The sequence below is a fragment of the Miscanthus floridulus genome, chromosome 12 (assembly GCF_019320115.1).
Source record: "Miscanthus floridulus cultivar M001 chromosome 12, ASM1932011v1, whole genome shotgun sequence".
Classification (NCBI taxonomy): domain Eukaryota; kingdom Viridiplantae; phylum Streptophyta; class Magnoliopsida; order Poales; family Poaceae; genus Miscanthus; species Miscanthus floridulus.
The window spans coordinates 79,734,561-79,806,244 of NC_089591.1; the positions used below are offsets into that span (position 1 = coordinate 79,734,561).

A 71,684-nucleotide genomic window follows, 5' to 3' on the forward strand; every position below is an offset into this window, starting at 1 on the left:
TGAGAGAACATCAATTATATGCCAAGTTCAGCAAGTGTGATTTTTGGCTTAAGGAAGTGCAATTTCTTGGACATGTCTTGTTAGCCGAAGGAGTTGCAGTTGATCCTAGCAAAGTGAAAGATGTGCTTGATTGGAAACCGCCAGCCACAGTTCATCAAGTTCGGAGTTTTCTAGGATTGGCGGGGTATTACCATCGGTTTATTCCAGATTTCTCAAAAATATCAAAGTCCATAACTGAATTGTTGAAGAACCAAGTAAAGTTTGTCTGGTCATCAGATTGTGAGGAGGCTTTCCAGACTTTGAAGAGACTGTTGACTACTACACCAGTGTTAGCCCAACCTGACATCGAGAAGCCGTTTGATGTTTATTGTGATGCTTCAGGTATTGGTATTGGGTGTGTGTTGATGCAAGAAGGCCAAGTCATTGCCTATGCATCCAGGCAACTTAAGCAACATGAAGAACACTATCCGACTCATGATTTGGAGTTAGCAGCTGTGGTTCATGCTTTGAAGATTTGGCGGCATTACCTGCTTGGTAATACGTGTCATATGTATATAGACCACAAAAGCTTAAAGTATATCTTCACTCAATCAGAGTTAAACATGCGACAAAGACGATGGTTAGAACTGATTAAGGATTATGATTTGGAAGTACATTATCACCCTGGTAAAGCAAATATAGTTGCAGATGCCCTCAGTCGCAAAAGTTATTACAATTGTCTAATAGTGAGAACAATTGGTTTGAATTTATGTCAAGAAATGGAAAAGTTGAATGTAGAAGTAATTCAACAAGGAAGTTTGACCAACATAATTGTTGAAGCCACTATTTGAGATCAAGTTATTGCTGCTCAGAAGGAAAATAAGGGTATAGCCCATATCAAGGAAAGAGTCAAGAATGGAAAGGCGGAATGCTTTAACATAGATGATGAAGATGTGTTATGGTTCAAGGATCGCCTGGTGGTACCAAAAGTTCCTGAGTTGCGACAGTCAATTCTAGATGAGGCACATGCTACTAGGTTATCAATCCATCCGGGAAGTAACAAGATGTACCATGATTTGAAGCAAAGGTTCTGGTGGACAAAAATGAAAATAGAGATTGCTAGATTCATAGCAAAGTGTGATACTTGTCAAAAGGTGAAAGCTATACATTTGAGGTCTGCTGGTGAGTTACAACCATTACCTATTCTATCTTGGAAGTGGGAGGACATAAGTATGGACTTTATTGTTGGTCTACCCAAGACATCAAAGGGATTTGACTCAGTATGGGTTATTGTAGATCGACTCACTAAGTCAGCACATTTTCTTCCAGTCAAGACAATATATCCTACGATCCAATATGCCAAGATATATTTAGCAAGAATCATGAGTCTCTATGGAGTACCCAAGACTATTGTGTCAGATAGGGGTACACAGTTTGTCTCCAACTTTTGGAAACAATTGCATTCTTCATTGGGTACCAAACTTCTATATAGTATAGCTTATCATCCACGGACTGACGGATAGATTGAAAGAGTTAATCAAGTACTTGAAGATATATTAAGGTGTTGTGTCCTTAACTATTCCAATAAGTGAGATGAATGCTTACCTTTGGCTGAGTTCTCATACAATAATAGTTATCAGGAAAGCATTAGAATGGCTCCATTTGAAGCACTCTATGGTCGTAGATGCAGGACATCATTGAGTTGGTCTGAGCCTGGAGAAAGAAGATTCTTTGGAGTTGACCTTGTAAAAGAAACAGAAGACAAGGTTAGGCAAATACAGAGTAATTTGAAGATAGCTCAATCCCGACAAAAGAGTTATGTGGATAGAAGACGGAGACCATTGGTATTTACCAAAGGAGATTTTGTGTATCTGAAAGTGTCACCAATGAAGGGAGTTACCCGTTTTGGTGTTAAAGGAAAGTTAGCACCCCGATATATTGGACCATATCAAATTTTGGAGAGGTATGGAAAAGTGGCATATCGTTTGAAATTACCTGAACATCTTGCAGTTGTGCATGATGTGTTCCATGTTTCTCAATTGAAGAAGTGTCTCCGAGTGCCAGAACAAAATGTTGAAGTTAAAGGAGTAGAACTAGAACCGGATTTAACTTATTCTGAATATCCTATCCGAGTGTTGGATCAAAAAGATCGTGTTACTCAAAGATGGACAATCAAGTTCTATAAAATACAATGGAATCAACATTCAGAAGAGGAAGCTACTTGGGAATCAGAAGATTACTTGTTAGAAAAGTTTCTAGAATTTCTAGCGTCAATATAGAATAGAGTAATATTAGTTGAGCTAGGTTGTATTTTGTAAAAGGGACCTCAGCTGTTTTATGGATAGAGTTTGTATGTGTTCTTGCGACACATTTCCTTTTCCATTACTTACCCTATGGCTTTGAATCTCGGGGCGAGATTTCTTTTAGGGGGGAGGATTGTAACACCTCGGGTGTTTAAATATTAAAATCTGACATGTCATCATATGCATTGCAAAGCATTTGGCATTTGGTGAAAACTTTGATGTGCATTTACTAAAACAAGTTTACATTTGTGTAATGAGTGTTGAATTGTATTATTTGACTCAAGTTCAAAGTTTGTCTGGGTTTTGAATTTTTCGAGAAAACCCCGCTTTTCAACATTTAAATCCTACCCTAAAAATCTATTTCAAAATCTAAGCATATTTTGGGGTTGGGCCCAAACGCAAAAGTGTAGAACTTGGCAAGTTAAGCAAAGTTTATCTTTGGAGTTTTTCAAGTTGTTTAGAAAAATTTCGAGTAATTCAAAAAGGCGTAATTCATTAAATTTCCCGATTCAAATTCAAAAGTTTATTTCAAAATCTAGACCGAATTAGGAGATGGTTATAAAAGAAAAGTTGTAGAACTTTTGATTTTGAACAACTTTTATTTTTGGAGATTTTTGAGTTGTTATGAAAATTTGGGAGTAATTTGTGAATTTTGGCGAATGGCAAACTTATAAATACTGTGAATAGTGTTCACCGCCGTAGCTACACCGCCGGCGACCTTCTTCGGCGTTCTAGGCGCGTCGTGGCCGTCCTTGGCGTCGCGCTGGCGTGGAAACGGCTCTATCGTGGCTTCCTTGAGCTTCTGAGTCGCGTTATAAGAACCGAGACGCCGTCGTCGTTGTTTTTCTTTCTTCTCTGTTTTTCCAGTCACCACCGCCGCAGCTCCGTCGAGCTCTCGCCGTCGACCTAGCGTCGTTGCCGTCTCGGCAAAGCGTGCTTCAGCTCCACCGTATCCTTGCGCATCTAGCCGACCCACCAATTTAGCTAGTCTTAGTCAGGAACTCGAGTTGCATCGCCTTCTTCCTCACGGCCGGCAACTCCTCCGCCGAGCACGATTCGCCGCGGCCAGAGCTCCACGGTGCATCTTTGTCCCTGGTTTTGGCTGATTCTGTTTCACCTCGATGCTGTAGTACTTAATCCATAGCTAGTTGCTCATTTTGACCACTACAGTCGCCGGTACACCATCACCAACGACGATCAGCTCCGCCGTGCTTGCTCGGAACGTCGACCCACCTCTCCGTTGCTCCTTCGGCTTTGTGCTTTACTCGGTTGTGTTCAGGGTAAGCTGCTGGTGCTTCCTCGACCTTTAGTTTGACCGCTATTGGCCTATAGCCGCTGGCGTAACACTTCCATGCCACCGCGTCCGCCATGTTTGGCGTAGTACTCGGTTCAGGCCGTAATTGGTCGCGTTAGTGTCATAGATCGATGCGCTGTGACGTAGTGATCATGTTAGTACTCTTGCAGTCACCGTTGGACTCACCGTCGGTGAGAAATCATTGGTCAGCGCCGTTGCCGTCGTGGTCAGCGCGCGAGGTTAGGGATGACAGGTGGGGTCGGGTTGTCAGTGACTCAGCGTTCAAATGGATTTTTCTATTTTCAGATTTGAATGAATAGTGTCTATTTTGTTATTTTTGTGTAGATTTATTTAAATTTCCAAAAATTATGAAAATTTTTGTGTGACTTCTCTGTGATGTATAGTATTTTAGAAAAATATGAAATAATGTTTTTCAGTACTTTTTGAATGTGATAAAAATTGCTCAATTTATTAATAAATGGATTTCCATGATTTTTCTAGGCTTATTTAATTGTCCAAAAATTATGAAATTTGTTTTGTCACTTACTTATCATGTAATAAACATGTACTAAATTTTGAGCTCAATTAGAATAAGTTGATTTATTTCATAATTTTGAATTAAATAATTAATTCATAAAAGCGAATAGTAACCTTTAATGATTTAGGTTTTGTTGGAAATTTTGGATTGAGTGATGACCTTGGGTCATTAGTTGATGATGATCCTTGGCAATTGATGTATGTGTTATGAAAAAGATTTAGTTGTTTGACTTGCAACTATACCGCGAAGGAAAGTTGTATTCAAATTGTTAATTTTGCATCCATCATCGAGCATCATGTTTCGTATTCCGCATCATGTTAAACATGGCATTGTTATTACGTGTAGTGAACGAAGGTGAAAACGTGGTAGTTAATCAAGTTGTTGAGGAAGTTAATCCGTCTATTGAGGTCGGATCGAATACTTGTGTGACGTCGCAGGAATCGGACTTTTCCGTCAACGAAGGCAAGCCCCGGATGCATACAACTCTACCTTATGTTTTATAAATTAATTTTGCTTTTGCTTTCCGTTACTGCATTAAGTGATTAGGAGTTAAGTAAAAGCCTAATTGGTGCATTACCACCCTTGTTATTCCATATTTACCATATTATCAGTTTTAAACTCGTATATGTCTAGTTTTGCTTAGCTATGCGTAGAACGATGAAAGTCGGATGACTACCTGTTACCTGCAAGTTTTAAACAGAACATTGGTTAACTATGTTAGCATGTGATATGGGAATGTGGAGTAATAAATCTAAACCGGGCGGACTCGGTGTGTGTGAGCCACAAGACATGGAGGTCTTGTGAGCGGGTTCTTTCCGCCTGTGTCGATTAAGGCACGTCCGTTGTTGAATTGCATGAGGTGAGAATTTGTAGTACTAACCACATACTCCGGTAAGCCTAAACTTGGCAATTCTATTACGAGAATGGCTACTCGCGCACTGGGAGTGGAGAGATGGCGAGAATAGCGTGTACCCACGTGGCCATGGGCTGGAATAGTGGAGTACTGTGTTCTCGGGTGGCGCGAACCCGTTCTTGTTTTAGAGGATCCGAGGGTAGGTTGGTATATGTAGGTCGGGGACCTGCATATGTCGTGTGGTCTGGAATCCCCAGCTGGGTTTAATCGGTTCGAATCATCGTTGCTCCTCGGTTATGGAGACTCAACTCACTGTTCATCATCGTAGTATTAATAACTGGAACTTGAATAAGGCCTGTGAAAGTGTTGGATATGAAGTTTCATGATCTCAGTGCGGATCATGTCAGTTTTGTATATAATTCTTAAAGAAGTCTTCTATATAAAGAATTTTATTAAAAGAGCTTTTACGCAAAAGAACTTTGATCATTGTTATAGCTATACCTTGAATCCCTGAGCCTACATTACTGAGTTTATCAGTTAATATTTTGGATAAGTCTTGTTGAGTACTTTTGTACTCAGGGTTCGTTGACCCTTGTTACAGGTGAGCCTCATGAGCAGATCTGTTTTGGATCGTGCTGCATGACTATCGTTCGATCTAACGATGAGAAGTAAATGTGTGATCCTTGGGCAGGATGTTTATTCTGCGTGTTAAGTATATGTTAATTATGCCACTCCACTACTACTATGGTTTGTAATAATTATCGAACTTAGTTTGTAAAGTTTGAAACAACTAGTTTGTAAACTATATTACCGTAAGACTTCCGCTGTTTTTACTCTGGTTTTGATATTTAAATAAATGTTGTAATACTGCAATGACTCTGTAACGTGATCCTGCTCGGAAATCGTGGATGATTCGGGGTTCCCCGAGGACACCCGACAGTCTTTTTAAGTTCATGGAAACATATGCATAGATGTCAAAGGTCGTCGGACAGTGACAGGTGCATGTGGGCCCTATAACTTAGGAGGTTCTGCCACAATCCATCTCTCCAATCCCCATTTGTAAGCCCAACATCGATCGGGTTACAAATACCACGTTGTCTAGCAAACTCACATATCCTGTTTTTGTGATGTTTAATGAATAGGTTGACGTAGTTAGGTTCATATCCCATCTTTCATGCAATTACTTGCTTCCCCTTTAGTTCATCCAAGAACATAGCTTGACTATCATAATATTCCCACCTGCATTTCCTAGTGCTCTGTTCAAACAAAAAAAAATATCATATATGTCTTAGCAAATGAAACAAAATACGATTTTACGTTTACCACAAAAATAACCAACATTATCATAGTCAACCATATGGCTGCAATAATGGCCTATTCCAAACTCCGAAGGGACTAGACCGTAGTTGGATTTAACACCACATTCATACTTGACTGGAGGTGCTTTGTAAATTAACCTTTCTTTCTTCTTTTGCTTTGCCTTTGACGGTTCTTCCGGCCATTGGTTCTTAGGACCATACAACCACTCCTTGAAACAACACTTCGCCATTGAAAACACCTAAAGAAGGTGATATTAGTACATGAACACATATAGCTCAATATTTCAACACATACACTTTGCACTTACTTCATGCTTGTTTGGACACACAAACTCCAACGTATTCTCAGGATTTATCATAGCTCAATCTCCGTAATCACACAGAGGAGGTTCATCGAGTCGTCTAACTGTGGCTAAGTGCTTCTCCTTAGCCGTCATTGGAGGAGGGTTAGGGGGAGGTGGAACCCACCGCTTGAAGTGCTCTCGCGGATGTCGCCCTCTCCACCAATCGTCGAAAAGGAGGTACCTGGGGTCAAATTTATCTGCACCGTCGATCCACTAAAAGAAAAAACACCTCTCATGGGCCTACACAACAAAATTCTAATAAAATATTAATAACCTAGTAATACAAATGAAGAAAAAAACATACGAAAACAATTAGTTACATTAAAACGACTATATGTGTAGAAGCAATGAGCCGTTGTGTCCGGATGTCTCGATTGAAATACGTCGGCCAGACGACCATAGTCACAGTTAGGGACAAGGAGGTCAGGAGGGATGGGGGCATCTTTGCTAGACTCGTCGGGGTACAATTCTCTAGGACGACCCCGTTTTCGCCACAACTGCTCCCGAAACATGTCTTCCATCTAATAAAACGGTTCAAATTAAACATCAGTCGAAACAAACACAAATTAATTAAAAATATAATCATTTGCATTGCAACTCAAATAATATAACAAACACTTATAGCAAAAAAAATATACATGGTAAACATACTTCTAACTAAATAATTAGTTAAGGCGGGCGGGCAGGGGCGAAGGTGGGCGGGTAGGCGCGGCAGCCGGCATGCGCGGGCGGCCGCGTGCGGGCGGGCGTGCGGGCAGGCGAGCGGGCGACGGCAGGCGCGTGCGGCCAGGCAGACAGAGGGAGGGCGGCTCGCGGGCGATATATATACCGGGAGTGACGCACCGTGAGGGATGGCATGGCACTGCTGCGCCAAGATCGGTGGCGCGACAAGCCCTGCCACGTCACCGGTCAGCATTTTCGGTCGTCGCCACGTCATCCACCTGCCGCGCCACCATGCATGGCGTGGCACAGGCTTTTCGCCGTGCCATGGCAATAGGCGCGGTCAAAAGTGTTAGTTTTGAAAAAAAATGTTAGATTTAAAATTAGTTTACAAAAAGTGTTAAAAATAAAAAAAATCCCCACCGCTCACCTTCCTAGAGTGGGGGATGCTCGCCGCAGGCAGCGCTATGCCTCCATCGCGGGGGACCGCACCCGCCCACCCTGTCGCCGGGAGCCACGCAGCAGCTCGTTGGTGGCCATACAGTTGTGCCGCCTCCCGTCCGTTGGCATCCCTTCCCCCTCCCCCCGCGCCACTCTGCGGCATCGAGCTCTGCGCCGATGAGCCTTCATTCGTCCGGGTAGCAAGTAGATGCTACGTTGAAATCGCATGTTTCAAGTGTTTCAGATATTTGAGAGATATGTTGCAAGTGTTGTATATCGATATTGCAAAAGTAGATCGGAATGTTGCACATATTGTAATGTCTATACACTTTTGTTTCTAGTGTATGTTCCAAATGTTTCATCTGTTCTAGATATTTGTTGCAAGTGTTTTATCTGAATATTGCAAAAGTAGATCTAGATGTTGTATATACATGAATGTTGCAATCATATGTTTCAAGTGTTTCAGGTGTTTCATACGTATGTTGCAATTGTTTCATCTGGATGTTGCATATATTTGCAATGGTTTTCAAGTGTTTTCAGGTATTTGACAAGTGTTTCAGATACTTGTTTCAAATGTTCCATCTGTCTTCTTTTGTACGTTACAACTGCTACATCTGGATGTTTCAAAAGTAGATCAGATGTTGCATATAGGATACGTGTGGGAAGCAACTAGCAGTGTGGGCGACGTTCGGAGCGACGTGGGCCCACTGCTGGGGTGCTCGCTTGTAAGCCCAACGCGCTAGGGCGCTCGCTGTGCGGGCACCGTCCGGAAGCTAGCGCTCTGAATCGGACCCGTCCAAGAGTTAGCAAATCTGATTAATAACAGGAATAAATTTTTTTCATGAAACCTGGGTCCAAACTTCGTCCATGCGACCACCGGTTGGTTACGCACCTCTTGCTTTTGCCAGCGGGAGTTCCTGAAAATTTGACTAGGCCGAAGGCCGTATCCATTTGAGCACCATGACACGTCACCCTGTGTGAGCCAATACATCGTGCTTTATAGACTTGGTTGACAAATGGGTGAAATGGGCAGAACCCCTCTAGCCTTGTTGAGTTCTGCTAGAGCCTGCCTCAATCCGTGAATCTATTTGGTTTGAGAAATAAGTTAGTCCATCATCTTCTTATTCAGCACTTTCTTTTTTTAGTTTGTTGAATGGAATCAGTTGATGCACATCACCTCATTTCTCAAAAACTGGTAACTATACTAGTGTGAGAAATGAAGTCATTCTACAAAATTCGAGGAATGGACTTTCTTGGCACAAAAAATGTGCCAACAAAGAAATTAGGCTAGTAAGTTCCTAGCATCAATGATATATTGGAAAATATTTGGCGTGACAAAAATCAAAGCCTAAGTAAAGACTGGACAAAAATTAGGCTTTGCCCTGCCCAAACCAGCCAGGCCAGTTTCCTTGTTAAGTGGCTCAGCCGGAGAGCCAGGCCCCATGAAAACCGGCTTTCGTCCCTATTCCAGGTCAATTTGTTTCCAAATCAATTTTGAATCTATTTTCAGAGATTGCATTCTGGACATATTTTCTACTGGGTTAAGACTCTATATAAACAAGAGAATCATAGCCGATTGAGGAATCCAACTTCTGATTATTAAAAAAAACACATTAACTACCCTTTTTGCCCTAACTCTCTCTATCTTGCTGTTCGTTATGTCTCTCAGCGAGATTTGACGACGTCCTAGGTGACCTTATCGATCCTAGGATAACCTCTACGTGTTCCTCCCCGACTAGTCTTCCCATGAGATGTTCGGGAGTTTACCATGCGAAAAACCGGCTTCAAACCGGCCTAACCGGCTTGTCGGTTGGTTTCATCAATTCGCTACGTACTTGCTGCGATCAAAGTCGTGTGCAACTTTGAGTATACTGGCCCTTGCTGGTGTGTGATGCAATTCGATGTCGACAGACTTATGACAAGCACCACCTCATCAAGAATGGTTCGATTCCTCAAACAAACACACCTCTAATGTCCGGGTGTTGACCACTGTCTCTTCTCGTGCTAGAAAAGAAACAAAGCATTCAGAGAATTCGATGCACATTGCTGTATCTTTTATTTACAAGAAGAGCCGTTGTGGCTACGGAGACACTCATTTCTCCTATTGCGAGCTTACACTGTGCAGGCTGCAGAGCATACAGCCCTGACTTGCTAAGCTATTTGGATGCAGTCGTTCAAGCCATGCACGCCATTCTCGCTCATCTGCTGTACTTCCGAAGGCGATAAGATCCGAATGCATCTCACACAGTTGATGAACTCCCTGCCAAGAAGTAGAAAGAAGCACAGTAAGTTTAATCTGTGCTGGGAGCAATTCAGGAACCAATGCATACACTATTATTATTATTTCAAAAACGAACAAAAATAAGTGCAAAGAAGGCTAATAGAGTACTTACTCCCATGGATCGTCTCCAACGAGAAGAACGTCGTTCTCGTAGTCAACATAAACAAGCTTCCAGTCTGAACTGCCAGGATGTTCTAGATTCCCCTGGAGTCCAAACATGCATGCAATGGCTGACCTCAACTCATGGTAATCTCTGAACCGTGTGACGTCAATAGATCTTCCAACTGATCCTAACTTCTGAACCTGTCATCATGGAAAGCAACATAGCATAAGCTAAAATAAAGACTAAGGAAAAAACACATCGTTTCATTTAAGAATCATTCATTTTAGTGTACCTTTGTATATGTCCGGACCGGTGGTTTCATTGGCTTCACGCTTCGATCCATGCTGTACTCGGCCGCTGCATCCATACTGCACGAAGGTGTTCCCATGGAACTGTTGCGAATCTCTTGTAGAGGCAAGGCTTGGCATTCTTTCATGTTTGACAGTTTTGAGAACGCCCCTGCATCAAAGCTCCCCGTTGCCAGTGGTTGAGAGCATGAGCTGTTTATATGGATAGCTTCCATGTGCAGGCCACTTAAGGATGCACTCTGACTCTCCTCTGAGAAACTCATCTGCACATAGGAGTTGGATGTGCTCGGCAAGTTGCTGCCGTCGTGTTGGGCATCCAAATGTTGCATCTCAGGCGACATAAATGTCAGTGTATTTATATCTGGACTGCTGATGAACTCTTGAATGGAATTAGGAAAGCACTCAGAAAGGCAAGAGGTTTGAAACGCCTCCATGCCATCCGTATTCATTGTGGAAGGTATACCTTCAGATGGATTAAAAATGTTATCCGATGCGGGTAACTGATTGAATGCCATTAGAGTCTTGGTAGTAGGAAGGCGGAATCATCCAATCCAGGCCCTCAAAGAACTGTGAGAAACACCCTTGGTTTGGAAACGAGCTGACGGACTTCCCTCCATCAGGTGAGTTTGATGATTCTAACTTTGGTGGTGAAAATAGTTCATGCTGTTCAACCTGCTGAACTTGGAGCTCTCCAGCAAAATCACCTCGTGTAAGTGCACCAGATGAATCTTCATTATTCCCACAGGTAGCTAGTTCGGCTTCACAGTCAGCCAATGTTGGTTCTGAACCATGCCTCTGCTTGTCACAAATCTGAGAAGGTACTGAAGAAAGCTCAGATTTATCTGAAATGGTTTTATGAGAAGAGCTCTTCTTGCTCCTTCGAGTCTTTGTTTTAGGCTCACCCTTGTTGTTTTGATCCGAAATGCTTTGACTTGAGTATGAATCTGTACTTCTTGGCCCTCTTGGTTTAACATTCATCTCCTGTGCAGAAATTGAATCAATAGCTGGCTGAACTACACAGCTTACTTGATCACCTTTCTGAATATTAAGAGTATTCAACTGCTGCTGGGCTTCATTCGGAGTGCTTTCTTGCTTCACTGAACCAGTGGAAGCACCAAATGTCGATGGAGGGAAATAGCTGTGCTTAGCATTTTGAATAATGCTGGAAAATGATGATTGTTGACAGGCAATTGGACTCCCAAGGTTCTGGCCAGATTGATTGAGAAGCAGCAAAGCTAAGTCTGAGCCGATCCCTGGCATCTGCTGCAAGTTACCAAAAGGACTTCCTTGTGCCCTTGGAATTGATGACATATTTACAGATCCAATTTGTAGGCCAGGACCTGCAATTGGAAAAGGCAGAACTTGTTTCAGCTTACTTCTTGATCCTAAAGAAATCTACAGAATGGTAGAAGTACCTCCATAGCTAGGAAGACATTGCCGCTTGGAATTCGAAGGAGAAGAGAAAACCATGTTCTCTGGAGTTTCGATATCCCATAGACTAACTCTTTCAGGTCTTTCTCCATACCCATGTTCATCCCATTCTACCTGCAAGTTGCGCCATTTGAGTTTGGCCATCGCATCAGGTCAGAGTCACTAATTCCCACAATTGTACCTGTGCATCTGCAGTATAAAGCAGTTTGGTTTGAACGGTTATGGTGCAGAAGTACTCAACATATAGTAAGCAGAAATATGAATCTACAAATTCTAATTTAAATGGCACAGTTTACATTCAACCCAAAAACATAATTTTTTTTTGAGGATGCATGAAAAGGTTTAATTTATTCTTTTTGCAAAGCTAAGGTTGAAGACACATTCCAGTAATATTTTGTTTTTGAACCTTAAAAGCATGTTCATTAACCTTGACACTAACATTTTAATTACAGATGATGCAGTTAAATTCAGAGCATATATATAGAACCAAAAATAGAAAATGCTACCTACATACAAAGTGAAGACAGACCTGCGTTTGATTGACTCTTCTGTCTCAAACATCATCGCGAACCTCATTCCGACTGATGGTTGCAGATATGTGGCCTTATTGTACCTTGCAAGAGGAATCACAAATGGCGACGAGCTTGTCCTATAGAGATATCAAGAACAAATGAATGTAAATATGCCTACCAGAACAACATACTAAATAACAAGTCAAACGGATATATAAATTACATACCGAGGATTGTAGTAGATAGTAAATGAGCCACCACTTGATGCTGCATGAGCTGCTGCAGCAAGAACACCTATGTGCATACTGTCAGTAGACAGGACGGATGATGACAAAGCCGGCTGTTGTCGGGTGGACCGCCTAACACCCACAAGGAGCTGTGACTTCTCATCCCTGCACCAACATTTTTCTTTCATTCGTGGCTTTGCACTGTAGAAAATTTATTATGTGGCAGATTATGACCTGCAAAGCTAATTTTAGACTGAGTAAGTTCAGTTTTGGTGTCACTGTGGAGTAGGCATCAGTTGTTGCTTTCACAATAGCATTGGCAATATTAGCATAGACCTTGAAAAACTATGAAGTTTAAATTTAATTTGGTGACTAACTAAAAGGAAAGGCAGCAAGTAACATAGAAATACACATGGTATTTACTTCATTACAGCAACATAAAATTAAGTCAACAAAAGATTTATATGGTAATCAACTGTAACCCCTTGATATGATATCATTTGAGAAGCGTTACATAAAATGTAAGAGATTTAGATTTTCAACAGTACCATGTGCCTTTGCTTAAGACAAAGAATAGACTTATATGTTACTCAGTTTAAATGCTGACCTGATAAATAAGACAGTGTCCCCAGATTTAAGCCGTTTCGCCCCAACAAAAAGACTCCATCCAGTTGTTAGAAGATGACGCTTTGGCTGGCCTGAAAGGAACATCAAGTAAAGAAAGTCTTAGACAAGGGGACCAAAGATATCTTGCAATTTTTATGCAAGAACTAAGAAGACCAAGTCAGACAGTGTCCGACCCTACCACGATAAATGTGACGGAATGTCCACATGTTATCATGCAAATCTCGAACGATAAGCTCCTGATTAGGAGGCTGCATTGAGTAATCCTGGGGTTGAAAACATGGGAATGAGCTGAAGCTGAAAGAAAATAATCAACTATGCAAAAAGTAAGTTAGACAAGAATCTCGTACCAGCTGCGGAAACAACTTCTCTGCAGCTCTCCGTGGCACTGAGAAACCACCATGTGTACTTGTATCACTTGCGGTTAAATTTTTGCAGAAATATTCAGTGGGATGCTTGCTTTTGGTATAAGCACCAAGAGTTGGAATTGGGAAGACGTCAGTTTCCTGGAATGGTCAGCAGGATTAAAAGGTTCATCAGCTTCTGAATTTCTCGCAATGCCATTTCTCACATTTACTGGTGCTTTCTAAAGGCAGCGTATGTTACTACAGTGCTTTCTGTTGGTAGCTACTAGAGGCAAAACTGGTGTGCACTTTTGTATGAAAAGTCTCAAATTACATATTTTCAGGCAAAACTCTGAAACTTATAAGCAATGCATCAATGCAGCATCGTTCACTCACCGAGTGTACTGGTTGCAGGGTCATCTGGGCATAAATCTCATCAGTTTCTTTGTCAGCCTGTGCAAGTCAAGCATTAACTGTTAGGGCCCTGACTATTAGGGAACAGGCAATGGGCTAACCAAACATTGGGAACAGAACTAGTATCATTCACACTTACATGCAAAGTGATGTTGTGGACTTGGCATAGCAGCTGCGACGGGAGACTCGGGTAGTTTGGGATGCGAGAATTCGGTATCTTTTTAGTGGTAGCAGCAACCTGCAAAAGAACAGCTGTTGGGTCATAATCCATATGCAGCGCGACAGTACAAAGATAAATCGGTGCCCACAGGTCATAATCCATAGTATGCAGTGCAGCAGTAACATTTTTTCAAGCACAGCAAAAAAACACAGAAGCTAATAATACTGGTCGCAGTATATTCAGAATCCTCGCTTCAGAAAAGGACATTCAGAATCCATGCATTCGAACCTGCTCGCTGTGCCCCTGGGGGAAGTAGTAGACGAGGCTCCCCCGCTGCGGCAAGCACACCAGCGGCCCCGCGCACGCGTGCCACAGCTCGGAGTTGATCACCTTCTTCGCGCCTGACGGAAAGCAACAAGCAGCGGGGAAGAAAGAACTCGCATCACGCCAAAACGCGACGGACAAATGCAGAATTCTGCATGAGCAATCAGCACTCACCCTGCGTTTCTCCCATGAGCTGCATTTCGTCGAGCAGCGCCGCCGCGTTCCTCAGCACACCCCACGTGGCCTTCTCCTGCGCGGACGCCATCATCTCCAGAGGCGCCGCACCAGACCGAAGCTGAATAAAGGAAACCGCGGCTTTCTTGATGCCGAGACGACACCCCCGAGGCCCCGACGAATCCAAACTCGGTTCCCAGCAGCTTATGCGCACTTCATCACTGATGGCTGAGAACTCTACCACGCCTGCATGCCACTGTGAGAGAGGACGAGCGTGTTAAATGGGCAAGCAAGCTGTTGCAGTTCGCGAGCAGCAGCCAGCAGGCAAAGAGGAGGGAAGTAAAAGGCCAGGTGAAGAAGACGGCCCCAACCCACCCAAACGCATTCGCAATCGTGGTACTACTACTAGCTGCTAGTGCTGCTAGCGACGGAAGCTAAGGACTTTTAGTTCCGGTGCTATTGGTACGGGGTACTCGTACTAATAAAAAAAAATTAGAGAATTTTTAGTAATCCACGAAATAGATAGCACTTTATTATTAAATTATCTGTACAATTAGTTTTTTTAGTCAAGGCCTAAGATGTGAGGTTACGTCCCCATGGCGACCACACCAGGACCCAGCCTTTTCCCATGAAAGCAGGCGGCTTTTGTGTCCTCACGCCACGCAGTCGCAGCGCAATGCATGCCCTCCTACGACTACGGGGCAGTAGGAGTAAAGCCCAGCAGGGGGCACAGGGCTAGGCCTACCGCCTACGAATGCGCAGAGTGGAATGGCGCAAAGAATCTCGGTCATCAACTAGAGTTCTTCTAGCTACGTGCGTGCTCGAATGAGCTCGACGGCGTGCACGCCACTTGGCGCCCGGCTCCTGATATGCTGAGAGCCCCGTCGTCGCGAACCTGCAACGGCGCCAAGCTGGAGCATGGGCGGCCGGCCTCCCGGAGACCCGGAAGACAACATGTAGCTCTTCCCTTTCCCCAGGCGGTCAATGGCAGCAAGCAAGCATGGCCTCAGGAACGGCAATGCTGAGTGAGCAGAGCTTTGCATCACAAGCGGCCGTGACGCATCAAGGACCGCTGCATTGTCCGTTCCGTCGAATTCGAAACCAGCAAATAAACCATGAGAAAAGAAGAAGGCTCTACCCATTATCAGGTGGGGGACGAAACCAAACCGGGAAAGTGACAAGGGAGTGCGTGTGACGTGAGACAAAGAGAGCGGGAGAGGGAGAGCAATGACAAGAACGGAAGCCGCACCTCGGCTTGTCTCCTCGCCTGGGACTGGGAGGGAGCGCGGACGCAACACGCAAGCAGCACAATGCCAACGCTTGTTGATCTGATGAACTGTGAAGAGCGAAGGCAACCAGCGGAGGAGAGGAGCAAGCGAAGCCCCAGCTGCAGGCCCCGATAAATAGCCCAGCAAGCGCTCTGCCTCTGGTAAAAGGCCAAGGGGACGGGCAAAGCGGGCGGGGGAAGGGAGATGGAGCAGGCGATCGAGCCCGTGGCACGGCACGCCGGGGCGGGGAGCACGCGGGCTGGGACTTGAGGACCGTGGACTGACTGATGGTGGCGGCGTAGTGTGAACAGTGGACGCAGCAGCAGCAAGGTGGTGCGTGTCCGGTGCGTATGGCGTGGCGTAGCCTGGCCAGCTAGACGGGGCGGCAATGATACCATCATGTACGCGCGCGGGGCGGAGCGGCCGTGCTCCGTGCTCGCCTTTCCTTTCGTCCCGTGCCTTTTTCTGGCTGTTGCGTTCATTGTGATCTCTTCTCTCTCTCTCCTCTGCGAACTGCGATGACTGCTCGAGTGGCGAGCAGGGGTTGTTACTGTTGATCTCTCCAGCTCGGTTCAATAGCTCAGTTGGATATTAGACCTCACGCTCTGATCGGGGCCCAACCCTATATAGTTGATGGACGCTATAAAAAGAGGTGGGGCAGCAGCTCTCAGTACGAGGTTCACCGTGAGCCGTCATATCCACTGACAAAACCTAACCCGATATAGTGAGGGCGCAGCCAGCGACGGGAAGCACCATCACCGGGACGCCATCACCGTTGGACCACTTCACTGCCCTTTCTACTGATGCGATGGACGGTTCCAGCTCCACCAATCCCTCCGATGGTCGGTACCTCTCTGCTCTCCTCTCCCTCTCTGGATCTCGTAGTCCATGTTCTAGAATATGTTTATCCTATTCTAGTCAAGTCAGCACCCCTAGATCTACATCCAATGATCTTATAAGTTTAACAATGGTATCAGTCATCTACCCAGACTTGTAGATCTAGATTTTGGGGTAGAAATCCAAGAGAAATTAGAAGGAGATGAATCAAGAGAAATGAATCGAGTTGAATCACCCTAACCTTAGAAGGGGAAATGACGGAGAAGGAGAGGACTTACCTAGTTTCTTCACCACCGTCGACACCGAGGCTGCATTGAGTAATCCTGGGGGTTGAAAACATGGGAATGAGCTGAAGCTGAAAGAAAATAATCAACTATGCAAAAAGTAAGTTAGACAAGAATCTCGTACCAGCTGCGGAAACAACTTCTCTGCAGCTCTCCGTGGCACTGAGAAACCACCATGTGTACTTGTATCACTTGCGGTTAAATTTTTGCAGAAATATTCAGTGGGATGCTTGCTTTTGGTATAAGCACCAAGAGTTGGAATTGGGAAGACGTCAGTTTCCTGGAATGGTCAGCAGGATTAAAAGGTTCATCAGCTTCTGAATTTCTCGCAATGCCATTTCTCACATTTACTGGTGCTTTCTAAAGGCAGCGTATGTTACTACAGTGCTTTCTGTTGGTAGCTACTAGAGGCAAAACTGGTGTGCACTTTTGTATGAAAAGTCTCAAATTACATATTTTCAGGCAAAACTCTGAAACTTATAAGCAATGCATCAATGCAGCATCGTTCACTCACCGAGTGTACTGGTTGCAGGGTCATCTGGGCATAAATCTCATCAGTTTCTTTGTCAGCCTGTGCAAGTCAAGCATTAACTGTTAGGGCCCTGACTATTAGGGAACAGGCAATGGGCTAACCAAACATTGGGAACAGAACTAGTATCATTCACACTTACATGCAAAGTGATGTTGTGGACTTGGCATAGCAGCTGCGACGGGAGACTCGGGTAGTTTGGGATGCGAGAATTCGGTATCTTTTAGTGGTAGCAGCAACCTGCAAAAGAACAGCTGTTGGGTCATAATCCATATGCAGCGCGACAGTACAAAGATAAATCGGTGCCCACAGGTCATAATCCATAGTATGCAGTGCAGCAGTAACATTTTTTCAAGCACAGAAAACACAGAAGCTAATAATACTGGTCGCAGTATATTCAGAATCCTCGCTTCAGAAAAGGACATTCAGAATCCATGCATTCGAACCTGCTCGCTGTGCCCCTGGGGGAAGTAGTAGACGAGGCTCCCCCGCTGCGGCAAGCACACCAGCGGCCCCGCGCACGCGTGCCACAGCTCGGAGTTGATCACCTTCTTCGCGCCTGACGGAAAGCAACAAGCAGCGGGGAAGAAAGAACTCGCATCACGCCAAAACGCGACGGACAAATGCAGAATTCTGCATGAGCAATCAGCACTCACCCTGCGTTTCTCCCATGAGCTGCATTTCGTCGAGCAGCGCCGCCGCGTTCCTCAGCACACCCCACGTGGCCTTCTCCTGCGCGGACGCCATCATCTCCAGAGGCGCCGCACCAGACCGAAGCTGAATAAAGGAAACCGCGGCTTTCTTGATGCCGAGACGACACCCCCGAGGCCCCGACGAATCCAAACTCGGTTCCCAGCAGCTTATGCGCACTTCATCACTGATGGCTGAGAACTCTACCACGCCTGCATGCCACTGTGAGAGAGGACGAGCGTGTTAAATGGGCAAGCAAGCTGTTGCAGTTCGCGAGCAGCAGCCAGCAGGCAAAGAGGAGGGAAGTAAAAGGCCAGGTGAAGAAGACGGCCCCAACCCACCCAAACGCATTCGCAATCGTGGTACTACTACTAGCTGCTAGTGCTGCTAGCGACGGAAGCTAAGGACTTTTAGTTCCGGTGCTATTGGTACGGGGTACTCGTACTAATAAAAAAATAAATTAGAGAAATTTTCAGTAATCCACGAAATAGATAGCACTTTATTATTAAATTATCTGTGCAATTAGTTTTTTTAGTCAAGGCCTAAGATGTGAGGTTACGTCCCCATGGCGACCACACCAGGACCCAGCCTTTTCCCATGAAAGCAGGCGGCTTTTGTGTCCTCACGCCACGCAGTCGCAGCGCAATGCATGCCCTCCTACGACTACGGGGCAGTAGGAGTAAAGCCCAGCAGGGGGCACAGGGCTAGGCCTACCGCCTACGAATGCGCAGAGTGGAATGGCGCAAAGAATCTCGGTCATCAACTAGAGTTCTTCTAGCTACGTGCGTGCTCGAATGAGCTCGACGGCGTGCACGCCACTTGGCGCCCGGCTCCTGATATGCTGAGAGCCCCGTCGTCGCGAACCTGCAACGGCGCCAAGCTGGAGCATGGGCGGCCGGCCTCCCGGAGACCCGGAAGACAACATGTAGCTCTTCCCTTTCCCCAGGCGGTCAATGGCAGCAAGCAAGCATGGCCTCAGGAACGGCAATGCTGAGTGAGCAGAGCTTTGCATCACAAGTGGCCGTGACGCATCAAGGACCGCTGCATTGTCCGTTCCGTCGAATTCGAAACCAGCAAATAAACCATGAGAAAAGAAGAAGGCTATACCCATTATCAGGTGGGGGACGAAACCAAACCGGGAAAGTGACAAGGGAGTGCGTGTGACGTGAGACAAAGAGAGCGGGAGAGGGAGAGCAATGACAAGAACGGAAGCCGCACCTCGGCTTGTCTCCTCGCCTGGGACTGGGAGGGTAACACGCAAGCAGCACAATGCCAACGCTTGTTGATCTGATGAACTGTGAAGAGCGAAGGCAACCAGCGGAGGAGAGGAGCAAGCGAAGCCCCAGCTGCAGGCCCCGATAAATAGCCCAGCAAGCGCTCTGCCTCTGGTAAAAGGCCAAGGGGACGGGCAAAGCGGGCGGGGGAAGGGAGATGGAGCAGGCGATCGAGCCCGTGGCACGGCACGCCGGGGCGGGGAGCACGCGGGCTGGGACTTGAGGACCGTGGACTGACTGATGGTGGCGGCGTAGTGTGAACAGTGGACGCAGCAGCAGCAAGGTGGTGCGTGTCCGGTGCGTATGGCGTGGCGTAGCCTGGCCAGCTAGACGGGGCGGCAATGATACCATCATGTACGCGCGCGGGGCGGAGCGGCCGTGCTCCGTGCTCGCCTTTCCTTTCGTCCCGTGCCTTTTTCTGGCTGTTGCGTTCATTGTGACCTCTCTCTCTCTCTCTCTCCTCTGCGAACTGCGATGACTGCTCGAGTGGCGAGCAGGGGTTGTTACTGTTGATCTCTCCAGCTCGGTTCAATAGCTCAGTTGGATATTAGACCTCACGCTCTGATCGGGGGCACCCAACCCTATATAGTTGATGGACGCTATAAAAAGAGGTGGGGCCAGCAGCTCTCAGTACGAGGTTCACCGTGAGCCGTCGTATCCACCGACAAAACCTAACCCGATATAGTGAGGGGCGCAGCCAGCGACGGGAAGCACCATCACCGGGACGCCATCACCGTTGGACCACTTCACTGCCCTTTCTACTGATGCGATGGACGGTTCCAGCTCCACCAATCCCTCCGATGGTCGGTACCTCTGCTCTCCTCTCCCTCTTGGATCTCGTAGTCCATGTTCTAGAATATGTTTATCCTATTCTAGTCAAGTCAGCACCCCTAGATCTACATCCAATGATCTTATAAGTTTAACAATGGTATCAGTCATCTACCCAGACTTATAGATCTAGATTTTGGGGTAGAAATCCAAGAGAAATTAGAAGGAGATGAATCAAGAGAAATGAATCGAGTTGAATCACCCTAACCTTAGAAGGGGAAATGACGGAGAAGGAGAGGACTTACCTAGTTTCTTCACCACCGTCGACACCGCCGCGTGCAGGAAGGACCCGCCGCCGCCTCGCCGGCATGCGGGAAGATGGTCGAGCCATGCTCGTCGCTGTGCAGGCGAGCCTCGGCCGAGGGCGCCACTACAAGCCCGCTCGACGACGGCACGTTCACCCTCGGGCGAGCGCGCGCGCCGACGAGGGGGCCTGCGGCGGCGCCGGCCTTCTCTTCTCCGGTAGCCTTGGGTTGTCGCCGCAGCTGCGTCGCTGCACTTAGAGAAAAGGGGAGGAGAAGAAATGAGACCTAGGGTTTTGGGGGGAGGAAGCCGACCACGGTTTTGATCAGGCGAGGACTCCGAGGAGCCATCCGATCCAGATGGACGGATCCGGGCGGCCGAGCCAGCTTTTGGTCCAGGCGGGGAGCAGCTTTCCCGCCCCAGGCCCAGGTTGCGGCCTAAACGGGGAGAGTAGAGGCGCGCGCGAGCTCCTAATGGGCCACGGGCCTCACTTTCTAAGCTGGGCTGAATGAACAGTTGACGACAGTTTTAAGTTTTCTATTTTTTCAGTAGCATTTTGACAATTGTTTTAATCTAGTTTTATCTCTATAAATTTGCACCAACGTGTTCAATTTTAGATAGTAGATAAGTACTAAAAAATGCTTATGAAAAATAGAGTATTTTTCATGTTTTCCGCTGCTATGTTAATGTTTTATCCCCTAATAAAATTGAAACCAACGAGAAAATTTAGTTAGAGTAGTAGTCATATTTGTTTAAGTTAAATTATGGTATTGTTATTTTCTGACCAACGTTGATTATAACAATATTATAAGTTTATTTATGTGTTCTATGCATTAGCTCTATTTCTGCCCAACGGTGATGTAGAATTAATGTAGAAGAATGTTGTATATTTTTATTTTGACCAACGTTAAATTAAGGCATGCAATTATTATGTCATGTTTTCTCACTATCTCTGACGCTGTTTTCAGGACTCAACCCTATGGCGTTCATCTCGCACATTCCGCCTCTTGAAGGGGGGCAACTATCGCGTATGGCGAGAGAAGTATGAATTAGCACTTGCACTGTTCGAGAATGACCTAGCACTTACCTCTCCCTGTCCTACTGAACCAATGGACCCGGTGAGGATAGAGAATGAAACTGATGTTGATTTCACCGCTCGGTAGCGAGATCATACAGAAGTGAGAATGAAATACGATCTTGATCATAAGAAGTGGGACATTTCGAACCGCAAGTGTTTGATGGTGGCTAAGTCTACTATTTTAGATGCAATAAGGGGATCAATCCAAGATTGTGACACCGCCACTGAGTATCTTAAGAAGGTGGAGAGTTAGTTTACTGGCTCTTCAAAGGCTTATGCACGCACTCTGATCAAGAAGTTATTCAATGAAAAATACTCTGGTGGAGGGATAAGAGAGCACATATTGAAGATGAGCAACACGGCATCCAAGCTCAAGCCAATGAATTTGGGGCTTAAAGTTGAGTTCTTGATTCATTTGGTTTTTGCTTCTTTACCTAAAGAGTATGAAACTTTTGTTGTTAATTACAATATACAGCCCGATAACTGGGACATTGAGAAGCTCATTGCCATGTGTGTGCAAGAAGAGAAGAAGCTTAAAAGCTCACATGGTGACTCTGCTAACCATGTGAAGGACTATAAAAAGAAGAACTTTAACAAAAATGTCAAACCACAAGGGAAAGCCCCTTAGAATGATCACCATCAGAAGAACAACAATGTCCAAGTTGACAAGAATGAATGCAAATGGTGCAAAAAGCATGGACATTACCAGAAGGACTGTCCATATTTCCTGAAGAGCCTTTTGAAGAAAGGTGAGGACATTATTACATTCGTTGATAAGTCCTTGTATTTAAGTTATTCAAAATCTACTTGGTGGATTGACTCAGACGTAACTATTCATGTTGTAAATTTATTACAGGGATTTCATACCAGGAGGACCCTGCAAAGAGGAGAAAGAAGAATTAAAGTAGCAAATGGAGTTGAAGCTGAAGCCATTGGAGATCTCTCTCTAGAATTAGATGATGGTTTTATACTTCAGCTTTCAGATGTCCTTTATGTACTCTTTTTGTGTAGAAATTTGATACGTGTTTCACATCTAGACCATGATGGATATGATTGCCATTTTGGTAATGGCAAATGTCAGATTATATTTAATAATAAGTGTGTTGGACTTACCTTCTGACAAGACAAGCTTTATTTGTTATCACTTTCTGAGTGTGAATGTTGTGAGCACCGAGAATGAGAATGCCTCCTTGTCTATAAATGCAAGAAATAAGCAGAAGAGAGTTCATGATGTATCATCAAAATTATGGCACTGTCGTTTATGCCACATTTCAAGGGGGGAATAAAGCAATTGATTAAGAAACTAATTCTTCCACCGTTAGAATTCTCAGATTTAGAACAATGCATTGATTGCATAAAAGGAAAGTATGTTAAGAAAATAAAGAAAGATGTCAAACGAAAGCACATGAATTTTAGAAATAATTCACACAGACATCTGTGGTCCTTTTTCTATGAAGAGTGTGGATGGTTATGATTCTATTTATAATATTCACAGATGACTATTCTCATTATAGCTATATTTATCTAATTAAGGAAAGATCAGAAGCATTAGATAAATATAAAATATTTAAGTCTGAAGTAGAAAATCAGCACAATTTAAAGATTAAGATAGTAAGATCCAACCGTGTGGGGGAGTACTACGGTTGACACATCCCATATGACCAAGTTCCTGGACCTTTTGCAAGGTTCTTACAGAAAAATAACATAGTTGCCTAGTACTCTACACCGGGCAAGCCTCAACAGAATAGAGTAGCTGAAAGACACAACCGTACCTTAATGGATATGATGAGAAATATGATAAGTTACTCTACTCTACCGATAAATTTATGGATGAAGGCGTTAAAAATCGCCATCCATATTCTTAATCGAGTGCCAAGCAAGTCGGTGTCCAAAACACCATATGAGTTATGGACAAGAAAGAAATCATCACTTAACTATTTACGTGTGTGGGGCTGTCCAACTGAGGCTAAAGTCTTTAACCCAAATATAGAGAAGCTAGACTCCAAGACAGTCAGTTGCCATTTCATTATCTATCCAGAAATGTCAAAAGGTTATTGCTTCTATTGTCGTGGTAGACATACGAAGTTAGTAGAAACGAGACATGTTGTGTTCTTGAAGAATGATATGGTCAGGAGGAGCATGGTAGTGTGAGAAATTAATTTTGAAGAGAAGCGGGTATACGTGCCCACTCCAATGGTTCAGGAGCTATTTTTCTCGCTACATGTTGCTGCTGCACCAACAGTTCAGGACACTGTAGTAACAACACCTGTTGTTAGTTCTCCTGTGATAACAATGAACGAACATAAGGAACCTATCATTTAGGATCCTATAGAACCCGTTGTTACACACGAGAAAGAGCAATAACAACCTCATATAAAACAAGCGTCAACTAACGAGGCTCCTAGAAAGTCTCAAAGAGTAAGAAAACCAGCCATTCCTGATGACTACGAAATCTATGAATGTGAAGGATTTCAAATGGAGGGTGATCCTACCTCATTTGAAGAAGCCATAAGAAGTACTCACTCATCAAAGTGGATTGAAGCCATGCAAGATGAAATAAGATCAATGAATACCAACGGTGTTTAGGACTTCGAAATAATTCCTAAAGGAGACAAGATAGTAGGTTGTAAATGGGTCTATAAAACTAAATATGACTCCAAAGATAATGTAGAAAGATTTAAAGCGCGACTTATGGTGAAAGGCTTCACGCAAAGAGATGGCATAGATTACAATGAGACATTTTCTCCAGTCTCATGTAATAATTCTTTTAGAATTATAATGGCGCTTATAGCACATTACGATTTAGAATTACATCAGATGGATGTAAAGACGACGTTCCTAAACGGTGATTTGGAGAAAAATGTTTACATGGCACAATCAAAATGTTTTGTTGTGGAAGGAAAAGAACGTATTTGATGTCGCCTGAAGAAATCTATTAACAGATTAAAACAAGCATCAAGACAGTGGTATTTAAAGTTTGATAGTACAATAATGAAGTTTGGGTTTCAAAAAAATATAGAGGACAATTACGTTTATGCAAAGTTTAAGAATGGGAAATACATTTTCCTAATCTCGTATGTGAATGACATCTTACTCGCTAGTAGTGATGTTAATCTACTACTAGAAACGAAGAAGTTCTTGTCCTCGAATTTTGATATGAAGGATTTCGGTGAAACTTCGTTCGTTCTAGGAATAGAGATTCACCGAGATAGAAGAAATGGTGTTTTAGGATTATCACAAAAGGCATACTTAGAAAAGATTATAAAGAAATACAGTATGTAAAATTGTAAGCTTTTACCCGCTCCCATAGTCAAGGGCGATAGATTTGCGGAATTCCAATGTCCCAGGAACCAATATGAGATCGATCAAATGAAAGTGGTTCCATATGTTTTAGCTATCGAAAATTTACAGTATATTCAAGTGTGCACACACCCTGACTTAGCATTTGTTACTGGATTACTTGGCAGATATCAGAGTAATCCAGGAATAGAACACTCGAGACTGGTAAAGAAAGTTTTGCGTTATTTGCAAGGCACAAAAGGCCTCATGCTAACGTACAGAAGATCCGATTCCCTACACATAGAGATGTATTCAGATTCAGATTATGCGAGAGATGATAGAAAGTCCACGTCAGAATATATATTTACTCTCGTAGGAGGAGTTGTATCATAGAAAAACTCCAAGCAAACCGTCACTATATCGTCTACGATGTATGATGAGTTTTATTGCGTGTTATGAGGCCACAGGGCAGGTGAATTGGCTGAAGAAGTTTATGTCCGGGTTGAAAGTGGTAGACGACATACATAAGTCACTCAAGTTATACTGTGATAATAATCCAGTAATATGTTATGCTCACAATAATAAATCAAGTGGTGCTGCCAAACACATTGACATAAAGTATTATGTTGCGAAAGACAAACTCCGGGATCATATAATTAGTATTAGCACATAAGTACAGAAAAGATGTTCGTGAATTCGTTTACAAAAGGCTTACCACCCAACGTGCTCAGAGAACACTTAGCTGATATGGGTGTAAGAGAAAGTCTAAGATTCCTGGACAATAAGGGTCTAGTTGAGAATCTGTTTCAAAATAGAGAGGTGTATTGTAGCTGTTAATCTAATGGCACTGACCGTGATGATGAGGCACGCTCTATGCATTGATCTGTGATGGAATGGAAAAAAGATAAAGTAAGTTAAGTTTAAGTAATAAGATGAGATTAAGAGGGAGATTGTTAGTGTTGATTTCTCCAGCTCAGCCCAACGGCCGAGTTAGGTCTTGACCTCGCGTCCTAATCAGGGGCGTCCAACTCTACATGGTTGGTGGGCCCGTCGCACTGCGCTATAAAGAGAGGTGGGGGCCGATGGCTCTCAGTACGAGGTTCACCGTGAGCAGCCACACCCACCGACAAAACCTAACCCGATCTAGTGAGGGGTGCACCTAGCGACGGGAAGCACCATCACCGAGACGCCGTCTCCGTTGGACCACTTCACCGCTACACCGCCACTGGAGCGCCACCTCTTCATCGCCCTCTCTACCGACACGATGGATGGTTTCCAGCTCTACCAAGCCCTTCGATGGTCGGTATCTGTGCTCCTCTCTTTCTCTTGAATCTCGTAGTCCATGTATTTAGGACATGTTTATCCTATTTTGGTCAAAGTCAGCACCTCTGGATCTACATATAATGATGCTGTAAGTTTAACGGTGGTGACCGCGCGGCTTTGGGCTAAAGACGCCGGCCTTTCGAAGGGGGCGATGCCATGATGCCTCATTTGCGCAGGCATGCTTTGCTGCCTGCCGATGCCGGCCAGCCAGCCAGCCAGCGTGCAGCGTTGGAGCGAGCGAGCGTGTCCTTCTCTCTTTTCTCGACCGTCTCGGCTCGGTTCCTTCCCTCCTGCCCTGCGCCGCTGCCTTCGCGTCTCTACCCCGTCTTGATCCTTCCCCCACATGTCAGTCAGCTAGGCGCAGCAGCAGGCGGGGAGAGAGCAGTGCGCGCGCGTACGGCATGCCTACGCGTGCTGCCAAGCGCGAAGCGCCACGCCACGCCACCGCCACACCCCCTCGCGTCGCGTCGCCCGGTCGAGGACTCGAGGCGCGATGGTGGATGGGATAGGACTATGGGACGGAGCCACGGAGGGAGTCGTCAGGCTCAGCTCAGGCGTGGGTGGATGTGGATCTGCCCTGCCGGATCCATCCATTCCTTCCGCAGGCCGACGCGACGCGCGCGGCTCCGGAGGCCGACGTCTACCACGCCACGCGCGTACCACCAGGACGTACGGTGGTGGCAGCCTTGGCGCAGGGGAGAGACGAGGCAGGCCAGCGCCAGCGGGCACGGAGACGAGCCCGGCGTACAGTACGTGTCGGTCCGGGCGTGGACCGCTACACCCCGCCGGAGACTGCCGGACCGAGGCCACCTCTCTGTTCAGTCGTGGCTGACGCGGCTGCGTCCTAGCGGTACGTCGTCGATCGTGACCGTGTGTCAATGTACACACACGCGCGCATGCATCATGCTGCTTGCGCATTGTGCGTGCCCGTCTGCTGTACTAGCGTATAGGGTATCCAGCAGGTCGAGGCGTGTACGGAGTTATCACGTAATACGTACTCTACTCCTACACTCCTACGGTACAGTACGTCTTTGGCCTCGAAAGTCTAGACCGCATACGGACCGGACCAATGGATGGATCATAATGAGATTCGCGAGTGTGAAGAGCTGAGCTCGCTCTTTCCGCTGTGACCGATAAAAAGTCGCTTTTTCACCTTACTTCCCATCGTCCCAGTACTCCTCCCAGGCCATGAGGATCAACATGAGGAATCATGCGCATCATCGCTGTACGTGGTGGCTGGCCTGGCCTGTGATCTCGTAGCGTAGGAGGGAGCAATGCCGATGCCGAGGCGAATGCTTCGGCCCCCAAATCATTCCGTTTCGTCATACTTTGAGCCACAGCCGTCAGTGTAGTACTAGTACACAAGAAAGAAAGAAATAAGGTTCCCTAGCTTCGCTAGCTCGCCAATTCGCAAAAGGCGTGCTTGCTTGCATGCACCGTTCCAGTTTGCAATTGCAAAGCATGACTGCAAGCACTCAAGCAGCATGTTCGTTTGGCCGTGGCTTGTCATAAATGGTTGTAAATTTTTAGTCGGAACATTATTTTTCTCTCACACAAACCAACCAACAATACTACTTCACACCAACAACGATATGAACTAACCAACCAAACATGCTTTAGGTCTACTGGTGTAGGAGTACGTAGAGTAGGAGTACATGGCAGCAGCGAGGACTTCTCTTGCACAATGAAAGATCTCGCATGCAATGCAGCCATCTATAATCCGAAAAGACACCACGAAAAGTACATGAACCGACGAGTGAGTGAGCGGGTTCAGAGCAAAACCTGATGGTCAAGACTGGAGAGCGTCTTTTTTGACCTGGGCGTGCACCCTGTACGGTCCGGGGTGTGTTGGCGTGCCACCGGCGTGACTCTCAAGTGCATGCGTTTTCAACGATGCCACGCCTTTTCGCCTTTTACGGCTGTGGGAAAAAAAGAGTTGACAATGCTACGAGTAGTACTCGTAGAACAACGCCAATCTAATCTAGCACACACTAAAAGAGGAGAGGGATTTAATCGATGGCTGCAATCATCAATATTCCTTCGGTCCTACGGATGTTGTTATCATAGAGCAAATTGTTTAGCTTCCAATTTCCATTGCATCGAGAACTTGTCACTGCCTTTTGAACCAGCTTTGGCCTCGCCAAACTGTGAAAAAATCGGTTCATGAAACAGTTCTAGGACTTTGGAGTAGAGGAGGAGTGCTATTTTTACACCGCAGTTTCTTTTGTTCAGTCATGTTTGTGTCTGCTCCGGTGCTTATCTCGACAGGTCATTCCAAAACTGGTGTTTTGAATCTTTGCCCGTTTGTTTACAGTACTAGCAGCGCACTGATTGGCAGCCCATGTGGCCATGTCCATGTGTTTTGGGTGTCCAAGCACAGGCAAGACAAAAACACACGGCCAGAGCTCTCCCGATGAGTCCGCCCGTCCTCGACTCGTCGTCGAGTCGAGTCGAGCAGCAGGGCAGTGGGCAGGGCCAGGCCACCTCGGGGCAGACCGAATCCGATTACGATCCCGGCTCGCTGCTCAGCGCCTTGTCTCGGGCAGGAAGAAGCTCCAGCCCCGGCCCGTCCACTCGGTCCTCCACGGGCCTCCGTCCGTCCTGCTCCTGCTCAGAGTCCGGCCGCCGAGACTGCGAGAGGCCGAGAGCCGAGAGCTGAGCGCACTCCCTGCACGGCTGCTGCACTGCGCACACACGGGCACACGACGACGCGTACTGTACGTACCAGACCGCCCGTACATCCTGTCCGTACAGGCAGGTTGACAACACGGCAGGGCTCGACTCGACTGCCGCGAACGCTTCCGGGTTCCGGCCTCTGCCTGCGCCCGACGACGTGACGTCCGTCCGTCCATCCATCCGTCGTCCCCACTCGCGGGCTGCGTGCAGGACCAGGACCGCAAGCTCTCCTCGGCCGCTGCCGCAAATGGAGCCAGCGCGGCCTGCGCCTTTTGGGACGGCGCCAAGGATGGACATGGACGCTCCGCTCCGGTCACGGTCAGGGAGACCTGCTGCTGGGCTGAGCTGACGACCGCTCAGGTGCCCCTGCCGGAACGCATGCAGCCAGAGCCAGAGCTCAGGCACAGGAGGCGGGCTCCAGATGGCAGTTCTTCCGCCCGGCGACGCTGCCCTCCCTCGCTGCATAATCCTGCATGGCATGGCGCATGCTCCGGCAGCGAGGCCAGCCACGGCGAGACGGGACGACGTGGGGTGGGGCCGGTGTGGAGGGCGTAGCGGGGGGCAGAATCCCGGGAATGTCGTGGCCGGCGACCGCGCCCCGACCCACGACGGGGGACAGGACGTGTCGCATGACGTCACCAGCCAGAGCGGAGGAGGAGGGGAGGGAAATCAAAAGCAGCAGCAGCCAGAAGTGTGCAGGGCGGCAGCAGCAGCAGCTCCCTAGTAATCATACAAACGGCCGCTTTTATTTTTCCACGCCTCGGACTTCGCCACGACCGAAACAGTGTGCTGCTGCTGCGCATGGCGCTACTAGTGCTCATTATGCAGAGAGAATTTGCTCATTGCCATAAAAAATTATACTGGTTTACTCGTTGCAATAAAAAATCATAGCTTTTCTTAACTGCCATCAAGTTGTGATATTTGATTCCCTAACTGCCATCACCGTCGACAAGAGCCCCCTTCTGTTAGACTGGATGGGGAAGACAGTTTTACCCCTCAAAAAAAATTTCTCCAAGTTGGGTAGCAGGTAGAGAGACAGAGGCAGAGGTCTCTTGAATGCAATGCAAAGGCTGAAGCTGCAAGCAGGACAGCGGCAACAAGTCGAGTGCAGTGCTCAATTCATGTTCCTTGTTTCTTGTGTGCCGTGCTTGTTGCCGTAGGGTGAGCTGCTCGAGAAGTTGGGGGCAGGCGTCGTCGGTGGCGGCGTCCGGCTGAGTGACAGCGGTGGTGCCAGGCCCGCGGGTGGCGGTGGCGGTGCCCGGCCGCGCAGGTGGCGGCGGCGGTGCGTCCCCCACGTCACGGCGGTGGAACCGCGGTCGACGCTTCGGCGAAGCGAACAGGACGGGCATGGGTCGAACTACTGCGACCTCGTATTTTGGTCTCTTTTCAAAAACAATTTTTTAGAAAAATACCAACGTTAAAACATTTTCTGAAAATAGATTATTTTTAGACGTCTTAGCACATGACGCCGAGATATGAGGCTCGGCGTCGTGTCACTCGACGCCGAGGTATTGCCACGTCACGGACGACCGGGGTCGTCGTCGACACGTTGGCACGTGGGTCCGAGACGTCGGCGTCGTGTCAGCCAACGCCAAGTCCCCAACCTCGACGCGGTTGGACTGCGCGCCGAGCTACTGGCCCATCCGGAGCGCGGCCCAGGCGGCCCAACAAAGCACGGTGGCCCAGAAGCTCGGCGTTGGGTCACTTAACGCCGAGCCTCCAGACCTCGGCATGGCCCGACTCAACGTCGAGATCTGGACCCTTTAGGCCGCGCCGAGGCCCCTTCTTCTTCCTCCCTTCATTCTGAAACCGCCGGCCTCCCTCTCTTTCTCTTCTCCCCCGCGCCGCCAACAAACCCTAACCTCCAAAATCGACCCCCGGTGCCACGATCTCGGCTCCCGAAGCTTTCTCGAGGTAATGGTCCCTCCCCTCCTCCATTCTATCCGCGTAGATGTGCTTACATTGTCCCTAATCATGTGGAATCATGGTTGTTTGGTGATTTGTTATATTTGTGTTTGCATTTACAAAATGTATGGCTTAGGATGATTGAGTGCATTGTTGTTTAACTGTTTTATGTGATGAACATGTTAGATTAGTTTGGTTTCTAGTTATTTTGGTTATTAGGGTTATTTGTTTATTGTAGGTGTCATTAGGGTTAGTTATTTGTTGGTCATTAGAGTTACTATGTATTTTATTTATTTGTTGGTCATTACATTTCAATTTGTTATGACTAGAAATGATTATGTTGTTGGGGTTGAAAAACGATGAAATGATATATTTTAGTTTCTACTTATTGGATTGAAATATATTCATATGTGACACTACTTGTTGTGTGATGGCTGTAGATGGATAAATTAGTGAGGTTGCATCATGGAGGCCGTATTGTTAGGACAAGAGATGATAGTTTGGAATTTCTAGACATGTGTGAGGAGTTGTTGATTTTTTCTGAAACACCATCTTTGACCCAGTTAGTGGAGCGAGTGAAGGTTAAGTTAGGCTAGAATGAAGGAGACGTGCATGTTCAGTTTGAAGGTGTCATAGATGTTGGGTCATCGAAGGGTCCTCGGATCAAGCGGTTGCTCAAAATTACAAGCGAGACTGAATGGAATGATTACAAGGCAGTTGTATTGGCCTCAGAAGTGCGATCTTTGGATTTAGTAATAAGTGAGGAGTCCGGCTTAGGAAATGATAACTTCGAAGCATGGCCATCTTCCCCCGCTCATATAGGTTATGGTCCTTTGCCTGAAGAAGAAATACTTGTCACACAACTAGGCTACAGTGGAGATGAGGAAGAGAATCCGGTTGCCGATGGTGAGGGCAATCATGATAGTGATGAAGGGGATGATGATTATGTAATTATTGATGCAGAAGAAGGTTTGGACGACGTTAGCGGAGACTTTTCTATTGAGGATGAGCTTAGCGACAAAGATGATCTTAGTAGTGAAGAAGACTCTGGTGATGCTAGGGCTACGAACCGTTTTGACATGGAGATAGCTGGAGATGATGAGTCCTTCGTAGAGGAGATAGCCGAAGACTCTGATGACGATCGCCCTGTTGGTCGTCTGAATTTTAGGGAAATAGAGATATTGTCTAGGGTCTTACCTTGGAGAGATCCACTAGTTGGTGATTTCGAGGACCTTAGCCATGGTCATAGGGCAATAGCTGATGGTGGGCCAAGTGATACAACTGTGCCTGATGTTAACGGTTGCCTCATCATACGGAAGGGCATATTGTTTGCTACCATGGATGAGTTGAAATCATGGTTGCAAGAGTACTCCATTGTACACAACTGACCTTTTAGGGTCATCAATTCTTTCAAGGAGAAGAGATACACTATTGCTTGTGAAGAACAACAGTGTGGTTGGAGAGTATGTGCTAGGAAGACGAAGGCAGGCAAATGAAAGATTACCTCAGTGAAGCAACCACATGTTTGTGCCACTGCTAAGGCAGAAGAGAACCATCTACAGCTCAATTCTAGGTTCATTGCAAGGCAATTATACCCCGTGGTGAAGCATATGCCAACCATTACGGTGTCTGCGTTGATTGAGATCATCTTCCAACAGTACAATTACTATGTCAAGTATGGGAAAGCATGGAGGGCAAAGCAGCGTGCACTGGAAATAATATTTAGAAATTGGGAAGAAGCTTATGAGCGCCTCCCTGTAATGTTGAACATAATGAGGGCTGTAAATCCTGGGATGCACTTCGAGTATTTACCTAAGGAAGGTGAAACAAGAAATGGTAGCCAGGTATTTGGAAGGGCGTTTTGGGCGTTCGGGCAGAGCATCGAAGCATTCAAGCATTGCAGGCTCGTCGTCTCAATTGATGGGACCTTTCTTACAGGGAAATTTGAAGGCACAATGCTTATTTGTATTGGGACAGATGCAGAGGACCAGCTTGTGCCATTGGCCTTTGCGATTGTTCGGAAGGAGGACACGGATAGTTGGTGTTGGTTTCTCAGGCTAGTAAGATAAGTGGTAATTGGTCTGGGACGTGATGTTTGTGTGATATCCGATAGGCATCCTGTCATTCTGAATGGCGGTGGAGAAGGAGGTCCGTCCTTCTTATGGTACGGGCACTCGCAGTACGGATTATTGCATAGTGCCTCCTCTGCATCATTGCTGTTGTCGTCGTCCGACTTGTCCCTGTTACCACTTCCAGGGCCATACTCTAGGTCAAAGATGCGTCCCTGTAGATATGTAATGTACTATTGATGGGGATAGATAGGAGGAGGGTTGACCCATCTAGTGAAGCCACAGTTATCTGGACAGCTTGAATGCTGAAAACCCATCTACCAATAAGTACTACTAGAAACCAAATGCAAATCTAAAAAAGGAGAGAGTTCAAAGGCAATACAAATCCTCGCGGGCATCTGAAGAAACGACGACCTCCACCGTCACAGTCATTGTACATCTGCACAACACAATCCAAACCGTGGTGGCATTTTGGCCAATCTTCAATGCGCTTCTCGTATGATCCAAGAGGTCTCTCACAGGTGAAGTCACTCTTCCTCTCCAAAGGAAATTCCTCTATTGGTTCTTCAAAAGAATCAGGACCCAGAGAACCCTCCCACACAATCGGAGGTCCCTTCCTCACCCCCTTTCCTCTCCCTCCGCTGAAACCCTTTCCACTCGAGGAACCTCCGCTCGACATTTGCTAAAACTAAACCAGAAAACATGTTGTGTGGATGTGGAGCAAGACATGGAGCACTATATATAGAGATGAAGGCAGGGTCACCATGAATGCTACTTAACAAAAAGCATGTGTGCGTACTCATTTATTGAATCTGCAAAGGCTAGATGCTTTATCTGAAAAGCCTACAACCATGACTAGTCATTTCATCTGAAAAGGCTATACCTGTGTTTTGTCACTTCATCTAAATGCAGTACATCACTCTGATATTAATTCATTGCGTATACGGATACAACAGTAAACGAATCTAGGCTTTTCAATGAGTTTTCAAATAGACTTGTAGCCCTTTCAGTGACTGCAACAGTACTTGTAGCCCTTTCAGTGACTGCAACAACACAAGTAGTCTTTTCAGTGATACAAACAGTACCACTACAGTCTTAGGATAGTTAACGAAGTACAGAGCATAAGACCATCTGAAATAAAATCATAGTGCATTACAACATAATAAAAAAGTCCAGGGAATAAGTTCATCTGAAATCAAAGCAGAGTGCATTACAACATAGTAAAAAAAGTCTAGGGCTACACGACATCGCTCGTGAATGAACCAAATACCTACTGAGTGCAACGAGGCCACTTTCCCTTCCTCTCGGCATCGGGATTATCCTCCATCGCTGCCTTCGCTCGGCGCACACGCTCAAGCTTCTTCTCCCTCTTCGCCTTGTACGCAGCAACACGCCTCCTTTCCTCCTCTTCCTTATGCTCATTTTCTATAGCCTCCAGTCTACGTCTCTGCTCAAACCTCTCCTTAACCTCCACATCCCACTCCTTCAGGCCTTCTAGACGCTGCTTGTCCGACTCCTTGATCTTAGTGTCAATCCACTGCTCAAAGTCACACAGTGGTGGAACGGTCTGCAAGAAAAACAAATTGTTATAAAATAAATAAATAAGCAATACTTAATATCACAAGAAAATTAATTAACATAATAAAATTTCCTCACAAACGATGCACGGCGCTGTTGCTTTGTAGGTTCCCATGCATAATTGGGACACATCCAGTACCTCTGTCTATATGTTTCCTCATCTTCAGAGATGTCTACCTTGCAAGGATCACCACAAAAGCACATTGGTCGAGGAACACCTTCAGGGAGAGGCTTTAGGTCGTAGGGATTTGCCCTCTGACGACCATAGCTACAATTGAAAGAATTTAGTCATATTAACGGAGAACCAAACATAAACATAGGGTTTTCTATTTGTTGCACAGATAATGAATAAACATTGGGATTACCTTGGAATACGAGCTTTACTACGCCTTGGCATCCTAACATTACGTAGAAAAAAAATCAATCCAAAGTACCTTGCAACAAATGTAAAGGTAATAACACTAAATCACCATACCTCCCAAATAAGCTTTTCATTACAAACCCTAAACAAATTTGAATCCCAACAAACACAAAATTTAACTCAATGATTATAAACCATAATATATACAACAACAACACCAACAACCATACATTTGGGTTATTCAATTATTTGAACCACCATACATTGCACGAATAACATGAACATGAACCAAACCTATAATGCCAAGTTCAAAAACAAACGAATCTAAATGGATGAATTGAAAGAGGGGAAAGAGGAGTACCTTGGCAAAACGCCTTGGTCATAACAAATTGAAATGTAATGACCAACAAATAAATAAAATACATAGTAACCCTAATGACCAACAAATAACTAACCCTAATGACACCTACAATAAACAAATAACCCTAATAACCAAAATAACTAGAAACCAAACTAACCTAACATGTTCATCACATAAAACAGTTAAACAACAATGCACTCAATCATCCTAAGCCATACATTTTGCAAATACAAACACAAATATAACAAATAACTAAACAACCATGATTCCACATGATTAGGGACAATGTAAGCACATCTACGCGGATAGAATGAAGGAGGGGAGGGACCATTACCTCGAGGAAGCTTCGGGAGACAAGATCCAGGCACCGGGGGTCGATTTTGGAGGTTAGAGTTTCGTGGGGGCCGTGGGAGATTTGGGAGCCGGCGGGGGAATGGAGGAGGGGAGGGAAGAAGAAGAAGGGGGCCTCGGTCTAAAGGGTCCAGACCTCGGCGTTGAGTCGGGCCACGCCGAGGTCTGGAGGCTCGGCGTTAAGTGACCCAACGCCGAGCTTCTGGGCCACCGTGCTTTGTTGGGCCGCGTGGGCCGCGCTCCGGATGGGGCCAGTAGCTCGGCGCGCAGTCCAACCGCGCCGAGGTTGGGGACTTGGCGTTGGCTGACATGACGCCGACGTCTCGAACCCACGCGCCAACGTGTCGACGACGACCCCGATCGTCCGTGACGTGGCAATACCTCGGCGTCGAGTGACACGACGCCGAGCCTCATATCTCGGCGTCATGTGCTAAGACGCCTAAAAATAGTCTATTTTCAGAAAATATTTTGGCGTTGGTATTTTTCTAAAAATTAATTTTAAAAGAGACCAAAATACGAAAATTTCACACTAGCGAGTGCACGCTAGCTAGCCATGTCGTGATGCATGCATGGTGCATGCAGCGCGATGCAGCGCAAAGTGCATGCGTTTCTGTGGAGAAGAGTGAGCTCTGAAGGTACAGTGGCGGCGGGTGCATGCGTGCTCGCTCGATCATGGTGGAGATCGATCGCCGCCTTTTTCTTCGTGTGTGTGCTACAACAGTGCCACTACTCTTTTTTTTTTGAAAGACCCGGTACTCTACTATTCCTTTCGTATGCTTCGTCGTCTCGTCAAAAGAAGCCATGCCATGCCACGATGGATAGACAACTTTGGTGGACGTCAAATTGCGGCCTAGGCCATGCATGTACTCATGGCTCGTTGGTAGTAGCTAGCAGCCTAGCACTGTAGTAGCACAGCAGGCCAAAGGCCAGAGCGCCCGCCTAACCGACGTGCTCGAAAAGGCATTGCGCAGTCTGCACACCACTACTAACCGACGTGCAAGGCCAAAGTTTTTTTTTTGGATAACAATGCTGGACCAAAGTTTTTTTTTTGGATAACAGTGAAAGACCAAAGTTGACGAGAGATCACGAAAAACATCTGTTCGTTCTGCATTGCAATTGTGGTAATATAGCCGTTCAGTCATAAGGTAAGCGCAAATGTTTGCACAAAATTGAATTCTATAGGGATTATGCGAATCTAGTAGGATCGCTATAATCCAGGTTCTCTTAGATTATGTCATCTTTGTTTAAAAAAAAGATCATGTCATCTTTAAAATTCATGTCTTGAGACGTTTAGAGTCTGGTATATGATCTGATTGGGTCCAAATAAGGTCTTAGATAACAATATGTTAGGCATTTCCAAAGGATATACAAGGTAGATTTCCAGACATCCAAGCAAAAAAAAAACATCGTCCAAACTGAATACGACTGATAAACTAAACAAAGGCCTTGTTTGTTTTCGATTATAATCAGATTCTAGATGAAAATAAACGGAAATCCCATGCAAGCGCATATATTTTCCTTGATTGTTTCGACTGCATTGATGAAAAGAATATGTCGGTACACTCGCATGTTTTCTGTACCGTATGCCGAACCTGGCATTTCTTCCACCGTAGTTTTTTTTTCCTTCCCCAGTCCCTCGTCCACGCTTGCCTGCCTGCCCATTCTGTCCATGCGTGATTCGGTCCTGTTCACGTGACGCTGTTGGTGGAGGAAACGGATTATACAGTGGTTTGAGGAAGAAAAAAAAAGCATAAAGGTCTTTTTATAATGAGGATTGCTATAATATTGAAGATTACAAAAAACATCTTGATTTTCTATGCTTAGATTTTTTGAGACCATAGGTTGTTAGGAAATCCTAATCCTAATAGGATTATAATCGATTAGCATATATATTCACATATAAGCGGTTCCAAACAAGTCCAACCAAAATGATTCCCTCTCGCATGCAAGGATTCACCGAGCTTGGCTGGCTGAACCTGTGTAGGACGGAGAATCTAGCTACCAGTACTACTTTCACATGGAGAAGAGTAAAAGAAGAAATATAAAAACTTTGAGCCGCCGCGGCACACGGCATGGAGAACAAGTAGCAAGGGTGCGTTGGAGGACCATGGATGGGATATGATGATACATAGATATTGGGATAAGGATATCCATAATGCACATTTGGTTGGATGGACGAAAGTGGTTGAGATGATAATAGTTGACTGATTATATCTATTATTTAAAAATACTAACAACTAATTAGACACTAATACTATTTTGTCATGATAATCACTAATTTAAAATAAAAATATATTAATTAGCACCACTAAATATCCTAATTAGCACACTAAACATGCACTAATCAACATATTAGCACTTGTCAAAACTAATCCTACCATCATAATTATTAAGTATTAAAATAACATACTAATAATCTTTAATTTATTTATTAATGACAAAGATTATAAGACATGGATACGTTGTTCGCCAGATTTTTTGACCACGAAATCCAGCATGTGGATGAAATATTTCCTATCCATGGATTTTCTTTTCCATGGATGGTCCCATCCCATCCCATCCGATTCAAGTAACCAGACACATCCAAGCGAAGTCGGGGCACATTATCCCCGGGCGCGTCACCGCTACGCTAAGTCGCTAATGATGAGCTTTAAGCCCAAGCCCTGAGCTCCAACCATTTTGTCACCCGGAAAGACGCGCCGCTTGGGCCAGGGGAATATACGTGGACAGGGCACAGCAGCAGCTGCTAAACCCTGGAATCTCGCACATGATTAGGCTGCCAGGCCGCTTTGCGACGCTCTCAGTTCGGATTCGTCATGGTGGAAACTACCAGTACTACTGTACTAGTACCGTATTTCGTTCGTGGTCCACGTCGGAGACAGAGACAGAGACAGAGACGTTGGTGGCGGAGTGGAGTCCAAAGGCTAGGGAGAGAGCACCGATCAGAGACGAGACGAAACGGGGAAAGCAAATTAAAGGAACGAACGGATTGCCAAAGCCCAAAGTGAAGGAGTGGAAGTGACGGCCGGCGGAAAAGGGCGGCCACTTTGTTTGTTGGCTTGGCTGGCGACCCGACGCGACGCCCCGTTCGTTCCCTGCCCTTTTGCGGTTTCGCTCCGTTTTGCCCATGGGAATCTGGGACGACGGTGCCTGTGGCTTCGACGCGGGGCGCGGGGGCATGGGCCATGGGGGTGGGACGCGTGCTTGGTTGTCGCCACATGACCTGCAGTGCAATGCGGTGCGCCTGCCCTGCCGGTCTCGTAGTCCGAGCTCGGCCACGGCGAGACCGCGAGACGGGTGGCCGGATGGGGATGGGGATGGGGATGGGGATGGGGGATGCATGCATGGAATGATCGGTCCATTGGTCCTCTGGCCGGCGTCCGATCCGGGCGCGGGGGCCGAGGAGCACGCGCGCTCCTGGGAAAGGCGGAGCGGAGCGCCGGGGCGGCCGGGCAGTTTTGTATGTATTTAAAGTGTAAATTCGTTGTGGCCAGCTCGCGAGGCCAGCATGTTCACGGTAGAAAAAAAAAATTTGTCCATCTGATTCGTGATATGTGGTTCTTGTCTTTCATTACACGCGGAGCCCTCGGAGAGTATATACTGGCTCCAACCCAACCCTAGCTCTCTCGTGCATCTCCTCCCTCTCCCTCCTCTCTCTCGTGGCGGCGGCGCGGCGCCCAGGTGAGGCTGCCCCAGCGCAGCAGCGGCAGCAGGCGCGGGCGAGCGCGCTCGGCTCTCCAGCTCTCTCGGCTCCGGGCGCGGGTGCGAGGCGAGGGCCGCAACGCGGCGCCCTAGCGAGGCCTTCCCCCAGCGCGGCGGCGCGGCAGCGCGGGTGGCCCCTAGGGCATCCCCAGGACGCGGGGGCTCCGGCGCGAGCAGACGCAGGTGAAGGTTGCCTCCCACCCTGCTCCTCTCTTTCCTTCGCCGATGGCCAGCGTCGATCTGTACTTGTTGCCTTCTTTGCTGGGTCGATCCGGGGCCTCCATGGCTGCATCCGGTGTCTCCATGGTCGGATCGGTCCTCCCACGCTTGTGGCCGTCGTCTTGGGTGAAGAGCCGCCTACGCCCTGTGGCCGAGCTGCAGGGTGGGCACACACAGGTCAGTCGAGGTGGGCTAGGCCATGGCAGTGCCCTCAAGCTGGACCAGTGTCGTCCAAACCTTGGAGCAATGTGTACGTTTCTTTTTTTTGTTCTTTCATTTTTATTGGTTGGCCAGTGTCGTTATCTGCTCTTTATATGCTGACAACACCGACTTTTCTTCTTGCCTGCAGGTTTGCATTAGATCTGAGGTGTCTCATGCCAGCATGCACACCATCGACAAGTTTTCTGCCCATCCACGTATGCCTGCTTGCCACCTGCTACCTGCTTGAGAAAATGACTGAACCGATGCAGGTCAGTTCAGCTTATACTACTTGCAAAGCCTTTTACTTGGTGTTCTAACACAAAGAAAATGGACTAATAGAGATATAAAGACGTCTCCTAATTCAGTCGTCTACCTGATTTTTTTCATTGTGTTGGCTTGATTTGATTATGAATTAAAAGTTTGGCCTTTGTGACAATGTATTGTGTTGGAACAGTTGTGATATGCAAGCCAAAAATTGGTCCATTTCTGGCAAAAAAAAAGGTTTGGTCAGTTTCTAATAAAATTTTTCTTGGCCATTTGTATTAGTAATGACCATATGTATTAGTAATGGACAAGCATTATTCAGTATTGCATCTAAGAATATTCCAAGGCCATATTTTCTGAGCCATACCATACAAAGAGATTACTTTTCAGTTTTTTTTTTCTATCTTCACTGACTTAATTATCTAGGATTAAATGTGCCAAGTATTGAAACAGTTGCATGTTACTGAGCTATTGCCATTTAGGATCTTGATAAGAAGATGGTCCTATGAAAAATGCCAGCTAAGTGGAAGTTCAGTTCAGCATTTAGGCAGGCTTTCGTTTTTCATATGTGTGTCACTGTTCATTGACGTTTTTGCTTCATATTTTCATTTGTAGCCAAGAAATCTAACATTCAATTCATGAATTGGTGTCAGCTCTTTTCAGGTTTGCATGTGAGAACTAATAACAATTCATGAATTGGCATCAGCTTTATAGAACACTCCTATTTCAATTTCAAGGCTGGCTGCAATAAGGTAATAACCTGAACATTTTCACTTTCGTGGTTGGATGACTGTAATTACCTATGAGTTACCTGAATAGTTTGCTGGGTTGATTTGGAGGAGCTGCAGTGTATCTGCGCCGGACCTGCGGAGGAGCTGTGTCGGGCCTGCAGCGGAGCTATGCCTGACACCCCCCCCCTGTCTGCATTTGTGCCAGTATGGTTCTTCAACAGTGGCAGTGTTACATATAATTGAAGCTTTTAGTTATTTGTCTGCATTTCCTGGTTTATGTCAGTTGTTTGTCTTGCTTTGTTAGCTTGGGTCCCATATAACTGAAGCTTTTAGTTCATACAAAGCAAAGAGAATTAAGATACTGATGCTCGATTTTCTACATTATGAATGCATGGGATATCTATAAAAATTAGTAAAATTAGGTGGAAGATTATAGCTCTATGTTTAGCTTAGCATTCAGCCGTACATGTTTCCCATAAGTTCGACCATGACTGAAATAACTGAAACGAAGATGTTAAGCTTGTCAGTTGCTTCTGCTGGTTAGGTACTGTAAATTGGTTAACTGAAATGAATAGTTACATTGGATGGATTTGGTTATGTTTATGCCAATCATTTTTATTCTGACCTTCTACAGGTAAATTTGCCATTCAACTTATGAATAATGGCTTAATTGCAGTTGCACACAGTGACAAAATTATAGTCCTTTTACATGGGTGCAATCCAAGAAGACACGAGTATGCAAATAAGGTGAATGTCATTCCCTTCTTTCAATTCCTAATTCCTACATGGCGCACCTATGAGCTTCCATGTCCCATTTTTTTCTTGGATTGTCTTGCCTTTTGCTTGGTGCTTTTTTTCTGGGACTGTCAATATGTTTTCAATATTAGCAAGGTAGGTTAGCAATAGCAGCAAGGAGGTGCTTGGGCTATCTAGCAAAGCAATATATCACCTGCATTGTTTCTTCAGATAAACAAGATTAGAACTTCTAAAGAAGTGGGTTCAGTAACACAATAGCTATTATAAATTTAGAGCATTTGCTATATTTCATAGATAATGATTTACATTATACTATTGTTGTATACGTGCCTTATACTATTTTACATCAGCCAGTGATGACAAATTTCTATTTGTGCCAGATAGATATATCAAATGTTGAACTAATCATAAGGTTTCAGCCATCACCTGCATCTATAATATGGCCACTTCTTTTCTTGGTTAATTTCTGCAATAAGCAATTAACCCAGTTCCCCCAAAAACTACATTTTTTCCTATTATGAAATTGGTAACGGTTGTCACAAGAAAGAAGTTCATGAAGTCTGTAATGTTTCTTTCCAGTTGTCTTGCTGCATGTTAAATTTCTTTAAAAACAAGTAGCTAGGGGCTATCTCTTAGAAGTGTTTCATCTCCTCTTAGAAGTGTTTCATCCCCATCTATGAACTTGCACAGTCAGCTTATGTGGGTGTTGGATGCTTTATGGTTTACTTTTTTGTATGCACAGAAGAAAATTGGGTCTCAGATGATTTTTTTCAAGGACGGACTTCATTCCGCTGACTCTGTGCCTGCCTAGCGACGCTTCATCTCGGCGACTACTACCTAACACGTTCCCTTAACTGAAGAATATGTTTTTGCATTGAGTTGTCGTGTGTTAGTGATGCCCCAATGGTATGCCTATGTTTGCTTACTGAGATCAATGTATCCTATAATGTATTATATTTTGTATTAACTTGGTCATATCTGTCCCAGCATTACCAAATGGAATTCCAATGATTTCACGCCCGCATGGGCACACATCGATTACTGTGGTTTTAAGTACGTAATCTCAAACATCTTGACTCTATGTTATTAATGTGTTATCTAGGTTTGTAATCTCCGAACAATTTAGCTCTGCTTTGTGCTTATTTGTGGTGCCAGCCGTGTGCAAGGGCGCACACAGGTCCTCTCACTTCGTGTTCTAACACCGAAAATGAACTAATATGTTTCCTAACAGTTACATTATCTTATTATTAGGCTGAATTCTGTGAAGTGTTTGACTGCACCTGACTTTATCACTGATGTTGTTTTTCTGTACTGGCCGCTAAGTTTAAGTTATGCAAGAACAATATCTGTGTGCCATCATGCACCTGACTCTATCTTTTTAGTTCTGCATGTCTTGAAAATGTGAATGCCTAGGGTCAACTATGGACAATAGAACAGCGACGAGAATCTCACATTATGTCAGTCCATAGTGTTTTGTAAATGAGCAGGGCCTACTCTGTTAAGATGATTTAGTTAACATACATGTAGACTTTAACTACATTGGCTCTTCGATTCTTTTATCTCATACATTCCCATTCACTGAATAGATTTAGTGTTTTTCACTTTTCAAGTATTAACATAACAGTATCTGTGGTGCCAACCCGCGCGCAGGGGCGCGCCACTATCACCAGTATATACTACTGTACAACGTAGGTGAGCCTGCACGTTGTTGTTCGTACGTACGTGTCTTCCTGCCGGCTCGAGGAGCGTAGCTAGCCTGCCTAGCGTGTTTACAATAGGTGCTCATGCCATGACTGACGTACAGTACCGTTAACTGGAGCAGAAACACACAGCCCGCCATGGTAACGACTATATTTTCCCAGCACAAGTTACTAACCAGGCACCTGACCAAGCCTTTTTTTATTTTTTGCATTCGTCATTGCGGCAGCTCTACCTACCAGGAACTAGTGCTGTGACTTGTGTCGTGTGTAAGGCCCATAGCCCATGGCCATAGGGGAACGCGAAAAGCGAAGAGAAACCTTGGTGGAGGCCTTCGGGCTCGTACCGCGACATCGACCCAAGATACGGGCCTCCACGACTGGAATGTCCGAGCTGTCTTTTCTCTAAAATCACGAAAACACGAGTCCAGATTGGTTAGGGCGTGTTTGGATGCAAAAATTTTTAGGTTTCGGCTACTGTATCATTTTCGTTTGTATTTGATAATTAGTGTCTAATTATAGACTAAATAGGTTCGAAAGTTTCGTCTCACGATTTCTCATCCAACTGTGCAATTAGTTTTTTTTTCGTCTACATTTAGTACTCCATGCATGTGTCACAAGATTCGATGTGATGGGTACTGCGTAAAAATTTTTGGGAACTAAAGAGGCCCTTAGTTTCAAAAAGAAAAAGGGGAGTCCAGATTGGTCAACAAATGCCCCAAAACGGCGACTGACCCCCCACCCCCCAGTTCCGCACAAGTCTTGTTTCCTCTTCAGGACTGGATTTTTGTCAACCTGCAAATTTCACTCCCTACTCCCTCCCGAAACAAAACCGGTCAGAGTTCCTGGTAGGTAGAGCTGCCGCAATGACGAATGCAGTAGGTAACGCACGCCGGCACGCATGTACGTATAAACTACTTGGGCTGCCTCTGCCTGGTCAAACTCCTCTTTTTTTTTACGTTTCGGAGAGGACAATGTGGTTCAGCGGAATGTTTACTTGATCCATCAATCAACTGTCACATTGATTGTCAAGTCAAACTTCCTGGACCGGATTTTATTTACCTCTCTGCACTTTTTAACGAGAGTTGTTCGCGAAATGTTTGCTTGCCTGGTCAACCTCCATCAGGTCATTGAGCAGGCAGCAGCAGGCTGGTCCTCCCCGACCAGGCCAACTAACTCCGCCGAATTCTTTGCCCGGGCCACGGTGCCACACCTTCAACGCGCCGCGCGCATGGATGCACGCGGGGCTTTCATTCCTTCACCAGCCGCGCGCGCCGTCGTCCCCGGCCCGACGGCGCGCGAAAGCGAGCCACAGCAGGGCCGCCACCCAACGTCGCATGGGAACAAACAAGCGGGGCCGAGGGGTCTGCGGGTGTATCGGACCACAGTCACCGTTCCTCGTAATGAAAAACGCGCCGTGTCCAGGCACGATCGCGAAAAAGAAATGCATGCATAGCACCAGTCGGGCGATACAGAAGTCTGGACAGAAGGTGTGCCAGGAGTGCATTGCATGCAGCTTTTGGCGCTGAGTCACGTTCACTCACACATCGTCTTGACGTCTTCTACTCTTCTCCGGACACCGATGATGTGCCCGGTCGTAGGAGAGAATCACATGCAAGCGGCGTTTGAGATCGCAAACCGCATGGATATTATTGGTTATCGAGTGGGTCACGGCATCATCATCGGTCATCCACCGGATCGCATCAGCTTTGCAATGTGCGTTTCTATGGACCAAGCAAGCTTGACTCCGGCGAGGGTTGCGACCTGCAAGGCGGGGGGCAACGTGTCGTCGTGGGTGAGATTCCCTGCCCATTGCCAGTTGCCGGTACACGGTATGGGCCAAGACTATAGAGGTGCTGGGATCGTCAGCTGCTGACGTCAGGTCCGGTGTCTTCTTCCAACAACCAGTCGCCGATGGGGCTCAATGATTTCGAAGTTCAAATCCCCAGAGATCGCGCCGTTCAGGCTGGATCCAATCCTCTGCTTTGTCGACCAGCCGGGCGCCTTGAGCGACAAGGGCGTGTCGCCAAACCCGGTGTCCCACTCGGATGTGCTTTCCAGCGTGGAACTGGAAATGGCGCTGCAAAGTGGCCATTCGCTAATGTCGTGGGCAGCTCATCTGGTGGCTGAAGACCATGGCATCACGGCATGGCCCGCCACTCTGCCCGCCACCTGTGGAGGGGCTCCTGTGGCCGTCGCCGGAGACACATCGTGCCCCAGTCTGATGTGCCTCCGGCTAGCCCCACCATGGTCCAGTTGGGCACGCAAGCTGGCCATGGACCGACACAGTGTGGGCCGCTTCAGAGGGAGGCGGACCACATCCAACAATTGGGCTCCGATGTACTCGATCTGGGCCTGTGCGACAGCCAAGCCCACGGAGTGCAGGATTCTTAGCCGGATGGGGACAACGCAGTGTCGACGACCCAGATCGACGCCCAAGTCCGCAACATTTCGCCTGCTATTATCGGTTTGCCTACAGTGCAGCCCGTCACTGTCCACGAGTTCATCGCCGCTCTCAAGCTGCCGCTTGAACAACCCCTGATTCAGTCGCCGCCACGCCTCTGTGTCTCGCGCGTTCCAGTGGACCTCGTCCCCTGTTGCAGTGACAGGCTTGCGGTGAAGTCTGTCTACCGTGACCCCAACCCGGAGAAGCAGGCCAAGCGTGTCCTGCTGAACAAGTGACAACCCTCATCCAGTGCTCCACGACCGTCGCCAGTGACACCCGACGCCTCCATCGCCACTCGTTTCCATGAGACATTCCAGGACCCGATGTCTTCATCCAAGCGCGCTGTAATGCGGGAACTCTTCCCCATGCATGGTGCTCCCAGGAGGCTGGCGGTGACACAGGCGTCCTGAGCACGGGTCCTCTCAACATTGCTAGCTCCAAGCTCTTAGGTCACACTTTTAGTTTCTTAGTTAGTTACAACAGTGTGTGTTCCATCGCCGAGTAGTGCCTTGTGCTAGTGTTCAACCCCTTCGCTCATGACACCTCGCTGTGATGTGATGTTGGGCGTGTAAACCTTCTAACTTCTTCTTAATGAAACACGTGCTACGCACTGTCGGATTATTTTGCTCCGGTAATATCCAGCAATGTGATCGTGTAGACAGAATCATATGGTAGCACACGAGACACAGAGATTTATACTAGTTCGGGGCACGGTGCGTGCTAATCCATACTCCAGTGGTGCGGCTGCTCTTATATTTGTATGCTCAATTACAGGGGTTGTTGCTCCTTGCTACGTAGTAGATTGGAATAGGTGGAAGATGGATCCCGAGCTCGAGGTCCCTATCCTTCTTTATATAGGCAGGAGAGGTAGGGTTACAGAGAGGGCGATCGGGTTAAGAGATTGAGTTCCTAGTTTGTTACGCGATATACGCAATAGATTGATCCTAACTATCGTCTAGATACACCCGCCTTGGCTTGCCTTGACCTCCACGTTGGTTGATGGTGTCAGCCCTTGTGGGCCTCTTCCTTGGCGGCTGTTGGGCCGATAGCCTAGCGACGGTCACATATACGGGCGGTGCAGGTACCCTTATCCCATATATCTAACAGTAGCCCCTGTAGGACTTAATGATAAGCTATCATGTAGACTTAGCCCACGGGATGTCGCAATTCCCCCTACAAGTTCTACATACTGACCATCTTCGGGTTGCCAAAGTTGCGAGCAGTGTAACTAGATATATCCAACCGTTTGGGGAGCTAGTATGTTGCCGTTCGAGTACCAAGAGCATTTCTCGGGTAGCGAGAATCTTCTTCAAGCATCGAGTGGGGCAGCGGTACGCCGTACATCAAGGAACGTAGTTCCCTGGTAGCTGTAAGTGCCTTGCTTGGGTGGTACACCTCATATCGGGGGACGTTGTTGTGACAGAACCGCCCAATTTATACAAGATCAAGTACGGCTGACGCGCTCATACTTTTACTTATATAAACCAGGTAGTCCGCCGAGTGTTACGAAGGACCTCGGTAAATCAATATCTCAACCAAGACCACATGATTAAGCAAATACACATCACATACATGGAGTTGCAGCGGAAATAATATTACAAATGGGTTCACAAATAATAGTACAAGTTTGGGTTTCAAAACCGGTTAAGGGAAACAACATAGCTTTCAAATAATTACATTAATATAAGTTCTAAATACATTGCTAGCATAAGTGACATCCTCCGATAAAAATATATAGATAAGAAATAAATATAGAGTCACCAAGTCCACCGGTGGTTAGCCACCCTCTTCCGCAGGCCGAGAACTTCACCTACAACATGGTGGGATAAACCCTGAGTACTCAAATGTACTCAGCTAGACTTACCCAAGAGGAGAGAAATAAAAAGACTCTCAAGGATATGCAAGGCTTATTTAGTGGAGCTAGTTGGATAGCATAACTTTGCAAAAAGAGCATTATTATCATGAGTCCTTACTTTCAATCTTTTATTCAAGTTTTAGCATCAAGTTTAGTGAAGCTTATCATGACTAACTTTGTACCTATTCTAGAGCAATCACTTAATTAATAAGCATCACAATAGTAACCATATTCGGTTTATCATATCATCATCATAACCATCATGTTCCATCCATTACTACGAGGAAAGAAGGTCTGTCAAGTTCTCACTATCTGGGAGAGACGGCGATTCAAATCGATTTCAACTAGCTGTGAATTTATTCCTAACATAAACCTAGACATACCTGCGCCAAGGTAGTCTTAGGTCACCTTTGGTACAACTCAGGTCTAATTCACAGGTTTGATTAGCGCCGCACAATCATGGATACTATCGGATGCCAGGTCGATCAGGACTCTAACATGCCCTTGGCCTCACACCGGCTCCCCGCACATTCTTACTACCTCTAGTGTGCACACTTTGACAGAACGATTCTCGGCCTGAGTTGAGCTACTCTGCTTCGCAGTCGGAACAACTTATCCGGTCAACAAAGTGATAGGCATGCGTTCAACATGACAAGAGGGCCTTCAACGATCCGGTCCTTAATCGACACAGACAAAATCACTATAAGTCATCACACCACCAACATATAAGATTCCACCCGGTCTTCATTTATTCATCATCACATGTTTATTTTCCATGATAGCAATTGTAGCCCACCGTGCTCAAGTATCCACCTATATCTCGTAGGCGACAGGAAATCATCGAACTTCTACCGGTCTAAGCATGGCTAAGCATAGATCGGCCTATTCATCTAGTAAGAGCACATGTATTGATATATATTGGACAAGGTAGGGAATATGCACCAACGGTTTCATCCAACTCCTATCACCTAATGCATCATATAAAAGTTATACTCATGTGCATTTATAAAGAGAGGGTAGAAGACTTAGAATGCTCCGGGGCTTGTCTGGGATCCGACACAAGTCAGTTCAGTCAGCTCGCACCGTCTTAGTGACATCTCCGGTCCTAGCACTTGCTTAGTCATTCCATCTTCGGGATAGGTCCTCCATACACCATCTTCGAGTTAGGCTCCAACATCATGTCCTTCACATGGTGCATCTAGCATACCTAGATGAGATGCAAAATACAAGTGCATGAATGTAAAGAATGGTAGTATGAATGCATCACATAAAAGCGTTCAAGACAAGCATAAGATTATGCAGGTCATAGGCACCTATAGTTATTTAACTAAACACTATTCAAGCACAACAGGTGGATATGGCAAGCATATAAAGCATGGCACCCACATTACTTGAGTGTAGCCATGGCAAGTATTCATCAATCGATGTCAACTTAACATGTTTAACCAACCAGGGCAAGCTAAAGCAATCAACCTACATATGTAGTTCCTGAACAGCAGCACATCAGTCACTTGTTTCAGTCATAAACAGAGATCTTAACATCAAATAAAGGTGATCCTAGACTTTCTGGAAAGATAATGAAATTATCTACAACTCTTTTATTTACACTCAGATCTAATTCTAAAGCTAACCAAGTTCAAACACACCAAGAAGCAGGTCTGCACAAACAATGGACAGAAAACTGATATGAACTTCAGAGATGCATATCCAGAGTTCTATCCAGTCAACAAAAGTGGTTCTTAACTTTTTAGAAATATTATTAAGTTATCTATAACTTTGTTATTATCATCTAAGGGTGATTTCACAGCTAAAAGGGTTAAACAACATAAAGGGGGCACCTCTATCCAGATTTAGATAGAATCTGCCATTCTACTTTGAACAACAATAACTAGAGTTCTAGATCACCAAAAACAGTGATCTTAGACATTTTAGAAAGCTTATAAAAAGCACTACAACTCTACTATTATCACCAATACATGATTCCATGTTTAAATAAGCCAACCAAAGCAATCATTCAAATCTATACAGAGCATAAGCAAAATCTGACAATGGGCTTGCCGAGAGCATAACTCTGAAACTATCAGGCTTATGGACATGAAAATTTTAACACAAACAATATAAGAAGATTATCTACAACTTTGATATTTACCACATCTTCGGAAAATATCATTTGATTCACGAAGTTAGCATCACAACAGAAATTACACATGCAGCCATTTTAGAATATAACACTTTGAGATTTCACTTGTTTTGCTAACAAAGGGAATTCCCACATGAGCCATTCAAAGAACTTCAACCACCACTAATATACTTAGCAATACTTTATTGAAACACCCAGCACTCAAGCATCACCAAAATACATTTACCAGATTTATCTTTAAATACACTTCTACTAACCCTTTTTCCTAATAAATTTATATATTATTTTAGTGATAGATGAGAAAAACTTATTTGGGGCTAACATTTTTATGAGTGGTAGGTGCTATCAAAACATGGCTATTGCACAAATTTCACATGCTCAGGTTTCATATATTAATTACTATGAAAAAGACAAATTGTTATTGCAAGAAAAATAAGTGAGGGCAAGATAAATCTAAAGATCAACATTTTTTATAAACATAGAGCCATGTTAGGGTTTCTCAGACCACAATATCATCATGCCCAAGCAAAGGGACCACATTTCATATTTTTGCATATATAAATTATTTATAAACCATTTATCAAGCACCAAACAAGTTAAATCAATACCTCACTCATACTACATCCAATGAGCCTGAAATTTTTACCACAGCACACACATAACACCAGTAGCCTACCATAAAAATTTCATAGTAATTGGAGGAACACAACTTTAGATATGAATTTGTTCCTGGAAAACCCTAATTATCGTAGATAAATAAAAACAGCAAAAATCTTCTACTAACACATGTCATAACATGACTCTACTGCATAGATCTACTCTCAAGGATTCTAAAAAGTCTACATTTGCTATTTTATGATTTTTTCTATGATTTATTATGGTTTTCCAAAGTTTCAGCCAAATAAAAGCAATAAAGGAAAACACATTTGCACCGAGGCCCCTAAACTTCCACGAAAACAAATTCTAGCAAAAAGGTCCTCCTAGGCACTATTCACTTGTGTCATAGGATTCACAACTGGACCCAGCAAAAAGCTTCTATTCACGTTTTGACCCTCTTCTTCATCGAGCATAGGCGGAGGGGCAGTCGGGCTCGGGGGCGACGCTGGCCGGGAGCAGCCGGCTATGGGTGGCGCTGCAGGGAAGGGAAAGGAGAGGGCCGGCACGGCTAAAATTTCGGCAGCGTGTGCGTGGTGTGGCTAGGTACTGTAGCGGAGGAGGAGATGGAGCAGTGACTGCAGCAGTAGCGACAGCTCGAGCTTCAGCTCTGCCATGGTGATGGGGAGCACATGAGGGAGGGAGGGAGGGAGAGGCATAGCGCAAGGGAGAGAGAAGGGAGGGCAGAGGGAGTGAGGGCGAGTGAGCTAAGGCTCGATGGCCACTCTAGGATGACACAGAGGCATAGTAGGGAGGCTAGCGCATGCATCGGCCATGGTGGGGGCACGGCTGGTGCATGGGTGACACATCGGCAAAACATCGAACACCTAGCGGGCGACGGTGTGGTTGAGGTGGGCACCGGTTTTGGGCCTCCTACGTGCTGAATTGGTGAACAGGCCTTAAACGAAGTTTGACCTTGTCTGAATACTCTCCAACTTTGATTAAGGGTGCATTGCCATTAGAGACATGGATTAGGAGATAATTAGGTCCAAAGTTGACACTGTCAGTGGTTTAAATAGAATTAAGCTTTGCCCGGTTGGATCCCAATTTAACTAGTCAAACTTGGTCAAACTGAGTCCACATTTTTCTGAGCTCTTCTCCAATGAATTATCTCCAACTTTTATTTTTGGGTCAACTCAAGTTACTTAACAAAATTTGGAGAACGAGACGTGCCAACCAAATTGCTACTAATCCTGGGCTTAAGTCTGAAAAATAGTTACCGATTCGATACTTGAGCACCTCGTTGACTTGCTTCCAAATTGGTTTATCTCTTGGTCCAAGAACAAAGTTTGCAGAGCACAAACTGAACCACAACTTTCATTAAAAGATCAAGGTTTGGATCAACATGGTTTGCAAGATATAAGGCTCTAAAGTGTGGTACACGAAACTGAAACCGAGGATCAGTTAACTCCTAGAAACAGTTAGCATTTGCTGCTTTTGAAACTACCTTTGAATGTTCAAACATGCTCCAAAAGTGATCAGACTTGTTTTGTTGTTTTCAACACAAAGTGTACTTCAACTCGTATTAAGGAATTCAATTGAGCTGCCATATGAATTTAGAAGATAAAATGTCACAAACATATAAATTCACAGCTGTTAATCAGGGACAGAAATATTTTAGAGAGGCCAAAATAGCAGTGCATTCAAACTTGAGACCACTATATAAGACACTTAGAAGTTGAATCAGGTCTTGGTCTAAAAATAAAGTGTGTAGCATTCCACTTAAGCTTCAACTTTTGTTTAAGGTCAAACTTCATATCTAGTCCCGAAATCATTGTTTCACCTTGGTCAAAGCAGCATCACGATAAGGCTTAAATTAGAGTTTTAGGCCGATTGAGGCATTTTCTTGATATTTGCTCAACACGAACCCTTCATGACTTTTGTTCATGAGTTGAATTAGAACTATTTGAGCGAGGTTGTAAGGTTTGGTCGACATCCCATGTTTCCATTTGCTTAATGAAGCAATTTAAGCAAAATGTAACTTATCATTTCATGTGACTTTTTGGCTCCAAACTTTATGAAACCTTTCCAATAGTCAATGTAGATGGAAATGGATGTGAGGCACATGAAAGGGGCACTTTTAAAATTACTTAGGCATACCTCTGAAATGGGTCAACATAGAAGCAAAGGTGTGTTGTCCAAGTTTAAGTTGGGGCTCATTCTTTGAGAGTTGATCCCAACACCTTTGTCACCACTTACAAGTTTGACCTAGAGCTCTTGATTACCACTGAACTTGTCATGTTGGAGCTCAAACCCACTACTCAACTGCTGACAAACACTTGGGGTTTTACAGTTGTTTCCTGGGCGTAGCCCTCAGGAGGTTGTCAACGTCATGTTTGGGTGGCAGCACCCGATAGCCAGAAGCATGGCTTCCAGAACGTCCGTAGCCACCACATTAAGGTGAAAACACCGCTATACTCGGGAAGTCGGTTCCCGACGTATTCCAGCATATGGTTTGTAACACCTCGGGTGTTTAAAAACTAAAATCTGACATGTCATCATATGCATTGCAAAGCATTTGGTCATATTGCAAACTTTGATATGCATTCACTAAAACAAGTTTACATTTGTGTTATGAGTGTTAAATTGTATTGTTTGACTCAAGTTCAAAATTTGGTTGGATTTGAATTTTCCAGAAAACCCCGCTTTTCAGCATTTAACCCTACCCTGAAAATCTATTTCAAAATCTAAGCATATTTTGGGGTTGAGCCTTAAAGCAAAAGTGTATTGCTTGACATGTTAAGCAAAGTTTATTTTTGGAGTTTTTCAAGTTGTTAAGAAAAATTTGGAGTAATTTGAAAAGGCGTAATTCGTTAATTTTCCCCTTTTAAATTCAAAAGTTCATTTCAAAAACTAGACCGAATTAGAAGATGGTTATAAAAGAAAAGTTGTAGAACTTTTGATTTTGAACAACTTTTGTTTTTGGAGATTTTTGAGTTGTTATAAAAATTTGAGAGTAATTTGTGAATTTTGGCGAATGGCAAACTTGTAATTTCGATGAACAGTGTTCACCGCTTGCGCTACACCGCCGGTGAGCTTCGGCTTGCTTCCAGTCGCACGCGTGGCCGTCTGGGCGTCGCACTGGCGAGGGAAATGGTTTCGCCGTGGCTTCGTTGAGCTTCCTGGCCATCCTTTATAACCAGAGCCGTCGCCGTTTGCCCCCGCTCGTTTCTTCTGTTTTTCAGTCACCGCCGCCGCAGCTCCGTCGAGCTTTTGCCTTCGAATCAGTGCCCATGCCATCGCAGCAAAGCGTGTCTCAGCTCCGCTAGTTCCTTGCGCGTCCAGCAAACCCATCTTTGTGGCTTGTCTTCACCGAAAACTCGCGGTGCGCGCTCTTCTTCCTCGTGGCCGACAGCGTCCCCGTTGCGAGCACTTCGCCGTGGCCAGAGCTCCACGGTACGCCTCTGCCCCTGCTGAGTCTTGCTTCATCTTCGCCGCGATGCTGTGGTACTCCATGACCCATTGGTTTCTCGTTTTGACCACCACAGCTCCCGGAACATCGCCACCGACGACGATCAGCTCCGCCGTGCTTGCTCGAAACGTCGACCCACCTCTCCGTTGCTCCTCCGGCCTTGTGCTCTCCTCAGTCGCGTTTGGGGTGAGCTGCTAATGCTTCCTGAGCCATTTGTTTTAGCTTCACAGGTCTTACACTGTCGGCATAGCGCTGCCGTGCCACCGCGTCCGCCATGGTCGGCGTAGTGCTCGGTTCGGTCCGTAATTGATCGCGTTAGTGCCATAGATCGATGCGATGTGACGTAGTGATCATGTTAGTACCCTTGCCGTCACCGTTGGACTCACCGTCGGTGAGAAATCACTGGTAAGCGCCGTCGTTGCCGTGGTCAGCGCGCGAGGTTAGGGATGACAGGTGGGGTCGGGTTGTCAGTGACTCAGCGTTCAAATGGATTTTTCTATTCTCAGATTTGAATGAATAGTGTCTGTTTTTGTTATTTTTGTGTACATTTATTTAAAGCTCCAAAAATTATAAAAATTTTTGTGTGACTTCTTTGTGATGCAAAGTATTTAAGAAAAATAAGAAATAATGTTTTTCAGTACTTTTTGAATGTGATAAAAATTGCTCAATTTATTAATAAATGGATTTCCATGATTTTTCTAGGCATATTTAATTGTCCAAAAATTATGAAATTTGTTTTGCCACTTAGTTATTATGTAATGAACATTTACTAAAATTTTGAGCTTAATTAGAATAAGTTGATTTATTTCATAATTTTAAATTAAATAATTAATTCATAAAAGCAAATAGTAACCTTTAATGATTTAGGTTTTGTTTGTAATTGTCGATGCGGGACCCACGGGATACCCCGCAAGAGAGAGAAGATCTAGTTCAACTAGGATTCTACCCATGTAATCTTAATAGTAGTACTCTTCAGTAATCCTACTAGGAACTCTCATTGTAAACTGACTAGGACTCTGGCCCCCTGACTATATAAAGGAGGGCAGGGCTCCTAGGGACGACAGATAACGGAACAACAATTGTACGACACTTCGTAATCAATCCAACATAGAGGCTAACGCTGGCTGGACATAGGGCTGTTACTCGATCAACGATCGAGGGTCCGAACTAGGATAAATCGTTTGTCTCTTGCGTTCACCATCAAGTTCTGCATACGCTGAAGCCCGAACAACACTGCCTCAGGGACCCCCATGGCAGGCTATCGGTGGTCAAACATCAACAGCTGGCGCGCCAGGTAGGGGCTTTTGGCAACTTTGCATCCGAGAGCTCGATGGACCTCGATAACATGATCTTCACGACGGGATCAACTTTCATCTTTGGCTCATGGATCTACGAGGCGGACAACTATGGCAAGCTTCAATGCCATCTCCTCAAAGATCCGGATCATCATGAAGAATTTCCTATTTCGACAACTATGACGGGTCAGCTCACCAGAAGATTCACGCAGCTCATAATATCCGATTCGAATAAGATTTCACGGCTACGCGCATCCGACTCGAATTCAAGTTCTGTATCCAAGGTGAAGTCTTATTCAAGTGCTTTCAAGAAATCGAGTTCTTTTTTAGCAGGATTCTAGAGCACAACCCAAAACAACTTGGATTATCCTTAGAGTTCTTTCAAAAAGTCGAGTTCTTTTCCATTTGGGCTCGACAACACAGCAAAATCCTATCAGGGACAGTTCAAAAGGTCTTTCAATCCAATGCTTGGGATACCTCTAACAGGAGCCCAGGAGGGTCTCATGCTAACGATAACATCGCAAGACTGTATCATCCACTGGCCAGGTTCCATTCCTGAAGATAGCGGAACCCAATTAGTCGGCACAACAACAACAGCTATTCTACCTTACCAAGAAGGAGACTTGATCTACGACATCGAGGCGTCTACTGAAGTCATCAGCAACTCCGACAGTATGAAAACTAACACTAATAACAGAACGGCTCACGCACAGGAAGTACTCATGGTTCGACGTCCTTGGTCACCATTAAATCCCCCAGAAGCACCTAATGTTAGGTCATCAGATGAATCAGAATCCAACATATCACCCTTTGCCTAGGGCTACGATGGAGAAATCGAGAGTCAGAAACAAGCTAGAGAAAGGAAAAACAAGTTGAAGCAAGGGCACCAACACCGTGCTAGGCAGCGTAGGGAAGCCTAGATCAGATATGAGTCAGAATTGGCTGAATACGACAGAAGAAAATCACAACGAGAAGTCAAAGGAAGATGCACCGTGAATACGCCTTACAATAAGATTCAAGAAGCATTAGAAGAACTCAGGGCAACTTCACATCCCGGTGAGAAGTATGAACAGCTCCAAGACTTGTTCCAGTCGACGATCCCGAGAACGCATGAAGAGAGAGCCCAATCAAGACTACCTGCCAGATCAACAACCCACAGGTAAGAAGACCAAAATCAAAGGAAGTCCGCTTTCGAAAGACTTGGGCCAGGTGGGAGCCATAACGGAGAAAGTAGGAAGGAACATAATCAAGGCCACCAATTTGAACAACCAAGAAAGACTAGGAGTAGGGTGCCTACCCAGACAGCCTCGCAGACTTATTCCCATCAAAACAACACTTGTCCAGAAGGAGGTGCCAAATCCGAATTCAAAGAAGCCGGAACGCACGATAGATTCCCCTGTTTCGCGAACAGGCTTGCATCAGTACGATTACCTCATAAATTCAAACCGTCTAACTACTCCAAGTATGATGGCAAAACTGAACCAAGGCAATGGCTTAGAATATATTCACAATCAATTGAACTAGCCGGAGGAGACGACGATATCAAAACCCTGTTTATTCCCATGGCACTAGAAGCTATGCCACTCGAATGGTTCGACAAATTAAATCCAGGATCTATCAGAAATTGGGAGGACTTGCAAAGAGCTTTTTGTGAAAATTTTGCAGGAATCATTACACACCCAATCACTCATGCAGAACTAAAAGGACTCAAGCAAAAGAGAGGCGAAAGTCTCAGAAATTACTATCGATGATTCGGCGAACTACGGGCTCAAGTGCATGACATCACCGAACGAGAAGTAATTGAAGCTTTCTCTCATGGAATCATGGCTAGGTGGCAATTTCAAGATTTCTACAAAGAAAATCCAAGAAACAATGAAGAATTCAGGCGAACAGTGGAAAAGATGATTACTGCAGAAGAAAAAACACGAGAGAGGTTCCCAGATAGAAGCAACCAGGACAACCTGGACAAGCAAAATCATCGAAATAGTAGACATCAAGAAAGAAAACGTAGACCAGACAATACCGTGGCAATGGCCGACAAATCAAAGAAGTTTTCCAAACCCAGAAGATATGATGACATTGAAAATATACATTGCCCATTGCACCCTAATGGGAGGCACACCATCGGAAATTGCTACACTTTCAATGATCGATACACAAGAAAAGATAGTAAGGAGAACACCAAAGAGGACAATCAGAAAAAAGATGAAGACTACCACGAGGACAAAGGATTCCAAAAACCTAGGGGAACGGTAGCAGTGATCTTCTTAGGGGCTTCAGATTGTAGAAGCATACATCAAGAAAAACTAGTACTACGGACTATCATGACAGCAGAACCGGCTATACCAAGATATCTCAATTGGTCACAATATCCAATCCAATTTTCAAGAGAAGACCAATGGACTAGCATAGGGAATGCAGGCCATTACCCACTAGTTCTAGACCCAACTATTACCGGTATGACTGTCACCAAAGTACTAATCGACGGGGGAGCCAGACTCAACATCATCTTTTTAGAAACACTAAGGAAGATGGGACTACAACTCGCTGGGATGATCACACCAACAAGCACACCTTTTTACGGAATAGTACCCGGCAAAGCAGCCATGCCGCTCGGACAAATTACTTTACCCGTTACTTTTGGAACTCCTTCGAACTACCGAACAGAGTTTATCAAATTTGAGGTCGTAGACTTTGATTCGTCATATCATGCAATCCTCGGATGCCCAGCACTGGCAAAATTCATGGCAATACCACATTATCCATACCTACTACTTAAGATGCCATGACCCAACGATTACAAACCATAGCGTGCTTTTGACTATGACGTTCAGGCAATCCAAATTGCAGCCAAAGCACAAGCCGACAATGGAAGAAAAGAAATAGCCACAATTACTGCAGAGACGAGCCAAGAAGAATTAGAAATACTGGCTAAAAAGCCTAGCATCATCGCACCACCAAAAGAAGCCGACGCCAAGCAAATCGACTTGGGCACTGGAGATACCTCTAAGACAGCAACCATCAGTGCTCACCTCTCGGCAAAATAGGAACTCGCGCTCACCAACTTTCTTTGGGACAACAAAGATATCTTCGCTTGGAAGCCAGCCGACATGCCAGGTGTCTCAAGAGAGTTGGCTGAGCACAAAATTGATGTTAATGAATGCTCCAAGCCTGTAAAGCAACGGCTACGACGATTCTCACCCGACAAAAAGGCAGCGATTAAAAAGGAAATCACAAAACTGATGGCAGCCGGATTCATCAAAGAAATCCTTCATCCAGACTGGCTAGCAAACCCGGTCCTTGTGCAGAAGAAGAACACGGACGAGTGGCGCATGTGCGTCGACTACATAGATCTCAACAAACATTGCCCAAAAGATCCATTCAGGCTACCACGTATTGACCAGATAGTTGACTCAACAGCAGGGTCTGCACTATTATCCTTTCTCGATTGCTATTTAGAGTATCACCAGATCGCATTAAAAGAACAAGACTAGAGCAAGACATCTTTCATTACTCCGTTTGGTGCTTACTGTTACAAGACCATGTCGTTTGGACTAAAGAACGCTGGCGCCACATACCAAAGAGCTATCCAAACTTGCCTTGGGGATCAAATCGGTGAAAATGTGGAGGCATATGTGGATGATGTAGTGGTGAAAACAAAGAACCCAGACACTCTGATTAAAGATTTAAAGCAAACCTTCGAAAATTTGAAGAGATGGAGATGGAAGTTGAACCCAAATAAATGTGTATTCGGAGTTCCCTCAGGACAACTACTCAGATTTTTTGTCAGTCAGCGCGGGATTGAAGCCAGCACCAAACAAATTTAAGCTATAACAGAAATAGGCCCACCTAGAAGTATCAAAGATGTGCAGAAACTAACAGGATGCATGGCAGCCCTCAATCGTTTCATATCAAGACTCAGCGAAAAGGGATTACCTTTCTTTGAACTACTAAAGAAGACAGACAAGTTTGAGTGGATAAAAGAGGCCGATGAAGCTTTCAAAAAACTTAAAGAATACCTCACCTCGTCGCCTATCCTGACACCTCCAAAGAAAGACGAAGATATGATGCTATATATTACAGAGACTTTTACCGTGATCAGCATGGCGATAGTCATAGAAAGAGAAGAACAAGGGCACGTGTATAAAGTGCAATGTTCCGTATACTACATCAGCGAAGTACTGTCAGAATCCAAAATTCGATACCCGCATGTACAAAAACTACTCTACGCTCTACTTATCACCTCACGCAAGCTTCACCACTATTTCAAAAGCCACAAGATTACCGTGGTGATAGATTTTCCACTCGGAGACATCCTACACAATAAAGATGCCACAGGGCGCATATCTAAGTGGGCAGTCGAGCTTGGTGCTCTCAATATCGATTTTACCCCACGCAAGGCAATCAAATCTCAAGCCCTTGCTGATTTTGTTGCCGAGTGGACAGAGATCCAACAACCTATATCAAATACCATCTTTGACCACTAGAAGATGTATTTTGATGGGTCACTCAAACTAGGCAGAGCCGGTGCAGGCGTCCTCCCCATTTCCCCAGAAGGAAAACAAATTAAGTACGTCCTTCAGATATTATGGCAAGCTACAAATAACGAAGCAGAATATGAAGCCCTCATCCACGGGCTACGAGTGGTAATTACCCTTGGAATAAAGAGATTACTCGTATATGGCAATTCAGCAGTAGTCATCAACCAAGTCAACAAAGATAGGGATTGCACCAAAGAAAACATGGGTGCTTACTGTGCCGAAATATGGAAACTTAAAAAACATTTCCAAGGATTACAAATTCTACACATCCTGTGCGATTCCAACATTGCAGCAGATGTCCTCGCCAAGCTCGGATCAGACAGAGCGAAGGTTCCACCCGGCGTATTCATAGAAGAGCTATCAGTTCCCTCTATCAAACAACCCGGTAAAACAACCCATGAAATTCAGACTAAAGGGCTGCTTCGGAAAGATGCCACAAAACTACTCAGATGATGACATAATCCAACTCTCAGGAACTACTTCAGAACATAAATTTTCAAACAACATAAAGATTCAAGACTCTCCAACTTTTTGTTCCAAATAGCAAGAGGCTCAGGGGCTACACTCAGTGAGTGCCCTTTTTCTTTGAAAAAGCGCACGTCACCAAAAGACTTCCTCAACGCAGACCACTTCAAGACATTACGACAAAAAGAACCCAGAACGAGCCATATTCGAGTTCTTTTTGATAAAACTTCAACGAACAAACAGAACAACTTCAAGTCAAGATCCTCCAGCTCCTTGTTCCAAATAGCAAGAGGCTCGGGGGCTACAACTAGATGGATGTACTTTTTCTTCAAAAAAGCACTCACCACTCGAAGGTCCCAAGAAGCGCTACAAGGTTTCACTCCAGAAAGCACTCGGATGACGTTTGTTCCTACTCAACAAGACTTGAAGGAGCAAAACGAGACTTTCAGAGCTCAACCATGAAGTGCTCGGGGGCTTGTCGATGCGGGACCCATGGGATACCCCACAAGAGAGAGAGAAGATCTAGTCCAACTAGGATTCTTCCCATGTAATCTTAATAGTAGTACTCTTCAGTAATTCTACTAGGAACTCTCATTGTAAACCGACTAGGACTCTGGCCCCCTGACTATATAAAGGAGGGCAGGGCTCCTAGGGACGACAGACAACGGAACAACAATTGTACGACACTTCATAATCAATCCAACGTAGAGGCTAACGACGGCTGGACATAGGGCTATTACTCGATCAATGATCAAGGGTCCGAACTAGGATAAATTGTTTGTCTCTTTTGTTCACCATCGAGTTCTGCATACGCTGAAGCCCAAACAACACTGCCTCGGGGACCCCCGTGGCAGGCTATCGGTGGTCAAACATCGACAGTAATTTTGGATTGAGTGATGACCTTGTGTCATTTGTTGATAATGATCCTTGGCAATTGATGTATGTGTTACGAAAAAGATTTAGTTATTTGACTTGCAACTGTACCACGAAGGAAAGTTATATTCAAATTATTAATTTTTGTATCCATCCTCGAGCATCATATTTTGTATCCCGCATCATGTTAAACATGGCATTGTTATTACGTGTAGTGAACGAAGGTGAAAACGTGGTAGTTAATCAAGCTGTTGAGGAGGTTAATCCGTCTATTGAGGTCGGATCGAATACTTGTGTAACATCATAGGAACTGGACTTTTCCGTCAACGAAGGCAAGCCCTAGATGCATACAACCCTACCTTGTGTTTTACAAATTAATTTCGCTTTTGCTTTCCGTTACTGCATTAAGTGATTAGGAGTTAAGTAAAATCCTAATTGGTGCATTACCACCCTTGTTATTTCATATTTACCCTATTACCAGTTTTAAACTTGTATATGCCTAGTTTTGCTTAGCTATGCATAGAACGATGAAAGTCAGGTGACTACGTGCCACCTGCAAGTTTTAAATGGAACATTGGTTAATTATGTTAGCATGTGATATGAGAATGTGGAGTAATAAATCTAGATCGGGTGGACTCGGTGAGTGTGAGCCACAAGACATGGAGGTCTTGTGAGCGGGGTCTTTCCGCCTGTGTCAATTAAGGCATGTCCGTTGTTGAATTGCATGAGGTGAGAATTTGTAGTACTAACCACATACTCTGGTAAGCCTGAACTTGGTAATTCTATTACGAGAATGGCTACTCGCGCACTGGGAGTGGAGAGATGGCGGGAATAGCGTGTACCCACGTGGCCATGGGCTGGAATGGTGGAGTACTGTATTCTCAGGTGGCACGGACCCGTTCTTGCTTTAGAGGATCCGAGAGTAGGTTGATATATGTAGGTCGAGGACCTGCATATGTCGTGTGGTCTGGAATTCCCAGCTGGGTTTTTAATCGGTTCGAATCATCGTTGCTCCTCGATAATGGAGACTCAACTCACTGTTCATCATCGTAGAATTAATAACTGGAGCTTGAATAAGGCTTGTGAAGGTGTTGGATATGAAGTTTTATGATCTCAGTGCGGATCATGTCAGCTTTGTATATAATTCTTAAGAAGTTTTCTTTATAAAGAATGATGTTAAAAGAGCTTTTATGCAAAAGAACTTTGATCATTGTTAAAGCTATACCTTGAATCCCTGAGCCTGCATTCCTAGTTATCAGTTATTATTTTGGTTAAGTCTTGTTGAGTACTTTTGTACTCAGGGTTCATTGACCCTTGTTGCAGGTGAGCCTCATGAGCAGATCTATTTTGGATCATGCTGCATGACTATCGTTCGTTCTGACGATGAGAAGTAAATGTGTGATCCTTGGGCAGGATGTTTATTTTGTGTGTTATGTATATGTTAATTATGCCACTCCACTACTACTATGGTTTGTAATAATTATCAAACTTAGTTTATAAGGTTTGAAACAACTGGTTTATAAATTATGTTATCGTAAGACTTTCGCTGTTGTTACTCTGGTGTCGATATTTGAATAAATGTTGTAATACCGCAATAACTCTGTAATGTGATCCTGCTCAGAAATCGTGGATGATTTGGGGTTCCCCGAGGACACCCGATAGTCTTTTTAAGTTCATAGAAACATATGCATAGATGTCAATGGTCATCGGACCGTGATAGGTGCATGTGGGCCCTATAACTTAGGAGGTTCTGCCACAGAATGGTATCAGAGCGATCGTTACAAAGTTTTTGTTGTATTGTTTTACAAAAACTTCAAAATGATTTGGGATGACTAAATTTAATTTGATAATTTGGTCCAAATTGCTTCTGACTTATCTTATTTCTTTCTCACCATTTCGTATTTATTTAAAAAGGTTTTGTGTGGTGGAGTAGTAATATTACTATGCCCTATATAAAAATAAATATTGTTTATGTGCATTATAAACTTTGATGTTTTTGATTCGTAAGAACGATTCATGCATCATGAATAATTCACTCATTACTTCCTTCACCTCTTAGTCTGGAGTTGAGTAGTGAGTCTAGTTTGAGGAATGTAATCCATCTTAGCTACTTTTTGGATTTTGATCAAATGGTCTCACTTGGATTAAATTGGCTTCCTACAGTATGGCTCGTGCCAGGATGACGCCCCGTAAGTCCACCAGACCTAAAGGAGTTCCTCGTCATCAACTTGCCCCTAGAAATGATGGTGCTAGCAGTAGCAGTACTAGGCCTGATCCCCAGGCAGAGATACTGAGGGTTTCTATAGAGTTAGCATAATCTACTAGAGATAGGGCTTTGGATGTTATACAAATAGGAGAATTACCGGGTCAATTGAGGCATCTCACCACCGCGCATAGGAACTGCAAACGTATGTTGGTTCGTACGGTGGAGGGAAGAAATGAAGCTTGGCAGAGAGAAAATGTAGCTAGAGCTAGAACTCATGAGCTAGAATTCTATGTAGAAGATTTAGAAGAACATAATACCTATCTACATGAGGCAGTAAATATTGTAATTGCTTCAGAGTCAAAGTATCGGTAGCATAAGGAGCTCAAAAAGAAAAAGAGTGTGCTGTCTGGATCTTTTGGGGGAAATCAGAAGAGGCAGAGGGTGATTTATCATCTAGTACATCATAATCGTCCTCCTTATCGTCCGTCGCAGTTTCAAGCCGAGCAACAGTCAAATGTCCGTCCTGCTATCACCTATCCGAATTCACAGTCAACCAATGCTCCTGGTGGTAATGCTCCAACATCCCAGGGTCACAACTATCCGTGTTACAATTATGGAAGGACTGGTCATTTCTCTAGGGAATGTCCATATCCTAGGTAGGTTAATCAAAATTATCAGAAGACCCCTGCCAATCAATAACAGGGTCAGGCACCAAACAAGAACCCTAATCAAAATGCTCAGAAAGGCAAAGATGAGACCCTGAGGTTATGTGTTGACTATCATCCATTGAATGAAGTGACCATCAAGAATAAGTATCCATTACCTCGGATAGATTTGCTTTTTGATCAATTAGCCGAAGCCAAAGTTTTCTCCAAGATAGATTTGAGGTTAGGATATCACCAAATCAAGATAAAGCCTGAAGATATTCCCAAAATGGCATTTACCACAAGATATGGATTATATGAATACTTGGTAATGTCTTTTGGTTTGACAAATGCTCCAGCTCATTTCATGTATCTAATGAACTCAGTATTCATGCCTGAGCTAGACAAGTTTGTAGTGGTGTTTATTGATGACATTTTAGTATATTCCAAGAATAAGAAAGAACATGCGGAACATCTCAGAATTGTTCTGACCCATTTGAGAGAACATCAACTATATGCCAAGTTTAGCAAGTGTGATTTTTGGCTTAAGGAAGTACAATTTCTTGGACATGTCTTGTCAGCCGAAGGAGTTAGCAGCTGTGGTTCATGCTCTGATGATTTGGCGGCATTACCTGCTTGGTAATACATGCCATATGTATACAGACCACAAGAGCTTAAAGTATATCTTTATTCAGTCAGAGTTGAACATGCGACAAAGAAGATGGTTAGAACTGATTAAGGATTATGATTTGGAAGTACATTATCACCCTGGTAAAGCAAATATAGTTGCAGATGCCCTCAGTCATAAAAGTTATTGCAATTGTCTGACAGTGGGAACAATGGGTTTGACGCTATGTCAAGAAATGGAGAAGTTGAATGTAGAAGTAATTCAACAAGAAAGTTTGACCAACATAATTGTTGAAGCCACTATTCAAGATCAAGTTATTGCTGCTTAGAAGGAAAACAAGGGTATAGCCCATATCAAGAAAAGAGTCAAGAATGGAAAAGCGGAATGCTTTAGCATTGATGATGAAGATGTGTTGTGGTTCAAGGATCGCCTGGTGGTACCAAAAGTTCCTAAGTTGCGGCAGTCAATTCTAGATGAAGCACATGCTACTAGGTTATCTATCCATCCGGGAAGTAACAAGATGTACCATGACTTGAAGCAAAGATTCTGGTGGACAAAAATAAAAATAGAGATTGCTAGATTTATAGCAAAGTGTGATACTTGTCAAAAGGTGAAAGCTATACATTTGAGGTCTGCTGGTGAGTTACAACCATTACCTATTCCATCTTAGAAGTGGGAGGACATAAGTATGGATTTTATTGTTGGTCTACCCAAGACATCAAAGGGATTTGACTCAATATGGGTTATTGTAGATCGACTCACTAAGTCAGTACATTTTCTTCCAGTCAAGACAATATATCCCACGATCCAATATGCCAAGATGTACTTAGCAAGAATCATGAGTTTGCATGGGGTACCAAAAACCATAGTGTCAGATAGGGGTACACAGTTTGTCTCCAGCTTTTGGAAACACTTACATGCTTTGTTAGGTACCAAACTTCTATATAGTACAGCTTATCATCCGCAGACTGATGGGCAGACTGAAAGAGTCAATCAAGTACTTGAAGACATGTTAAGGTGTTGTGCCCTTAACTATTCCACTAAGTGGGACGAATGCTTACCTTTGGCCGAGTTCTCATACAACAATAGTTATCAGGAAAGCATTAGAATGGCTCCATTTGAAGCACTCTATGGTCGTAGATGCAGAACATCATTGAGTTGGTCTAAGCCTGGAGAAAGAAGATTCTTTGGAGTTGACCTTGTAAAAGAAATAGAAGACAAAGTTAGGCAAATACAGAGTAATTTGAAGATAGCTCAATCCCGACAAAAGAGTTATGCAGATAGAAGATGGAGACCATTGGTATTTAACAAAGGAGATTTTGTATATCTGAAAGTATCACCAATAAAGGGAGTTACCCGTTTTGGTGTTAAAGGAAAGTTAGCACCCCGATACATTGGACCGTATCAAATTTTAGAGAGGTATGTAAAAGTAGCATATCGCCTGAAATTACCTGAACATCTCACAGCTGTGCATGATGTGTTCCATGTTTCTCAATTGAAGAAGTGTCTCCGAGTGCCTGAACAGAATGTTGAAGTTGAAGGAGTGGAACTAGAACCGGATTTAACTTATTCCGAATATCCTATCCGAGTGTTAGATCAGAAAGATCATGTTACTCGAAGATGAACCATCAAGTTCTATAAAATACAATGGAATCAACATTCAGAAGAGGAAGCTACTTGGGAATCAGAAGATTACTTTGTTAGAAAAGTTTCCAGAATTTCTAGCGTCAATATAGAATAGAGTAATATTAGTTGAGCTAGGTTGTGTTTTGTAAAAGAGACCTCAGCTGTTTTATGGACAGATTTTGTATGTGTTCTTGCGACACATTTTCTTTTCCATTACTTACCCTATGGCTTTGAATCTTGGGGCGAGATTTCTTTTAGGGGGAAGGATTGTAACACCTCGGGTGTTTAAAAACTAAAATCTGACATGTCATCATATGCATTGCAAAGCATTTGGTCATATTGCAAACTTTGATATGCATTCACTAAAACAAGTTTACATTTGTGTTATGAGTGTTAAATTATATTGTTTGACTCAAGTTCAAAATTTGGTTGGATTTGAATTTTCCAGAAAACCCCGCTTTTCAGCATTTAACCCTACCCTGAAAATCCATTTCAAAATCTAAGCATATTTTGGGGTTGAGCCTTAAAGCAAAAGTGTAGTGCTTGACATGTTAAGCAAAGTTTATTTTTGGAGTTTTTCAAGTTGTTTAGAAAAATTTGGAGTAATTCGAAAAGGCGTAATTCGTTAATTTTCCCCTTTTAAATTCAAAAGTTCATTTCAAAAACTAGACCGAATTAGAAGATGGTTATAAAAGTAAAGTTGTAGAACTTTTGATTTTGAACAACTTTTGTTTTTGGAGATTTTTGAGTTGTTGTGAAAATTTGAGAGTAATTTGTGAATTTTGGCGAATGGCAAACTTGTAATTTTGATGAACAGTGTTCACCGCTTGCGCTACACCGCCGGCGAGCTTCGGCTTGCTTCTAGTCGTGTGCGTGGCCGTCTGGGCATCACGCTGGCGAGGGAAATGGTTTCGCCGTGGCTTCCTTGAGCTTCCTGGCCATCCTTTATAACCAGAGCCGTCGCCGTTTGCCCCCGCTCCTTTCCTCTGTTTTCCAGTCACCACCGCCGCAGCTCCGTTGAGCTTTTGCCATCGAACCAGCGCCCACGCCATCGCAGCAAAGCGTGTCTCAGCTCCGCTAGTTCCTTGCGTGTCCAGCAAACCCATCTTTGTGGCTTGTCTTCACCGGAAACTCACGGTGCGCGCTCTTCTTCCTCGCGGCCGGCAGTGTCCCCGTTGCGAGCGCTTCACCGTGGCCAGAGCTCCACGGTATGCCTCTGCCCCTGCTGAGTCTTGCTTCATCTTTGCCATGATGCTGTGGTACTCCATGACCCATTGGTTTCTCGTTTTGACCACCACAGCTCCCAGAACATCGCCATCGACGACGATCAGCTCCGCCGTGCTTGCTTGGAACGTCGACCCACCTCTTCATTGCTCCTCTAGCCTTGTGCTCTCCTCAGTCACGTTTGGGGTGAGCTGCTAATGCTTCCTGAGCCATCCGTTTTAGCTTCATAGGTCTTACACTGCCGGCATAGCGCTGCCGTGCCACCGCGTCCGCCATGGTCACCGTAGTGCTCGGTTCGGTCCGTAATTGGTCGCGTTAGTGCCATAGATCGATGCGATGTGACGTAGTGATCATGTTAGTACCCTTGCCGTCACCGTTGGACTCACCGTCGGTGAGAAATCACTGGTCAGCGCCTTCATTGTCGTGGTCAGCGCGCGAGGTTAGGGATGACAGGTGGGGTCGGGTTGTCAGCGACTCAGTGTTCAAATGGATTTTTCTATTTTCAGATTTGAATGAATAGTGTCTGTTTTTGTTATTTTTGTGTAGATTTATTTAGAGCTCCAAAAATTATGAAAATTTTTGTGTGACTTCTCTGTGATGCAAAGTATTTAAGAAAAATAATAAATAATGTTTTTCAGTAATTTTTGAATGTGATAAAAATTGCTCAATTTATTAATAAATGGATTTTCATGATTTTTCTAGGTATATTTAATTGTCCAAAAATTATGAAATTTGTTTTGCCACTTAGTTATCATGTAATGAACATTTACTAAAATTTGAGCTCAATTAGAATAAGTTGATTTGTTTCATAATTTTGAATTAAATAATTAATTCATAAAAGCAAATAGTAACCTTTAATGATTTAGGTTTTGTTTGTAATTTTGGATTGAGTGACGACCTTGTGTCATTTGTTGATAATGATCCTTGGCAATTGATGTATGTGTTACGAAAAAGATTTAGTTGTTTGACTTGCAACTGTACCACGAAGGAAAGTTGTATTCAAATTATTAATTTTTGTATCCATCCTCGAGCATCATATTTCGTATCCCGTATCATGTTAAACATGGCATTGTTATTACGTGTAGTGAACGAAGGTGAAAACATGGTAGTTAATCAAGTTGTTGAGGAGGTTAATCCGTCTGTTGAGGTCAGATCGAATACTTGTGTAACGTCGTAGGAACCAGACTTTTCCGTCAACAAAGGCAAGCCCTGGATACATACAACCCTACCTTGTGTTTTACAAATTAATTTCGCTTTTGCTTTCCGTTACTGCATTAAGTGATTAGGAGTTAAGTAAAAGCCTAATTGGTGCATTACCACCCTTGTTATTCCATATTTACCCTATTACCAGTTTTAAACCCGTATATGTCTAGTTTTGCTTAGCTATGCGTAGAACGATGAAAGTCAGGTGACTACCTGCCACCTGCAAGTTTTAAATGGAACATTGGTTAATTATGTTAGCATGTGATATGGGAATGTGGAGTAATAAATCTAGACCGGGCGGACTCGGTGAGTGTGAGCCATAAGACATGGAGGTCTTATGAGCGGGGTCTTTCCGCCTGTGTCGATTAAGGCACGTCTGTTGTTGAATTGCATGAGGTGAGAATTTGTAGTACTAACCACATACTCCAGTAAGCCTAAACTTGGCAATTCTATTACGAGAATGGCTACTCGCGCACTGGGAGTGGAGAGATGGCGGGAATAGCGTGTACCCACGTGGCCATGGGCTGGAATAGTAGAGTATTGTATTCTCGGGTGGCATGGACCCGTTCTTGCTTTAGAGGATTTGAGAGTAGGTTGATATATATAGGTCGGGGACCTGCATATGTCGTGTGGTCTGAAATTGCCATCTGGGTTTTTAATCGGTTCGAATCGTCGTTGCTCCTCGGTAATGGAGACTCAACTCACTGTTCATCATCGTAGAATTAATAACTGGAACTCGAATAAGGCTTGTGAAGGTGTTGGATATGAAGTTTCATGATCTCAGTGCGGATCGTGTCAGCTTTGTATATAATTCTTAAGAAGTTTTCTTTATAAAGAATGATGTTAAAAGAGCTTTTATGCAAAAGAACTTTGATGATTGTTAAAGCTATACCTTGAATCCCTGAGCCTACATTCCTAGTTATTAGTTATTATTTCGGTTAAGTCTTGTTGAGTACTTTTGTACTCAGGGTTCGTTGACCCTTGTTGCAGGTGAGCCTCATGAGCAGATCTGTTTTGGATCATGCTGCATGACTATCGTTCGTTCTGACAATGAGAAGTAAATGTGTGATCCTTGGGCAGGATGTTTATTTTGTGTGTTATGTATATGTTAATTATGCCACTCCACTACTACTATGGTTTGTAATAATTATTGAACTTAGTTTGTAAGGTTTGAAACAACTAGTTTGTAAACTATGTTATCGTAAGACTTCTACTGTTGTTACTCTGGTGTCGATATTTGAATAAATGTTGTAATACCGCAATAACTCTGTAACGTGATCCTGCTCGGAAATCATGGATGATTTGGGGTTCCCCGAGGACACCCGACAGTCTTTTTAAGTTTATGGAAACATATGCATAGATGTCAATGGTCGTCGGACAGTGACAGGTGCATGTGGGCCCTATAACTTAGGAGGTTCTGCCACATGGTTAGTGGTTGCGCATCATTAAGTCCTAACTGTAGAACAATAATGAGGATGGGGTAGATGCACCTCCATCACTCACGCGTCACTATGCTAGTTGATTCTTGAAGGACCCGATTCAGGTCGTTTGGTTAACATCACTAAGGGCTCCATGTTTTTCTTAGAGACCCATTAGTAATAGATCTTGAATTTTCATGGGCCTCATTAGTGGAAAGAGCGAGGACATTGCCTTAGAGCCCTGATGCTAATATAACAGTCTCCCGGGTCAAGAACCACTATGGGCGAGTAATAAATGCAAGAGCAGCTATGGGCAGTTGCGCATATTACTCTTCGAGCTGGTAATGGGTAGAACGAGTGAACATCCACTATCCCTGAAAGGAAGTGGCAGGACAAAGCTTGACCAGTGGGGCAAGTCATAAAACTCTTTTTCCTGATTCTAGGAGCTCGTACTTTGGTTACAGCCATGGGCCAACCAGTTTTCTAGTTTCCCACAAAGGGGCACACATCTGCTAAAATATGGTACTTCGTGCTCGTCCATGTATTGGAAGATTTACGTAACATGGAGTGTCAGAGGTTTTAGGGTCGGACTGGCAACCCTCTCGAATACCCTCCCTAACTCTAGCAAGGGCAGGGTCGATAGTGAACAAATCACTACCACTTACACCTACTACGAGGGTGAGCCAAGCCAAGTTCTCGATCTGAGTGTCAGACCACTCACTTGCACCGGCTCGAGTGACGGTACGTCAAACTTTGGGCCATTGGGCCCCATGGTTCCTGCGGTTGCGCGGATGGATTCCTTCTCGGTGAAACTGAGGCATTGGTTTTGGTGGCTTGTTTCCCCATGTGTTTCTTAGAAGGCGTCCCCTTAGAGATCATAGGGACGTGGCCTAGCCTTAACTGGCGCTTCCGCTTGCAGAGATTGTTGGAATTCCATTAGCCATGCGCGTCCCCTACCTATAAAAATAGAGAAAGAGGAGGGGATTAGTAAGCTTATGCATAGCTTCTGTATTTTTTACCTTCCGTAGTTTGCCATAGTTTCCCCTGAGCCTTCATTCGTCATCGATGGCTGGCGACAAATGTGCGAGGGCAAAAAACGGAGGAGGAGACCTCTAGGAAGCGTGTGTTCTAGGGCCCCGTTCTTCTCCATGAGGCGTTGGTGCAACTCGGGTAAGTGCAGTTCTACCCCTTGAACTTGTTGGGAAAGGAGGTGATCTGACATTTGAGTGAGTCATCTGTTTTTGGGCGATCTCGATGGCCCATCTTGCACCAAGGCATCCCCTTGATAGGGATGCTCCATCATCGTTGCAACTTCCATCGAGGTGAGGCAGTGACATGGGAGGTGTGCTTGCCATAGTTCAGGAGACCGATATGACGCTGAAGCCCTTCGTGATGTCACTTAAGAGGAGAGGCAGTTGAGAGAGTATATCTTAGTTGTCAGGGCGGCGCTTGACACTGCAAATAGAGAGGCCAACAAGGCCAAGGCCATAGCTATGGCACCTTAGGCGGAGCTTGCTGGTGAGTTAGGTTTCATTTCTTCGAGATCTGTGTCATGATGGGGGCAACTCTGATTCTACCCCTTTTCTTTGCAGATGTTAAGGAGTAGCTAGCCACCGCACAGGCCGAGGTGGTAAGGTGGTAGCGGGCTAGCGAGGATCTAGCTAGGCAGTTGGCAGAGGCTACCCATGGACGGAATGATGCAGTCACATGGGCCCATTCCTCCGCTACTCTAGCATAGTCCAATGATGAGCGCTACCAAGCGCTTGATGATACGGCGGTTGCCGCAGTTCAGATGGTGTTGCCGACGGGGACGAGCATCCCCGATCGGCTCTAACGCCTCCTAACGTGGATTAAGGAGGTGGTGTGTGGTAGAACCACTTAATCTAATGCCTCCCAGGAGTACTTATCTTCCATTAG

At 44.8% G+C, this 71,684-nt stretch overlaps 3 protein-coding genes and 2 long non-coding RNA genes across 6 annotated transcripts; 1 reads left to right on the forward strand and 4 right to left on the reverse strand.

Annotated features, from left to right (window-relative positions):
• Positions 1–9,711: 9,711 nt before the first annotated feature.
• On the reverse strand, positions 9,712–15,957 carry LOC136496568 (auxin response factor 11-like). Its single transcript, XM_066492283.1, is given in 16 exon segments — positions 9,712–9,991; positions 10,125–10,315; positions 10,408–10,917; positions 10,919–11,763; positions 11,839–11,988; positions 11,991–12,043; positions 12,384–12,503; positions 12,594–12,758; positions 13,201–13,291; positions 13,399–13,483; positions 13,568–13,723; positions 13,958–14,014; positions 14,115–14,213; positions 14,424–14,536; positions 14,634–14,889; positions 15,883–15,957. Coding segments are annotated over 15 exon segments (2,838 nt in total). The 5' UTR covers positions 14,728–14,889; positions 15,883–15,957; the 3' UTR covers positions 9,712–9,882.
• A 1,068-nt stretch (positions 15,958–17,025) lies between these two features.
• On the reverse strand, positions 17,026–17,976 carry LOC136496229 (auxin response factor 11-like). Its single transcript, XM_066491905.1, has 5 exons — positions 17,935–17,976; positions 17,694–17,771; positions 17,537–17,593; positions 17,147–17,302; positions 17,026–17,061 (listed from the first exon to the last, which is right to left on the reverse strand). Exons 1-5 carry the CDS (start codon positions 17,974–17,976, stop codon positions 17,026–17,028), a joined length of 369 nt encoding a protein of 122 aa, XP_066348002.1.
• Positions 17,977–17,994: 18 nt separating this feature from the next.
• LOC136496569 (uncharacterized) lies at positions 17,995–19,541 on the reverse strand. The gene is made up of 3 exons (XR_010769084.1): positions 19,460–19,541; positions 18,208–18,463; positions 17,995–18,110 (listed from the first exon to the last, which is right to left on the reverse strand). It is a non-coding gene; the product is annotated as an uncharacterized lncRNA (long non-coding RNA).
• Positions 19,542–34,069: 14,528 nt separating this feature from the next.
• On the reverse strand, positions 34,070–34,918 carry LOC136496300 (uncharacterized). Its single transcript, XM_066491947.1, has 3 exons — positions 34,860–34,918; positions 34,573–34,762; positions 34,070–34,483 (listed from the first exon to the last, which is right to left on the reverse strand). Exons 1-3 carry the CDS (start codon positions 34,889–34,891, stop codon positions 34,187–34,189), a joined length of 519 nt encoding a protein of 172 aa, XP_066348044.1. The 5' UTR covers positions 34,892–34,918; the 3' UTR covers positions 34,070–34,186.
• Positions 34,919–39,164: 4,246 nt separating this feature from the next.
• On the forward strand, positions 39,165–42,638 carry LOC136498643 (uncharacterized). Of its 2 annotated transcripts, XR_010769674.1 has the most exons (6): positions 39,165–39,738; positions 39,838–39,958; positions 40,607–40,705; positions 40,802–40,888; positions 41,319–41,431; positions 42,183–42,638. It is a non-coding gene; the product is annotated as an uncharacterized lncRNA (long non-coding RNA). The 2 variants fall into 2 exon arrangements; XR_010769673.1 differs by having other exon boundaries at positions 40,802–41,431.
• The last annotated feature ends 29,046 nt before the right edge of the window (positions 42,639–71,684 follow it).

Bases quoted from the DNA above. Each gene is read 5' to 3' on its own strand.
- LOC136496229 (XM_066491905.1), bottom strand. From the start codon at position 17,976: ATGTCCTTTTCTGAAGCGAGGATTCTGAATATACTGCGACCA. The intron at 17,772-17,934 runs GTATTATTAGCT...TACCACTAAAAG, and splicing joins TTCTGAATATACTGCGACCA to ATACCGAATTCTCGCATCCC. The intron at 17,303-17,536 runs GTGAGTGAACGA...TGACCATTCCAG, and splicing joins CCCTGCAACCAGTACACTCG to GAAACTGACGTCTTCCCAAT.
- LOC136496300 (XM_066491947.1), bottom strand. From the start codon at position 34,891: ATGCCAAGGCGTAGTAAAGCTCGTATTCCAAG. The intron at 34,763-34,859 runs GTAATCCCAATG...TTTCAATTGTAG, and splicing joins AGTAAAGCTCGTATTCCAAG to CTATGGTCGTCAGAGGGCAA. The intron at 34,484-34,572 runs GTGAGGAAATTT...TTTTTCTTGCAG, and splicing joins AACAGCGCCGTGCATCGTTT to ACCGTTCCACCACTGTGTGA.